Source organism: Schistocerca cancellata, chromosome 10 (genome assembly GCF_023864275.1).
Source record: "Schistocerca cancellata isolate TAMUIC-IGC-003103 chromosome 10, iqSchCanc2.1, whole genome shotgun sequence".
Lineage (NCBI taxonomy): Eukaryota > Metazoa > Arthropoda > Insecta > Orthoptera > Acrididae > Schistocerca > Schistocerca cancellata.
Window position 1 is genome coordinate 192,615,957 of NC_064635.1, and position 72,089 is coordinate 192,688,045.

Here is a 72,089-nt window from a genome sequence, read left to right on the forward strand (position 1 = left end):
GAAACAAGGTTAGGAGGTGGCACTGTGGACTGCAGTTTCAGCAGCAAGGTATGACTTGAAACGAGCTCTTTGTAAGTGTGTGCTATTCGTTGTTTCAGCTCGTCGTTTTCCCAGTCAAGTTGTGCTGCCAAGTTGTATTCTGACAGTAGGTTAGTGATGCAAGCCACAATGTCGCCCGTGAGGGCAGAGCACTCATGTACTAACTCACATGTCGCGAGAGAAATGGAACGTGGAACATAAGTGCGGGAGCACAGTATCTGAGTGTTAGTGAGATGGTGTAACACTGAGCCCTGAACCACATTCGGAGAGAGTTTCTAATGGGACAAAGCATCAATACCGAGGATTGGTTCATTGATGTCGGCAGTGTAGAAAGTCCATGGGAAACTCAGAGAAGGAGATAGGTGTACCTTAACTTTGACAGAGCCTGAGGTTTGTAACGTTGATGCGTTGACCTCGTCGGTGAAAAGATGGGGGAGCCATTGATGTAGGTATGATAGACACGTCAGCACCAGGGTCAACTAGGAAAACGAGGTGTGACGAAATGTCAGTCACATATAAACGACCGCTTGGCCGGGTGGACCAGTGGACGGAGTGCGATGTATGGGGATGCCTGTGAGGTTCCCTGCAGGACTAAGTGTCATTTAGGTGCTGTGATTGGCTTGGGTGCTGACAAGGTAATCGACACTTCTTAGCATTTTCACTGAAAACCTTGTGGTACCAGCAGTACGGATGAGCTAGATGTGGTGGTGGTGGTGGTGACTGTGGCAGCGGAGGAGGCTTGTCTTCGTCAATTTTTTCTGGCATGTGTACCGGCACATATGGTGTGTGGGCAATCCTGGAATGTTCGGACAATGGAGAGAGTGAGTGGATACTGCCAGTTGGTGTAGAAAGAGCGGATGTGGAATGAGCTCTGCTTCTGCCAGCAGACGGCCGGTAAACAGGAGCAGTTGTGCTGACCAGCGGTGAGTGGTGAGCTTGTTGGTGTTGTCGTAGCAATGCATACAGCTGGTCTGCAATGCGGAGACGAGAGCCGATTGACTCAAAGGAGTGCAGTTGCAGGTGAATCTGTAGATTGGTAGGCAATTTGACAGACCACACCACCCACAGAGTGACGTCCGGCATTGTATGCTCACTCATGAGCAACCGAAGGCAGTGCCAGAGTTATGATGGAGTTCGGTCCCTCAGGTGTTCCTCGCACAAGATCATGACAATTAATTCTTGTGGTGAGCGGGTGAATCAGTCCATGATCGTTTTCTTTGTGAACTCATACTTCGGTGGAGGTGGTGGCAAGAGGAGTGGATTGCAAATTAAATCTGAGTGATCACAGAGGTGCGTGACGAGACACAAGAATTAAGAGTTGTCGTCAGACACATGATGCAACTTGAAATGATGCTCAACAAGCACAAACCATGATACAGGGTTGTCCTTGTACAAAGGAGGCAGCTTCGGCAGACGACCAGGGGTAGGGGACAAAGTCGGCTTCTGTGTCCCTAGGAAAACCAGCTGGTCCGTGGTAAGACAGGCTGTACAGCAGACCGGTACATTAGGCGTAGGTGTGTTACTGGCAAGCACGTCCATAGCAATGGCAGGTTGCATTGTCCTTTACGTGTCATCAAAACAAAACATGGCTGGCATGGTTGGTACCGTGGGAATGAGCAGTACGCAGTACGCGCGGGGGTCCCGTAAACTGGAGAGGTGCTGTGGGAGAGGCAAGTGGCTGAGCCTGAGCGACCAAAACTGGGGCACCCCATAAGTGCACGGGGAGGAAGGGGGGGGGCAGGGGGGGGGGGTTGGTAACTCTTATCACCAAAGTTTAAGTTCTTCTTAAGTGGGCATGGAGAATTGTGCGCCCTAAAATGATCTTGATTAGTTTGCCAATGAGGCAAAACCAGAACAGGTCGCAGTTGATAGTGGCCAGGTGCATTTTGCAATAATGGCGGCACTGCAAATGGCATGACAGTAGGTGTTTTTGCGGTCCATTGAGAGTCAAATTATGTGTGCGAATGTAGATCACTTTGAGCATTATATGATCGATCAGTAGGTACACAGTTCTGAATATTATTCACTTCATACTTCACGTTAATTGTTTGTGTTAGTGGCATAGCACTCGACTATTATAAAGCGACAAAGTTTGAAGTTAACGTGGCAGGAGATTGCGAATCACTGTGAATAAATGTAGAACAGGTCGTTGGCAAAGGAATGAAGACGTCCAGTGATGGTTGTTGTGCTTCCAAATCTTCGAACAAAGCATTGGGTGAGGTAGCCATGGTATCATGTGAGTAACCTGTTGATTTACAACACCCGGCACTGAAGTCGCGGAAGATGTAGAAACTTGTGAGTCACCAGTATGCGATGGGGATACGATTATCGGTTGAATGCAATAACTATCCCCATTAAATTCCAAACAGAGATATATTTTGCATTAAGTCATATATGTGTACACAGCTTGTGATAGAGAACAGAACTAAAAACTAACATGGAGGCTCGGCAGAGCAATCAGAGTCCAAAGATGGTGTTAATTGTGGTTGATATGACCTATATACACCACACTCTCATGATCAGCAATCCATTTATTTATTTATTTATTTATAAAAAATAATTTGATTGTGTCAAATTCTGTATTGTTTAGATGAAAATGACATATTTAATTCTCTAGACATACTTTCTGCTTTGTTAGTTTGTCTTAATGCATTTAGCAATGATTAACATTACTATTGTTAAACCTAATGTTTATATTGATATTGCCAAATATTAATGCTCTGTAAATTCTGTATTTGAGTAACAATGGTATCAGTTTTTCCAGAAGCTCCCCAAACAGGTTTTGATTATTCTTTGGGGGCAGTGTACTGAAGCTACTATAATTTCCTGTTTTGAAAACATTATGGCTGCAGCTTCAAATTTTGCTTCCATGCACAGTTCACTTATAACTATATTGTCATAGATTATGTTCAAACTATTTTTAACATAGACAGATACACCATCATATTTAACACTCATTCCACAATTCATATTCAGATGGCACTAAATTTCAGTTCTTCATTGCTAAGCCAGCCTTCATTCATTGAAAGCACATGGTAGTTTAAGTTTTCTGCCAGTACTGAAGTAGTTTAAGTTTATTCTTAAGAGACATATCTTTAACATGTAAACACATGACCCTTGGGTCCTCTAATTGTTAATAACCTACAGAATTTTCTTTGCTTACATCGGTTAAGTAGTGGATCCAGGCATCAAGGTTGAATTTGTTCCAGTTATTTGTCAAGGTTGCATTTCTAGTGATGTGCTGCTTTTTTCATGATAGTTCTCATTAATCTGCAAGTTGTCAGCTGGTTTGTCACATTTTTTTCCTTTTCTTCCTTTGAAGCCATGAAAAGTCATCATTAAGTGAAGTATGTCGATTTTGCCTTTGGCTCCTCCTTAAGCATTAAGCAGTATTGTGCTACTGCAGCTGTTTTTTGTGGTTCTGTTGCTGCTGCTGCTGCTGTTGGTGCTGATATTGTTACACTTCTTCGTACAGTAGCTGTCTTAGCTTGATTTAATGGCACTGTTGCTGATAACTCTGTTGAAGTTGGATCCACTGCTGTTGCTGATGTTGAGTTTGCTACTGCTGGTGGTGGTTCTGTCTCTGCCACTGATAGTAATTTTACTACACCACTGGCCATTAAAATTGCTACACCATGAAGATGACGTGCTACAGACGCAAAATTTAACCAACAGGAAGAAGATGCTGTGATATGCAGGTTATTAGCTTTTCAGAGCATTCACACAAGGTTGGATCCGGTGGTGACACCTACAACGTGCTGACATGAGGAAAGTTTCCAACCAATTTCTCATACACAAACAGCAGTTCACCAGCATTGCCTGGTGAAATGTTGTTGTGATGCCTCGTGTAAGGAGGAGAAATGCATACCATCACGTTTCCAACTTTGATAAAGGTCGGATTGTTGCCTATCACGATTGTGGTTTATTGTATCATGACATTGCTGCTCGCATTGGTCAAGATCCAATGACTGTTAGCAGAATATGGAATCGGTGGGTTCAGGAGGGTAATATGGAATGCCGCACTGGATCCCAACAGCCTCGTATCACCGGCAGTCGAGATGACAGGCATCTTATCCGCGTGGATGTAACAGATCGTGCAGCCACGTCTCGATTCCTGAGTCAACAGATGGGGACGTTTGCAAGACAACAACCATCTGCACGAACAGTCCGACGATGTTTGCAGCAGCATGGATTATCAGCTCAGAGACCATGGCTGTGGTTACCCTTGACACTGCATCACAGACAGGAGTGCCTGTGAAGGTGTACTCAAATACGAACCTGGATGCACGAATGGCAAAACGACATATTTTTGGATGAATACAGGTTCTGTTTACAGCATCGTGATGGTGGCATATGTGTTTGCAAAATCGCGGGAAACGCACATTGGAAGCGTGTATTCGTCATCGCCATACTGTCTTCCCACCCGGCGTGATGGTATGGGGTGCCATTGGTTACACGTCTAGGTCACCTCTTGTTTGCAATGACGGTACTTTGAACAGTGGATGTTACATTTCAGATGTGTTACGACCCATGACTCTACCTTTCATTCGATCCCTGCGAAACCCTACATTTCAGCAGGATAATACACGACCACATGTTGCAGGTCCTGTATGGTCCTTTCTGGATACAGAAAATGTTCAACTGCTGTCCTGGCCAGCACATTCTCCAGATCTCTCACCAATTGAAAACGTCTGGTCAATGGTGGCGGAGCAACTGGCTCGTCACAACATGCCAGTCACTACTCTTGATGAACTGTGGTATAATGTTGAAGCTGCATGGGCAGCTGTACCTGTACACGCCATCCAAGCTCTGTTTGACTATATGACTAGGCGTATCGAGGCCGTTTTTACGGCCAGAGGTGGTTGTTCTGGGTACTGATTTCTCGGGATCTGTGCACCCAAATTGCGTGAAAATGTAATCACATGTCAGTTCTAGTATAATATATGTGTCCAATGAATACCCATTTATCATCTGCATTTCTTCTTGTAGCAATTTTAATGGCCAGTAGTGTACATCTACATCTATACTCTGCAGAATACCATGAAGTTCTGTGTGTTTTGTAAGCAGTCTCCTTTGTAGACTGACTGCACTTCCCCTATTCTACCAATAAACTGAAGTCTACCCCCTGCTTTATCTATGACTCAACCTATGTGATCATTCCATTTCATATCCCTAGAAAGTATTATATAAGAACAAAAGTCCAGTAAACATGGACTCAAAAATGCATACCTTTAGTTATGAGCACTTGTTCGGTAGAAGAGATGAGTTTAACAGCAGCAAAGATGAACAAGTACTCATAACTTCTCAGGTCTGCATTTTGGAGCTCATGTTTAGTGGGTATTCTTTCTTGTTTTGTTCCAAGCCACCACCTCTGAAAGTTGCCTGCCCTACAATCATAGCGACAACAGTACCAGTAGATGTGTTCTGCTGTCAGAGGTATAGGAATGTTTTGGGCTTATAACTTCTGACTCGTTCATTTCCAGACCAGGGTCCTTTAACTCAAATTGATAAATTTCACCTCCTCCATCATCCCTGAAAGTTTGTAACATCATCACAGAATCACCCTATATATATATATATATACACACACACTTGTGTGGACTTCCAACGTTCTGTAGCGTTGTTGGATAATGTTTCCAGACACAGGTTCCTGTCCTTGGTTTGTTTCTCATGACACACACACACACACACACACACATACACACACACACACACACACACACACACACATGCACGCACATATATAAAAACCAAGTTACACGAATCTAAGAATATTTTAATAATACAATAAATTCATTCTATTTAATCTTGTTGAGCAGCAGCAGCAGCTTTTGCACATTCTTGATTCAAATCTGTTGTACTTTGCAGGGCGTAAACATTCTCCCATTGAACAGAAGCAGCAATCCTATAAGAATTCACTCAGGAATTTGTAAAACAGTGAAAATGAAGAAATGACTTTTATTTTATGTGGCAGACTGTTGTACATTTCTATAGCACTATTTATACTGAAGGTTTTAAAGACTGGTGTCCCTATCGACTGTACAAGAAGGTTATCTTTCTTCCTGGTATCCTGTTCATGTACATTTAAGTTTGTATTAGTCTCTTTTAAATTATTTCTCATATGTTGACAGGCTTATACAATAATAATGCAGGGAAATGGTAGGATCAAAGGCTTCTGAAAGTGGGGCCAACAGGAATCTGTTTGTCATGCATGGTGCATTGCTCTTACAAATCTTTTTTTGGTAAAAAAAAGATGACAGTTAGTTCAGTTGCAGTGCCCCATAATATAATCCCATACTCCAGAATGCTGTGGAACTGAGAAAAGTATGCAATTTGAACAGTCTGGAAGCTTGCTTTGTGCCCAAGTAAACATAGGCTGTAGCATAGAAAAAACCTTTCTTCAGTGTTGCATTTATTTTTGTTATGTGTGTCTGTCACATACAATTACGTTGAAGCCATAGGCCTAAAAAATTTGTTTCCAGTGAGGGATAATCCTACTGGCATGTGTTGTCACAGAGATACTGGAGGCTTGCCCTTTTAAATGAAAATTAAGAGCAGTTGTTTTGGATGTATTTATTATTAGTTTGTTTCTTATAAACCTGTCATTTAGCTAGTCTCATCTGGAAACATGGTATTTACTTGTGATTCAATGCTTAGATCTAGGTCACTTATGCATAGAAGGGAAATGATAGGCCCAAGAATGGATCTTTGAGCACCTCCACTTTTTATTATTCCTGCTTCTGAAAAATATGTTCCAGTGCCATCATTTAGTTTGTGTATTATTACTCCTTTCTGTTTCTGATGTTTTAATTATGAGGAAACCATTTTAATGCATTACCTCTAATGCTGTACCTTTGGAGCTTTCCCAGCAGGATTCAGTGATCCAAGATGTTAAAAGCTTTGCTGAACTCTAAGAAAATACGAGGAGCATTTTGTTTTTCATCCAGTAATTCTAAAACATTTTGTAAGAAATTATAGATGGCACTAGTCGTGGCTTCATTTTTCAGGAAACCATACTGGGTCTCAGTGAGGATTTTGTTCTTATCCAGGAATTTCATTAACCTGTTATCCATGGTCCTTTCAATGAGTTTGGCAAACACTGGTAATATTGAAACTTGTCTATAGTTTTTAATATGATTTGTCACCTTTTGTATGAATGGGAATCACTTCAATAATTTTAAAACAGTCATAAAAGATTCCTGTCAAGGATGAGTTAATTATTTTTGCAAGGAGTATTACAATGTTTATAATAAATTGCTTTATCATGAAGTCTGGAATATCATCAATTCCTAAGGACAATTTTGAAGTTTTTTTTTTCTTTTCTTTATGAATCATATCATTCAGAGTGGTTTCATAGAGATAGATAGGGTGGAGGCAAGAATTTACTTCGTTCTCGTGGCTGTTTGGACTGTCTCACTTATCAGTGATTATTAGACTGTTTTGTATTGGCTGCATAATACTGCCTGAAGAGATTTGCAGTCTATTAGGATCAGTAACTCTTCTGTTGCCACAGTTCTGGATAAATTTTTCCTTTTTACTATTTCTTTCCTGCTTTATCACTTCCCAGATTGTTTTGCTGTTATTTTGCGTCTTATAATTAGCCATTATTTTTTCCTGACATGCGACTTTTCTATACATCTGAATATATTACGTATAAAACTGATGAGGAGAGCGGCTGTGTTATGGATTTTTCTGTAACTGTGCAATTTTCTTTTTGTGTTGCTTGAGATTTTAATGCCCCTCGTTATCCATGTCTTTGTCTTTACATTTGTGTTTCTTACTCCCTGTGTTTTGAGAGAAAATGCAGTTTCAAAATAACAGTTGAAACTGTCAGGGAACTTTTCATACTTTTTGTTGATGTCACGCATATGGAAACTTCTATCCACCTTTCTCTTGATAATAAGTGACTGAATATCTCTACGTTCTGTGTGTTGAATTTTCTTAAAGTCAGAATTCTCTTCGGTTTTGGCTGGGTGTTTGTAGTCAGCCTGATAATTTCTTCTTAGTGAAGATTCTGAATTATCTTCGAGAGGCATGCCCCACCGTCAGTGGCTATCCGCCATAATGTACAGTGTTCCAATAGATTCCAGAATTTTTTGCTTCACACAGGCGTATGTTATCTGTAATAATTAGCACTGTGTTATTACCACGCTGCTCTATTGTCCATCTACCATTTTCGGTAGTACTTTTACAAAACGCTGTGCACATTGTTCTGCTCTATTTTACAAACTTATTTCGTAAGTTAAATTCACCTTCTGTTTTTCACTCTGGCAATGTCTCACTTTTATGTTTTGGTTCTGTACTCTCGTCTAGTAGCACACTGATGACCTCTTTTGCACAATATTCTTCCTAAATTTTAAGCCTAATCTATAGTCGTCATTTATTGCCTACTTGCCCACATTTTCCGCTTGGCGCTTTCATTAGTACAACAGTAATGATATAATGTCTTACATTATTACGCACATTCACGCTTTTTTCGCAGGAGCAAATGTCAGGGCTCATTTTTGGTGAGCAGTCATCAAGTGCTATCATATTGGCGGGAATTTCAAAACTGGAGGATGGTAGCTTGGTGAAGTTAGGCCAGCCATCGTCTTACATATTCAGCTCCTGTGGCATGTTATTCACTCGTACGCCAGACTGTATATTTCTCTCCGTTTGCTAAAACTGGCAATATCGTCCTCGTCACTAGACATAATATAGAAGACGATGTGAACACTCTACGAAAAATAGCGTTATAAACGATGCGAATACACCATGGAATATTTTTTTTTCTGCCATTGTTTTGTTTTCAATGGTAGTGACCGTGTGTACCGTGAGTCGCTAAAATGTGCATACTGCACAATATAGTTGACTTTTGGTTAAATTAGATTCATTTTGTTGTGGAGACACACTCATCCGTAGAGTATCCCAAGCGCTACATTCGTTGTTTGTTGGCAAAGCTAAAGATGTGAATGCCAAATAAAAGTTGCTGTAGCATTTTGACCTGTAGCCCAATATTTAAGTTCGTCCGAAATTTACTCAGTCGATTTCAGCCGGACGCCGGTTACACCGTACTCATTTTTAGGGCTCGTGTGTACATTGTTACTGTTAATGTTACCCGAATCAATAGAAGAATATATGAATGTATTTGTGTGTCCAAAAGACTGACAGAACATAAAAGTACCTACGTAACCTCAATGATACAGTGGAAGTTTTTTAGTTAATATAATTGCAATACATTATGCTACACGGGATATAGTTTAGGGGAACCCCGGATCAGACAGAAAAACGTATTTTACAGTCATGGCAAACAACTGGAGTATCGCTTGGCGCAGAATAATCAATCTCCTTTCGATAGATACATCTGCACGACCCTAAGATCGACTCCGTTGAATCGAACTTCTCGAAGATAAGAAACGAACTTTGCCGACATCTCCCGAAATTGGTGACGAAGGACGTAGGTTACTGTTGTTTGTGTGCGAAGTAAGCGTGTTATTTGAAGTGACAGTGATCAATTGAAGTTGTGAGGGGGATCAACATTGCAAGTGGCATACCGGTAACAGGTTTCACCTCAGTGGTTTATACAGCCAGTTACATTATGAATGTTGTAGGTGACATTTTGAGGCATTCAGAACTCGTGCTTTTTTTAGTGGGGTTTGAAAAAACAGCCTGCTTTCCTTCGCCAAAGTGCTTCTTAAATCACAGTGTTGATTTGAAGCATCTACAGAACAAAGGTGGAATACATTTTATCTTGCTTCGTCTTGCCTTTCACAGGCGTCTCCTTTGGGTAACATGAAAACGATGTGTTAAAAACGCCGCCCGAGAGTGACATTGTGCGGTTGGCAGCAGTAAGCTGAAATGAAAGAAGGCGGGGTTTCATGCGCTTTGGGAAGTACAGATTTCTTCAGCGACGAGAGTTGACACATTCGCAACATAGCGTTATAAGTTCAGAGTTGTCTTGCTTGTGAAACTGGATCTGGCTTTTTACAAGCATGTAAACATTCCTACGGTAAGTGAAACAGTGCTAACAAAATGATTTTATTGTATTGTCTGAGTAATAAGTTGCGTTATTTCACTGTACCGGTATTCCATTGATGTTCATGCTATCTAGCGAAATTAAGTAAATTTAACATGCCTCGAACTGCGTCGAAACAATAACACATTTGCTATTCCACTTCAGAGTAAAGAAATGTCATTTATTTTTAAACGACTACAGTGTGATCTTCATTAATACTGATAGCAATATGACATTTGGCCTTGTCTCCCACTGTCACCTTTGTCTTATTTCAAAGTCATATAGCTAATGCTGCTGACAGCTTTTTACATTCATAGAGTATGAATATTATGACAGTTGTTTTAATTTTGTATGTGTATTCATGGCCATAAAAGCATTAGCAATGCTTTGTAGGTAGTAAGTACTACCAGTAGTAGTAGCGTTATTGTATGTCAAGTAATCTTGTTTCAGATCTGTTCTGTTGTCGTCTATCGAATTTCTTTCAAATGTTCTATGAATGTTTCATAAACTGTCAAAAGTACACTAAGTTTCTAGAGCACAGATCTTAATACTTTGTGTGCATGAGCCTTACTAGTGAAAGATGACGATGTTGCAGCAGCATTTAAAAACATGTAGCCAGGTTTGGAGGGTGATTGTAGTGAAACTCCAAAATGGGACAATATAATTTAACAGTTCACAGGGTGCTCTTTTTGTAATTTTTATGATTTAACTTACAATATTTGCTCGAAATACCACACAGAATCATTAAGTTTTGCCTATACAAAATGTCTCCAATGGTAAAGTAGTTTTTTCTCTTCAGATAGCGGATATAGGAAGCTTCTATTTTGTGATCTTGGTTTCTGCTAACATGTTTGTAAAGACTGCAAGGTTGATCAATATAAGGGATCTTCTTTTTCCATGAAGGTGCAAAATTTCTCACACAACTCGATACTTGAGAGAATCATGTTCTAAGCTCATAAAATTTGCTGGACATAAATATTAAGTACATGCACAGACAAAGTGTGCCTTTGATGAAACATGAACCATGGAAGTCCTGCATTTATTTTATTTTCGTGGAAAACCATTACACAAAAAGAGAGTTATAAACTGTCAAAAGGTTTAAGCATACTGTGTCTTAAGTATAAGATGATAGTCATTATAAGAAAAAAAATTATTAAATTCAGTTGTATGTAGCTTATTTATTCTTAACTAGGTAGCTATGACATTATCCCCAGGTATAATACTCATTTATTCACAAAAAGACTTTGAGAAATAAAATATTGTATCATAGGTCATTACAAGGTGTTCACCAAGATGAAAATCACAGTGAAATAGATTTGTTTTGATTACATTGTGGGAGTGAACAGTGACCAATGTGTTACAAATATTTACTATCAAAACAGTCTTGATCACAATTTATTTATTACAGTGACCGGTTTCGACCACTACTGTGGTCATCTTGAAACCTACGAGTCGTATACAAAGCTTTAATTAGAGGGCTACATACATTAAAGAAAATACGTAAAGTTATAAAGCTATAAAACGATGAATCACCAATGAGTAAGAACCTCCTTTTGGTGGTAAATCACTACTGGAGAAAACAGTGCACATATTATTATACATAATGGAGGCTCCGCCCACTTCTGACGGAATGATATCATTACTAACCAATAAGTTATAGGTTGAATAACAATGTAAAATTTCTTAGTTAAAAGAACATAGTCAAGAAAGGAAAACAAACACACACTAAACTTAGCTTGTTTAACAGCTATTGTCAATTAAGAAGTGTTAAAAATATGTAAACATGTAGGATAAATGAACTTTGTTTTGACAGTACATGGGTTACCCTCTCAAGGCCTGTTAGTGAACCATTTGGAACAACTGGTTGCCATGGTGAAGTTGGAAATTGGAATCTACATATGAACTCTATAGACAGCAGCCTATTTCATAAATATGCACAACTACTGTACCCTCTCAATGTTTTTTTTTTTTTCTCCTTAGTTTTGATCTGTAAGAATTATTATGTAATCTATGTAAATGGAAGTGTCTTATTACACCAGTAAATCATATCTGTGCAGCATGTACTATACATGACAGTTAATGATTATTGCAGCCTACGCATTGAAAATCGTTTCAATAAAGACATGTTTCGGCTCAGTAGTACATCGTCTGACATGACAGACTTTGCCATTCCACTTTCGCAACAACTTCGTTAGAAAGAAGCCTACTGTTACATCTTTGGACTGGTGTTATCCTCACCATGGCAACTACTAGTTTGCCTATCAACTTTACAACAGCTTCAGTGGAAAGAAGCCTGCTGCCACATCTTTGGAATGGTGTCCAACTTCACCATGGCAACCAGTGGTGCCAGATGGTTCACTAACAGGCCTTGAGAGGGCAACCCATGTACTGTCAAAACAAAGTTCATTTATCCTACATGTTTACATATTTTTAACGCTTCTTAATTGACAATAGCTGTTAAACAAGCTAAGTTTAGTGTGTGTTTATTTTCCTTCTTAATTGACAATAACGGTTAAACAAGCTAAGTTTAGTGTGTGTTTATTTTCCTTTCTTGACTATGTTCTTTTAACTAAGAAATTTTACATTGTTATTCAACCTATAACCTATTGATTAGTAATGATATCATTCTGTCAGAAGTGGATGGAGCCTCCGTTATGTATAATAAGATGTGCACTGTTTTCTCCAGTAGTGATTTACCACCAAAAGGAGGTTCTTACTCATTGGTGATTCATCGTTTTATAGCTTTATAACTTTATGAATTTTCTTTAATGTATGTAAAAAAAAAAAGATTTATGTTGATAATTAGGTACAGCTACGAGAGACACTTCCTCAGAGACCCTATATTCCAAAATAATGTTAAAAAACAACCTGTCCAATAAATAATATGTCACCTCTTTATAATTTTAGTCTTTCCTCTCCAAAAAATGTTAGTTTACCCTTGACATTCAGAGTATTTTTGTCCCAGTAATGTCTTTGGTGTGCGTTCCTGTATGCCCTGGTTGAAGCTCTTGTGGATTTTTTGTTGCCATGCAACCATTTCCTCAGTAAATCTGTACTTAACTATAACAATAATGCAACTAATAAGTTCCACATTTCCCCTTCTGCCATCCCACACTTTTCTCTTTCATGGTCTTTCTTTAAATTTCTTAATATTACTCTTTCTTTTCTGAATACATCCACAAAACTCTAGCTTCATAATTTTAGTATTTCTGTGCTCTAGTGCCTAAGTTACTCTTTTGATTGCTTTGAAATCCCTGTACATGTCTTAAAATGGTGTAAAATTTTTGGTATACTAACGCTCAAAGCCTGCAGTAAACACACTAACATTTATATTCAAATAAAATAGCCACAGGTCACATTCAGTTAGATATTAAAACCAGTTTCACTCTGCAGATGTGAGCTGATCCAATAACTAATGCCCTGGTGGCAACATATTAAGTGTTAAAAGAAATTTTTCACATTCACACAATACCCAGTTCTCAGGTTGAAAGCCCTATTTTTCAGTGTAAGCCCTGGTCAGTTATATGGCGATACCTTGTAGAAGAGCCTGTATCCTGTCATATTACTGTTCTACTAATCTGCTTCTCAGCTAAGTTCTTGTTGCGTCAGTTACTTCCCTTCCTTGAGTGGGCCAAAGAGATGGAGGTCAGAAGGTGTGAACCAGGGATGCAGAGTAAATGAGGAAGAACTCACTACCAAAGTTTTGTCATATCCTCTTCGGTGAGCACACTTGTGTGTGGCTTTGTGTTATTGTCAAGAAGTGTGTTTGAATTTTTGTGGCAATAAACATACTGTAATCAATCTTCAGTTTCACAATAGACAACAGAGTTGATGATTTGATGGAGGACACCAGACAGAATAACCCATTTAGTCACAGGAAACTGTAGCCAAGACTTATAACCTGAGGGTACTGTTTTGAACTCCTTCAAAGGAGATCCATCTCATGCCCCACATTCTTCCCAACAATGTAATTATTCCTATACCTTAGAGTTCACACATTCTCCGACACCCTCACATATTTTTCCACGTTATTTCCTGTGCCTTCGTATGCCACAGGAACTCGCTGAACCTTTCCCCTCCCTCCCTCCCTAACTCAACTCTCACTTTATCTTTCTTTCTTTAGCTTTCTTTTCCATTACTGCATTGACATGACCTAATCCATTTAAAAGTGCTGACCCCTCTTTCACACACATCCACACCCATTGGCTGCAGCCCACCATTATCATCATCTGATTCATTTGTTACTTTAAACTTAAGATATAATTTACATTTTATGGAAAATGGAGATTTGTGGCACCTTGGGATTCCATTCCACATTTCCGTATCACAAGGTGTAGCCTTAAGTAATTTGTGATTGGGATTTCCTTAATATCAGTTCATATAATTGCATTTCAGTGATTCCACTTGTTTCATTTCAGTGAACATGAATCAGTTGTTATATTTTAGTATGACAGGATCAACTGTACTGGAGCTATTGCCCACATACCTCACGGGAGAACATCTGCTTATAGTGTACAGATGTAAAAAGAGGAAACATAAGTATCAATGAGGATGTGAGTTGGACATAGAGAAGTGCTCAGGAAGCCTAATGTTAGACATCTGCTCATGATTAGCGATAGTTCTCAGGAATGTTGTCTGGAAGACATTTTTGTTATGACGTATTTATTTTGTTTTATGCTGTTGCTCATGTTTTACCCTGCAGAGTGAACTGGTTGCCTGGCCAGCGTGACAGCACCATCATGTTTACACATGAGAAGTAGGTAGGGGAGATAGTTATATCGTACACCCCAGAACTCGTATAATGCTACATATGTGTACAGGCAACTGAATGAAAATGCCCATGTAGAGCAAGAACACAAACAATGTGCGCAGTACATCTCACCTGGTTGCTCACAACACTTTGGTTTCAGTATCCATAAAACTACCTTTCCCAATGATACTGCTATTTTCCGCAGCTGTATATTTCGACTGTCTGCTGTTGAAGTTCTGATGAAAACGCTGACTGATGTTCTCATATTTTCAGTTTCCTTGTCCATTAAAGTATCTCTCCTCCAGTATCCATCACATACTTTTTCTGCACGATTCGCAACTTTTTCTTGTTTTCTAATGCAACAATAGTGCAGGGTGTTTAAAAAGGGACTTTACAGCTCTGAAAATTCATATAAATTAATTGACAGTATCTGCAGAGGTGATTGTAGTGTCAACATCAAGTTTTGTATCGTGTTGTCTCATCTGGTCGTCCAAGCACATCTGATGGTGTTGTTGAGCGAGTGAGACAACGTTTCGTCAACAGGCCTACGAAATCGACCCGGCGTCTCACAAACTGCAAATCCCACGTATGACTGTTTGGCATCTGTTAAGAAACGGTTTGCATTTGAAACCGAATAGGTTGACAATTGTACAAGCAATAAATGACCACTGATAAAATTGCTCGCAAGAACTTTTGTGCAGATATGTTAAATCGATTACATGAGGATGAACGTTTCTTGGGCAAAATCATCTCGTCTGATGAGTCAACTTTTCACTTAAGTGGCAAGGTTGACACACATAACTGTAGGATTTGGAGCATTGTTTTATGCTGTTGCTCATGTTTGCATTGAGCAAGAACAAAGTGTACAGCTCCTTTTTTTCTGTGAGAGAAATATCAATGGGATAGTGCACCTAGATATGTTACAACAATTTTTGATACTACAGACTGATGAGGATGACCAACCTGAACTTAGAACCTGAATTGATGCTGCTGCTGAGCAAGTTACACCTGCAATGCTACAGCGAGTTTGGAAAGAAATTGGCTGCCGATGGGGTGTGTGCAGGCTAACCTACGGAAACCTCATGCAACATCTTTAGTTAAAAAATTGATGTTTTTCCCTACAAGGGGGGGGGGGGGGGGGGGAGATACTAAACCCAGCTGTATATCTTCTTTCAATAAATTTTTATGGATTTTTAAAGTTGTAAAGTCCTGTTTGGAACACCCTGTATATCCTAATATTAATGTTGCAAAAGAAAACTGATTGCATACTATAGTGGTTAACATTTTTGACTAGTAATGCTGGGGTAGGTTCCCAGTGGCCACATCAATTTTTTTTCCCTGGTAAAAATTAAAAAAAAACCTGGATGGAGGTTCTGTGTCATGTGCCCATTAACAAGTTGCTTTATCATTATAAAAGTGGGGAAATTGTTGTGCAAGTGGCAGAGGTAGTGTTCCATACAGAGAAGGCTTTTCAGCAGGCTAGCTGACATGCAGTTTGCCAGCATTAAAAGTATCAGCAATTATTTTTTGGCTTGGAGAGAGATGCTTGATGATGTATTAAGGCTACAGATCTTATTATTTGCAAGATGCCACACTATTTCTATAAGATTTAGGAGTAAATGGTATGTTGGCTGCAGGAAGGCTCTCCAGATTTTTGCCAGTGGAATAAAATGGAGGGTTTGGTGCTTAATTAATGCCAGAAATTTGGCTTTACCTTGTCTCTCTTAATTTTTTTCTGTAAATTTCTACACGATAGTCCAGTTTACAGTCACAACATTTAAATGTTGTTTGGCACTGTTGTTTGACAGTACTTTTCCCGGAATATTACTTTGCAACATGTAGTATTCACAACGTTGTGTGTAGGAATCTGTAACGTGTCCAAATAAACTACTGGCCGCTTTCATTCTAATGCTTCTCTTTTCGTAAAAAGTCTAATTTAGTATGCTTTTTTGTAAATATGATGTAGTCTCTTGTCTACTTTTAATCACTCAGTCATTCTGTAGTTTGGTCCCTTACAAAATAGTCCCGTAGATGGAGACCTCTCTATCAGAGTTTTGGTGCAGATATTTGAATCCTGTACCACTTGACAGTGTGTCCATCCTTGTGTGCTTTGCACACCATTGTGTTACTTAACTTTCACTTGCCAAACTTGCCTGCAGATTATGTTGCCTTCTCTGTCAGCACTGTCGTCCCTTTCTCAATCTCATTGTCAATAGAATTAATGATGTTGGCAGCAAGTTGTCACTCGCATGTGTGTATAAGAAGCTATTATTTAATATGATATTACGTAGCGGCTGTAAAGGGGTGACCCCAGATTCAGAACAATTTGAGGTGATGCAAATTCGCCAACGCATTCAACAGATGACAGAAGCCCTACAAGACACTTAGTGCAACTACAGAGTATGCTGCGCAGTCAGATACGAGACTTCTAGGGAAATGTTTCGCTGGAACAAATTAATAATTTGTGCGTGACAGACTCTGATTAAACTATGAAAACAATGAGTCATCTGGTGGCTGTAGAAAGATGCGTGTGCCTCGGTTCCTGTCTGATAAATCGGAACTCTGGTTTTTGATGTTAGAGTTGGCGTTTACTCATAATAAAGTTAAAAAAAAATACTATCAAGGAAAGTTCATAATAGCAGTCAACAATCTGGACACCAGAGCACCGGCATTAGTAGAAGAGCAAATTAAGCATGCACCAACAACACAGCAATATGCAAATCTGAAGAAGATTTTGATAAGAAGACTTAGTCAACCGTTAGATCAGTAGATACACCACGTGTAAATAAGCGAGTGATAAGGTGACAGATCCCTTCAGAATTTTGTCGGCAGTTACAGGAGATAGTGATGGAGGCAGAAAGTTTGGCTGATATCCGTCGGTACATTTGCACATCACAGCTTCCCGAGGTGGCAAGAGCAGCGATGACATGACCACTGTTCTCCAACTGGCTGATAGAGTTTATGCAACAATGGCGACAGCAAGTACACTGCACATCGCAGAAGCGGTAGCGAAATCTGAAGAGGATTGTGAGGTGGCAGTTCACAAAGGTCAACAGGCACACACAACTGTAAAATTTTTAGAAATTGAAAAGGAACAGCTAGACGGGCTACAGAGACAAATCGAGACTTGGAAGACCACTGGATTGGAGGGTCCTGCAGAACAAGCTGCCGAGTGTATTCTACTATGCAGTTATGCCCGCCATGTCAATGACATGGAGACTGTAAGAACGAACACTTCCTTTTTGTCTTTATTACAAAGACTCTATGTAAGAGATGAGAAGACTTTGTTGTTATCTCCTAAGCACTGGGTCTGATGTAAGCACTTTGCCTGTAGAGAGGATATGTCAGTCAAAGACAGTTCATTAGTTCACCTCATGGCAGCAAATAAACAGCTGATAACAATGTATGGCAACTGCATCAAGAATGTGAATTTCAGTTTTCATAGTACTTCTCATTGGACATTTGTAATGGCAGATTTTCTGTAGTATCACCAATGACATTCGGTGGTCTCGACTCGAAAGGAGAACAAATGGTAACAACTTCTAGAAAAATTCGGAGAAAAAAGAGACAGTTCAGCACAAGTAACAGCACAAATTCTGACCACAGTGGCACATAATATGGTACATCACATAAACACAGTGCTGGGCCTTCCAGTCAATTTTAGCCTGAGAAGATTGGAACCAGGCAGGTTCGCAGGTGCAAAGGCAGATTTTGATTGTATGTTAGAAAAAGGTGTAAGGCGAAGGTCTGACAGTGCACGGTCCACACCTTTACATCTCTCCCCAGGGGGCTTGCCACTCAGTGGCTGGTTCGTGCTTGGCTACCACTGGGCCCCCGCCTTTGCAGCATGTCTATCCTCTTGCTATTCTTTTCCCCTCCCTCGGGGAACACATCGGGGATATTATTGTGAATGTTCTGCGTTCTGTCTCTGACATACGGACAGACTCACCTTTGTTCTTTGCTCCCTTTTCCTTTCTTTGTTTCTCTTCTCCTTCAGTTCCTCTGCTTCGGCATTTGAGGATCCTCTTCTTTTCTTCTTCCTCCCTGTGCACTCCCAAAGGCTGGCCCACACGTCTGATGCGTAACAGCCAACTGGGTAACGCGTAATTCCCAGCCCCGGGTTGTCAGGTAGGGTTCGGATGTACCCCTCGGCACAGGCCAGGCCCAGGGAGGGGTGATTGTTTGAGCTGTAATCTTCCCAAATTGCTGATTGGTCCTTCTGTCAGGTGTTTGGGAGGTGTGAACAGTCGTCTAAGGCAGGGTGTGCCCCCTTGAGAAGGGAACCCCAATTGGAAGGACCGCACCATCGGTGATGCTGGTAATCGTGGAGGGATTTCCTCGCGATGAGTCAATCATCTTCCCAATCGACGTCTACCAAATGTAAATGTAATGAGGCTAAAGATCCGTCCCGGTGCACCACTGTTCCTTGTGGTCTCACGTACCGAAAAAGGTCAGTCGTTCGCCATGGTAAATCCATTTATTATTCAGAAAGATGTCAATGCAATTGCTCGCCCTGTGAAATCCTGCTCTCATTTATGGAATGGCACTTTGCTTTTGGAGACTGCTTCTGATTCTAAAGCACAACTGCTTGGTGGCTCACTTCTCCACGACTACCATGTTTGTGTTGAGGCTCATAGAACTTTGAATTCTTCCTGTGGTGTAAATTACACCAGACTGCTCAACGTTCTAACAGGGGCCAAAATACAGTCTTACCTCTTCGATCGAGGTGTCATTGCTGTCCATCGTGTAAAGAAAAGGGAAGATACCTCTTTAGTGCCCACCCGCACTCTCTTTCTCACCTTTGATAGAGTGGTGCTTCCGTCCAAGATCAAAGCAGGCTACGAAATTATTACTCTCCGGCCGTACATTCCGAACCCGATGCGCTGCTACCAGTGTCATCGTTTCAACCACACTAGAATGTCTTGTCGACACCTGGCCAAATGTGTAACCTGTGGTAGGGATGAATACTAGGGCGATTGTCTACTTCCTTCTCCCTGTTGTCTCAACTGTGATGGCAGCCCGCATGTGTCTTGATGAGCGGGCTGTCCAAGAGGTTCGAGTAAAGGAAAAAGTGCCTCACCCAGTGGCTCGCAAGTTACTGGCTAGTCGCAAGCCCTGCGTTCTCCCGTCTGGCACCTATAGTTCTGTCCTTGTTACCCCTCGCCCCAAGAAGGATGTGGCCACACAGACATGTTATCTCGAATTCTGGTCTGATGATGTGAAATTGCCTAGTGTCGAGGTAGCATCGCCATCCCCCTGTCCCGCTGTGCAACAAACCGTCAAACTCTCACCTCAAGGAGCGAAGCCACCAGCTACACAACCAGTAGGCTGGAAAGGGCAGAAGGAGTACTCCTATGAAGACTTCCTCCATACCTCCAACCAAACAACACACGAGTCTCCCTCTAACCGGAAATGCTCAAAGAAGTCCCTCAAAGGCAAAGGGCTTCTCCTTCGCCAAGACCCCGTGGTATTTAGCCCGGCCAGCCTCTGTCTCGCTGGTGTGCACCACCAACCGTTTTTCAGTGTTGGATTTAATGGACCGACTGCACAAGCAAGCCGATGCTTCTGTGGACCCCATGGTGCGTTGAAGTCGCGACTCTACACCAGCTGTCACTCGGCAGCCACCGAGTTGACACCCCTACACTCTTCCTTCTCGTGACTGCCCTCCAATGTAACATTCGCAGCCTTGAGTCCCACATAGAGGATTTTTGGCTGCTTTTAGCACCGCAGCATCCCCTTGTACTCTGCCTTCAGGAAACGAAATTGCGCCCTGACGATCACTTTGAGCTTTCACATTACTTACTGATTCGTTTTGACCTTCCCGCTGAGGTCAGCATTCCATCTCGTGGGGGCATTGTGCTGCTCCTACGGGATGACATTTGTAGTCAACCCATCTCTCTGACCACCCATCTTCAAGCTGTTGCAGTTCGCTATTTGCTTCCTCACCTGACCTTTTCCCTCTGTAAGCTGTTGCAGTTCGCCTTTTCCTTCCTCACCTGACCTTTTCCCTCTGTAAGCTGTTGCAGTTCGCCTTTTCCTTCCTCTCCTGACCTTTTCCCTCTGTAAGCTGTTGCAGTTCGCCTTTTCCTTCCTCGCCTGATCTTTTCCCTCTGTACCATTTATGTACCTCCGTCATTTGATGTCACTAGAGCAGACTTCCTTCTGCTTATTGGGCAGCTACCTCCCCCATTTTTGCTACTTGGTGACATTAATGCACGTCATCCCCTTTGGGTTTCTCCCAGTACCTGTCAGAAGTGTCCTCTTGGCTGACCTTCTTGACCAACTTAACTTCTTCTGCCTTAACACTGGAGCACTCACTTTCCTTTCTGACTCCTCGCACACCTATTCCCATTTGGACCTATCCTTTTGCACTGCCCAGCTTGTCCATTGTCTTGAATGGTCCATTCTTTCTGACACCTACTTGAACAACCATTTCCCGTATGCTCTCTGGTCGCCGACTCCTACCCCATTTGCATGCACACCATAATGGCAGCTTACTAAGGCTGACTAGCAGCTTTAATCCTACCTGGCAACCTTCGATCAACAAGATTTCCTGAGTTGTGACGACCAGGTGGAATTGTAGCAGTTCAGCCTGCTTTTATTTTCTTTGTTTGTTGATTGTCCTCGGTGATGACGTACTGTGTTGCTACACTGGCTGGAAAATGGGGGTTGTAATTTTTACACTGACTACAGTAAATAATGTAGCAGTCAGCTGCACAGATACATGTCACTGTCTTTTACTTTCACTTTTCACAACCTCCAATACACATTTATATGGCCAGTGCACTTTTGTTTAACTTTCCATAAGCCTCATTAATAGTTTGCAGGATAACATCCACATACTGCTACAATAGTTTCCCATTGAACATATACAAGCAGTAAAAACCTAACCACAAAGTTCACAGTTCTTGAAGAATAGAAAGATACGTAAGGTGCAGACACTGTCTTTGTTTTTACACATGGCCTAATTGCTTAACACTTATTCCACAGTTAAGTTGAAGCATTGTTGTTGTTGTTGTAAACAACACAGGTTTCTCGTCTGAAACTCAGTTGTGGACTGACTGTCTCATGACCAAAATCGGGCCCTTATATATCCTCACAATAATAGGTGCTAAAACTTCACATTGTTCGATGCTTAATTTACAAAAATTACAATTAAAACTTAACTCATTACATTAACTGAATACAAACAGAAAATTGTCTTTTTAACAGTTTCTTCTATTGCAAGAGTTAGGCCAAATTATTTGTTTAAATTGTGAAATTAACAAATATAGTTATGCAAACAATACTTTTGACAAAACAGTTACTTTGGCATTAATTAAGGGCTGGCTTTGCCAGCATGTTTTCGAAGAGAGCCAAATAAATATTTTAATAATACTATTAGTTGTTCCTCCAAATGTTTATAACTAGTACAGAATTTATATTTCTATATATGTAAACAATAGAATTCAAGTTACAAAACAATTACTGATTTCACCCTATAATAAAGGATATTAACTAGCAATAGTCGAAATAAATTGTGTTGTTGTGGTCTTCAGTCCTGAGACTGGTTTGATGCAGCTCTCCATGCTACTCTATCCTGTGCAAGCTTCTTCATCTCCCAGTACCTACTGCAACCTACATCCTTCTGAATCTGCTTAGTGTATTCATCTCGTGGTCTCCCTCTACGATTTTTACCCTCCACGCTGCCCTCCAATACTAAATTGGTGATCCCTCGATGTCTCAGAACACGTCCTACCAACCAATCCCTTCTTCTAGTCAAGTTGTGCCACAAGCTCCTCCTCTCCCCCAATTCTATTCAATACCTCCTCATTAGTTATGTGATCAACCCATCTAATCTTCAGCATTCTTCTGTAGCACCACATTTCGAAAGCTTCTATTCTCTTCTTGTCTAAGCTATTTATCGTCCACGTTTCGCTTCCATACATGGCTACACTCCATACAAATACTTTGAGAAACGGCTTCCTGATACTTAAATCAATACTCGATGTTAACAGATTTCTCTTCTTAAGAAACGCTTTCCTTGCCATTGCCAGTCTACATTTTATATCCTCTCTACTTCGACCATCATCAGTTATTTTGCTCCCCAAATAGCAAAACTCCTTTACTACTTTAAGTGTCTCATTTCCAAATCTAATTCCCTCAGCATCACCCGACTTAATTCGACTACATTCCATTATCCTCGTTTTGCTTTTGTTGATGTTTATCTTATACCCTCCTTTCAAGACACTATCCATTCCATTCAACTGCTCTTCCAAGTCCTTTGCTGTCTCTGACAGAATTACAATGTCATCGGCGAACCTCAAAGTTTTTATTTCTACTCCATGGATTTTAATACCTACTCCAAACTTTTCTTTTGTTTCCTTTATTGCTTGCTCAATATACAGATTGAATAACATTGGGGATAGGCTACAACCCTGTCTCACTCCCTTCCCAACCACTGCTTCCCTTTCATACCCCTCGACTCTTATATCCCCCAGGGGGTCCACAACTCTTTTGTGGATACGTGTGTGGCGAGCACGGGGCCCCGAGCCATTGCAGCCTCCTTTCTCTCCCGGGCTGCATTTCCTTTCCCTTCCCCTCCTTTCCCCTCCATACCCCTTTCCCCTCGCCCTCTCCTCTCCCTCTATTGGTGTCCTTGCTTATGTTGGCCCCCGCTATCCTCCTGGTTCTGTTGGTTTTACACTCCGGCTTTGTTGCGTGATCATCTCCTCCTTTTGGCATTCCTTGGTCCCCCTCTGGGGTTTGACCTCCATTCCAAAATTTCTCTTCCGTAGTGTGAGCCATTTGGGGAAGAGCACCTTACCTAGTGTCTCCGACGTGTGCCCTTTTTAGTACATTCCACCTTTTCTTTTACGTCGTTGTCTGATGCTAGGGTGCATAGCCAGCACGGTAGCCAGCCCGTGTGGTGGGGTCGCTATGTACCCTTTTGGTTGAGCCCCCTGAACACACAGGGATCACACTTCTGATACCTGAGCTGTGACCTCCTCATGCATGCCTTGGAGTGGTTGCTCGTCATCCTGGAGCATCGGAACTCCCGGCAATGGCCGCCGTGCCAGACGGCCCTTGCTGTGGCTGGGTGGCGCCCGTGAGGAGAGCCCCTGATCGGAGTGGGTGGTATCAGGGCGGACGCTATGCAGATGAAACGCATACGGGTCCAAACCTCTGGCCGCTCTTCTGCGGCCGTCTCTCTGCGTGGTACTGATTCCTCAAGTGCTGCTTCTCTTGCTCCTTCGGCCTTCCCTTCCGTGGCTACCCCCTGGGAGGAGGGTCAGGCCCGTCGTCTAGGGGCAAAACCTTTCCCCCGTTATTTAGTTTGCACTAGGACTGATGGAGATACTTTCACCAGTGTCAAACCTTTATTCTTTGTGGAACACATTGAAGACAAGTTCGGCGAAGTGGACTCCCTGAGCAAGATGCGGTCGGGTTCGTTGCTGATAAAAACTGCTTCGGCTGCCCAATCTGCGGCCCTTCGTGCCTGTACCCACCTTGGCACAATTCCCGTGTCCATTACCCCTCACCAGTCTCTAAATATGGTACAAGGTGTGATTTTTCACAGAGACCTCATCCTTCAAACTGATGAGGAACTTCGGGACAATCTCGGACGGCGGGGTGTTCACTTCGTCCGGCGTGTTCAGAAGGGTCCTAAGGATAATCGTATTGATACTGGTGCCTTTATCCTGGCCTTTGAAGGGGATACCCTTCCTGAGAAAGTTAAGATTATGGTCTATCGCTGTGATGTGAAGCCGTACATCCCACCTCCTATGCGGTGTTTTAAGTGCTTGCGTTTCGGCCACATGTCTTCTCGCTGTTCCCAGGACCCCCTCTGTGGTGACTGTGGACGTCCACTCCATGAGGGGAGTCCCTGTGTTCCCCCTCCTGTATGTGTAAATTGTCATGGTAGTCATTCTCCACGTTCAGCAGATTGCCCAGTCTATAAGAAAGAAAAAAAGATACAGGAGTATAAGTCCCTTGATCGTTTAAGCTACACAGAGGCCCGTAAGAAATATGCACGATTGCACCCTGTGTCCATGCAATCTAGTTACGCCTTGGTTACATCTTCATCCCTTCCTCCCCCTTCCTTACCCCCATCCCGGACCCCTCTCCTTCCCCCCTCCCCTGCGGCTCCCACCCCCTCTCCTCTGGGCGCTGCTCCCCCTCCCCAGCCGGAGAAGTGTCCCACTCCTTCGGCGTCTGCCGGTCAAGGGCACCTCTCCCGGGATGCCCCTTCCCGGCACCTTCCAGGTCAGAGGTCTGCTGCAGCGCGGCGACCGCGAGAGCCGCGGTCTATCGGCCCCCAGGTCGCCCGGTCTCTTTCTGTTCCTGATCTTGCTGCAGCTGGCTCCATTATGCCACACAGCCCTCCTCGATCTCAGCCTGAAAAGAAGAAGAAACATAAGTCCCGGGATAAAGAGCCTCTGGTACCACCGGAGGTCCCTTCCCCGACTTCGCAACCGGATTCTGACCTGTCTTTTATGGACGTCGCCCCCTCCTTGTCGGTGACGGGTGGGGACCCGGCGGTATGATTGGATTCAGCGTGTTCAGCCCTCATTTAAACCATCGTTCTGTGGTTCTCCAATGGAATTGTAATGGCTATTATCGTCACCTTCTGGAATTGAAATCCCTTCTCTCGTCCTACTCAGCAGCTTGTGTGGTTCTCCAGGAATCTCATTTTACTGATGCTCACTCACCGACCCTCCGTGGGTTCCGTGTTTTCTGTCGAAATCGGGTCGGACCCTTGCGGGCTTCTGGTGGCGTTTGTACGTTGGTCCGTACAGACATTGCTAGCACGTGGATTCCTCTCCAAACTACATTGGAAGCGGTTGCTGTTAGGGTCCACTTAGACTCTGCAGTCACAGTATGCAATCTTTATCTCCCTCCTGACAGGACTTTCACACCTGCTGCCTTAACCACCCTTCTTCAGCAACTTCCTCCTCCCTTCCTCCTCCTTGGGGATTTTAATGCTCATCATCCTTTGTGGGGCAGTGCCTTTCCATCTAGACGAGGTCTTCTTATCGACCAATTTATTGCAGACCACGACCTGTGCCTTCTTAATGATGGCTCCCCTACTCATTTCAGTGCTGGTCCTGGTACCTTTTCTGCCATTGATCTTTCTCTTTCTTCTCCCTCTCTCCTCCCTTCATTACACTGGTCGCCACACGACGACCTTTGTGATAGTGACCATTTCCCGTTGATTATCACGCTCCCTTCCCGCTCCCTGATGGATAGGTTACCTCGTTGGTCTTTCCACCGCGCCGATTGGCCTCTATACACTGCACAGGTCGAGTTTTCTCCCTCTTTGTCGGGTTGTATTGATGACGCCGTACGTGACGTGTCTGACGCGATTGTTCGCGCGGCTACCCTTGCTGTCCCGCGCTCATCTGGCCAATTTCGTCGTCGGCCAGTCCCGTGGTGGAGTACGGCCATTGCCATTGCCATCCGTGATCGCCGTCGAGCTTTGCAACACTTCAAGAGGCACCCATCTGTCGCCAGCCTTTCTACCTTTAAGCGCCTTCGCGCTAAAGCCCGTTATTTAATCAAACAGAGCAAGCGGATATGTTGGGAACGATTCGTTTCTTCCCTTGGTTCCACTGTCCCTCTGTCGCGGGTATGGGCTACACTTCGCTCTCTCCAAGGTTGCCATCGGCAGTCCACCCTCCCAGGCCTTCACCTCCCAGATGGCATTTGTACGGACCCATTAGTTCTCGCAGAACATCTTGCGACCCATTTTGCCATGGCATCGGCGTCGGCCTCCTATCCAGCTGCTTTCCTTCATCAAAAACAGCAGGCTGAAGCTGTCGCCTTATGTTTCACCACTTGTGCGTCAGAATCTTACAACGAACCTTTCACTGAATGGGAATTTCTTTCTGCTCTATCTTCTTCTCATGATACGGCCCCTGGCCCCGATTCCATTCATAACCAGCTGCTTCAACATCTCAGTGCTCCACAACGGCACCATCTTCTTCGGGTGTTTAACCGTATCTGGCTCCAGGGTGACTTCCCTTCTCAGTGGAGGGATAGCATTGTGGTTCCTGTCCTTAAGCCTGGTCAGAACCCCCTATCTGTTGACAGCTATCGGCCAATTAGTTTGACCAATGTTGGTTGTAAGTTACTTGAACGGCTGGTAGCCCGTCGGCTCACTTGGGTCCTCGAATCTCGGGATCTATTGTCCCCATACCAGTGTGGCTTTAGAGAGGGACGATCTCCAATCGATCATTTACTTCGCTTGGAATCTGCAGTTCGGCAGGCTTTTTCCCAGCGCCGCCATTTGGTTGCAGTGTTTTTTGACCTTCGCAAGGCCTATGACACGGCCTGGCGCCATCACATCTTACTAACCCTTCATCAGTGGGGTCTTCGGGGCCCACTCCCGATTTTTATCCGCCAGTTCCTGATCCATCGGTCATTCAGAGTTAGAGTTGGTACTGCTTTTAGTTCTCCACGGACCCAGGAGACGGGCATCCCACAGGGTTCTGTCTTGAGTGTCCTTTTCCTCATTGCTATCGATGGACTTGTGGCCTCTGTCGGTCCCTTGGTCGCTCCTGCCCTGTATGTGGATGATTTCTGCATTTGGGTTAGTTCCTCCTCGATGGCATCTGCAGAACGGCAGCTCCAGGTGGCTATACGGCGTGCCTCTGCATGGACCCACTCACACGGGTTTCAATTCTCTCCTTTAAAATCGCGGGTGGTCCACTTCTGTCGCCGTACTACGGTCCACCCTGATCCAGAGCTCTATCTTGCTGCACAACAATTGCCTGTGGTTCCACAGTTTCGTTTCCTGGGTCTTCTTTTTGACAACAAGCTCACTTGGCTGCCCCATATCAGACTCGTGAAGGTAGGATGTTTCCGTAAACTCAATGTCCTTCGCTTCCTTGCCCACTCCTCTTGGGGTGCGGACCGTTCCCTCCTCCTCCGTCTTTATCGTGCTCTAGTTCTGTCACGTTTGGACTATGGTTGTCAAGTTTATGGTTCAGCTGCTCCTTCCACGCTGCACGTGCTGGATCCGGTCCACCATCGTGGTATCCGTTTGGCCACCGGTGCCTTCCCTACTAGCCCTGTTGATAGTCTCCTGGTTGAAGCTGGGATCCCCCCCCTTTCTGTTCGGCGGTCCCAGCTTCTGGTGTCTTATGCCCTTACTATCCGTTCTTCTCCCGCTCATCCTTCCTATTCTATCCTATTTCCAGACCATGGACGTCGCCCGCCTGACTCCCGCCCTCGGGCGGGTTTACCGGTTGGGCTGCGCCTTGCGTCTCTTACCCGTGATTTCCGGCTTCCTTCTTTGTCCTGTCTTCCTCGCTCCCTCCCCTCCACCCCTCCTTGGTTAGTTCCTCGGCCTCGAATTCGGATGGATCTCCGTCGCGGTCCGAAAGATTCCATCTCCCCGGTGGTGTTCCGTTCCTTTTTCCGCCAAATTTTATGGGAGTTTCGGGATACTGTTGTTTTTTACACTGATGGCTCTAAATCTGCTGATCATGTTGGGTATGCCTTCACGTCCTTTGTTGGAACGGAAAATCATCTGCTGCCACCCTCATGTGGGGTGTTTACCGCGGAATTGATGGCCATATCCCGGGCCCTTACCTTTATTAAACAATCCCAACACAACCGCGTTTTGTTATGTACGGACTCGATGAGTGGCCTTCTTGCTATTGACCGGTGTTTTTCGCGCCATCCCTTGGTCTCTGCTATCCATGACCATCTCGCTGATCTTCACCGTGCTGCTTGTTCCATTGACTTCCTATGGGTTCCGGGCCATGTGGGTATCCCGGGTAATGAGCTCGCTGATCGTTTGGCTGGGGGAGCAGTTACTTACCCCCCGTTTTCTGTAACCCCTCCTGCAGCGGATTTACGGCTTCACATCAAATCCCACTTTGCACAGTCATGGGCCAGTTCTTGGGAGGCTACTCCACTGTCTAATAAACTTCGTGCCATTAAGGTGAATCCAGGCCCATGGCGTTCTTCCTTTCGCCTCTCCCGCAAGGACTCGACCACACTGTGTCGTCTCCGCATTGGCCATACCAGGCTGACCCATGGTTTCCTTTTGCGTGATGAGCCACTCCCGCTATGTGGTTGTGGAGCCTTCCAGTCAGTGGCCCACATTTTGGTTGAATGCCCCCTTCTTTTGGCTCTGCGTGCGAAGTACAGACTCCCCCACACTTTACCTTTGATGTTGGCTGACGATTCCCGGATGGTCTCTCTGGTTCTAGGTTTCCTCCGGGAGAGTGGTTTTTATTCTCAGTTTTAAAGTTTTTAATCTCCCTCTGGTGTTGGGGCAGGGCGGTGAGTGTTTGGGTGTCTCCCACTGTAGGTGGTGTTCAGAGATTCCCGATTCACCTCCCTGCCTGGAATCCTCTTTTCTTTCCCTTTTACTCTGTTTTTACCCCTTCTTTTTAAGGCTTGGTTAGTTTTTCTATTCCCATACGTACTTTCTGCATTATCGCGGTTGTCCCTTTTCAGTCACAGGTGGTCTTGCCTATGCTGCTTCAGCATAGTGTTGGGTTCGTTCTCTTGCCAACTTCCCTCGTTTGTTTTTACTAATGACAACGTGACTGCCCTTTTACGTTTCCCCTTTTTCCGTTTTATTGTTCTGCCTTTTCTGAGATGTCCCGTTAGCAGCATGGAGTCTATTTGAAACAAGGGACTGATGACCTCGCTGTTTGGTCCCTTTCACCTCAAACAACCAACCAACCAACTTTTAGCTGTGGTCAGGCAGACATTTGCGCTGCCTGATACGCTCCCTGCCGTTTTATCTGATGACCGTTATGGCTGCCTTAGTTTTACGTTTTATTAGGGCAGGGCGTTTTGATTCTTTCATCTGAGTGTTTGTTTTATTTTATTTTTTGTGTTGATTCTGGCCTTTGGCCTATGTTTTTAATATCTTTTAATGTGTTTCTAAGTGGTTGGCTTTTCCTTTTTTATTTCTATGGTCGGCCAACCACTGTCACACTGTGTGGTTTTTGTTCCTCGTTTTTATTCTCTGTGGGTGTTCTTTGTATTTGGAAAAAGGGACCGATGACCGTAGCAGTCTGGTCCCTTTCATCCCCAAACCAACCAACCAACCAATCGACTCTTATAACTGCCATCTGCTTTCTGTACAAATTGTAAATAGCCTTTCGATCTCTGTATTTTACCCCCGTCACCTTCAGAATTTGAAAGAGAATATTCAAATCAACATTGTCAAAAGCTTTCTCTAAGTCTACAAGTGCTAGAAACGTAGGTTTGCCTTTCCTTAATCTTTCTTCTAAGATAAGTCATAGGGTCAGTATTGCCTCACGTGTTCCAACATTTCTACGAAATCCAAACTGATCTTCCCCGAGGTCGGCTTCTATCAGTTTTTCCATTTGTCTGTAAAGAATTCGCGTTAGTATTTTGCAGCTGTGACTTATTAAACTGATAGTTCGGTAATTTTCACATCTGTCAACACCTGCTTTCTTTGGGATTGGGATTATTATATTCTTCTTGAAGTCTGAGGGTATTTCGCCTGTCTCATACATCTTGCTCACCAGATGGTAGAGTTTTGTCAGGACTGGCTCTCCCAGGGTTGTCGGTAGTTCTAATGGAATGTTGTCTATTCCGGGGGCCTTGTTTCGACTCTGGTCTTTCAGTGCTCTGTCAAACTCTTCACGCTATATCATATCTCCCATTTCATCTTCATCTACATCCTCTTCCATTTCCATAATATTGTCCTCAAGTACATCGCCCTTGTATAGGCCCTCTATATGGTCCTTCCACCTTTCTGCTTTCCCTTCTTTGCTTAGAACTGGGTTTCCATCTGAGCTCTTGATATTCATGCAAGTGGTTCTCCTTTCTCCAAAGGTCTCTTTAATTTTCCTGTAGGCAGTATCAATCTTACCCCTAGTGAGATAAGCCTCTACATCCTTACATTTGTCCTCTAGCCATCCCTGCTTAGTCATTTTGCACTTCCTGTCAATCTCATTTTTGAGACGTTTGTATTCCTTTTTGCCTGCTTCATTTACTGCATTTTTATATTTTCTCCTTTCATCAATTAAATTCAATATTTCTTCTGTTACCCAAGGGTTTCTAGTAGCCCTCGTCTTTTTACCTTTTTGAGCCTCTGCTGCCTTCACTACTTCATCCCTCAAAGCTACCCATTCTTCTTCTACTGTATTTCTTTCCCCCATTCCTGTCAATTGTTCCCGTATGCTCTCCCTGAAACTCTGTACAAACTCTGGTTCTTTCAGTTTATCCAGGTCCCATCTCCTTAATTTCCCACCTTTTTGCAGTTTCTTCAGTTTTAATCTACAGTTCATAACTAATAGATTGTGGTCAGAGTCCACATCTGCCCCTGGAAATGTCTTACAATTTAAAACCTGGTTCCTAAATCTCTGTCTTACCATTATATAATCTATTTGATACCTTTTAGTATCTCCAGGGTTCTTCCATGTACACAATCTTCTTTCATGATTCTTAAACCAAGTATTAGCTATGATTAAGTTATGCTCTGTGCAAAATTCTATCAGGCGGCTTCCTCTTTCATTTCTTAGCCCCAATCCATATTCACCTACTATGTTTCCTTCTCTTCCTTTGCCTACTGACGAATTCCAGTCACCCATGACTATTAAATTTTCGTCTCCCTTCACTACCTGAATAATTTCTTTTATCTCATCATACATTTCATCAATTTCTTCGTCATCTGCAGAGCTAGTTGGCATATAAACTTGTACTACTGTAGTAGGCGTGGGCTTCGTGTCTATCTTGGCCACAATAATGCTGTTTGCAGTAGCTTACCCGTACACCTATTTTTTTATTCATTATTAAACCTACTCCTGCATTACCCCTATTTGATTTTGTATTTATAACCCTGTATTCACCTGGCCAGAAGTCTTGTTCGTCCTGCCACCGAACTTCACTAATTCCCACTATATCTAACTTTAACCTATCCATTTCCCTTTTTAAATTTTCTAACCTACCTGCCCGGTTAAGGGATCTGACACATTCCATGCTCCGATCCGTAGAACGCCAGTTTTCTTTTTCCTGATAACGACGTCCTCCTGAGTAGTCCCCGCCCGGAGATCCGAATGAGGGACTATTTTACCTCCGGAATATTTTACCCAAGAGGACGCCATCATCATTTAATCATACAGTAAAGCTGCATGCCCTCGGGAAAAATTACGGCTGTAGTTTCCCCTTGCTTTCAGCCGTTCACAGTACTAGCACAGCAAGGCCGTTTTGGTTAATGTTACAAGGCCAGATCAGTCAATCATCCAGACTGATGCCCCTGCAACTACTGAAAAGGCTGCTGCCCCTCTTCAGGAACCACACGTTTGTCTGGCCTCTCAACAGATACCCCTCCGTTGTGGTTGCACCTATGGTACGGCTATCTGTATCATTGAGGCACGCAAGCCTCCCCACAAACGGCAAGGTCCATGGTTCATGGGGGGAGGCAAAATAAATTACAAAATCCATTATAGACATAAAACTAGGCACAAAATTAGATCCGGTGTTATTTACTTTAAAACTGAGGACCAATTTTTCTCTTATGGAAATGCAGATTATACTCACTATGCTAATGGCAAACAGTTAAAAGTAACCAAAGGAATTTAAGCAGGCAGACGGCAAATCAAAAGGGGAAGAAAAATACCCCAGCTTGCTTCATCACAGACTATCTCCTCAACATTATCATTTCTCCTGCAGAACGTTCCATTCCTCGCACTTAGTCTTTACCATGTCGTGTCGCAGTCGCTTGGTGGACTGAGGCATGCCACGATGCAATTCGCGCAAGGAGACGTGCTCTCCATGGTTTTAACTGTCATCCTGTGATGGCAAATTGCATTAATTGTAAACAGATGTGCAAAGTGTCGTCGCGTTCTTTGGTATAGCAAAAGAGCAAGCTGGATCTCATTTACTAGTTCTTTTAACAGTTCCACCTCTAACAACCCTACCACAACAAAGGTCTAAATTTAATAATGATTGTGGTGTTGCTCATGCTGCTAAATATTGCATTTTCAGGCAACAACAAAGTTATTATGTGACAGGTGTCATTAGAGCACAGTTAATAAACTAGGCACTCATCTTTTCGTGTTTCCCGTGCTGGTCTCGTTGTAAAATCATGGCCCAATCATCGAAAATCTAGGTGGTGGTGATTCCAAGCTCGGACGCAAAGAGGCCTAAGTTGTATTCTGCTATATTCAAAAGTTTTATAGGTGTGTTTCACAAACCATTCTTGAAGATTAAACCTTTGAAAGTTAGCATAATGGTGAAGTAAAAAAATAATCAGCACTCCAAATTTTAGTTAACTTCCTTTTTATTGCTTTTGTTGTATCACGTATCACACAAAACATCACTTCACAATACAAAACATACTTGAAAAACATCTTCCTCACTGTTAAAGTTCACATTTTATAAGCTGACTACAATATGCGTCTTTTCAACATGACGTCCAAGACTTGACTTTTCAGTCTCTAACTCTCTAACTAACTAACTGCTTACGTGCCCAAAAATCAAGAGTTACCAGTTTCTCAAAGATCTTAGTGACAAAAGAAAGAATACACATAAGAATAATATCATTGCAACATAAACATATCGATGTATCATAGTACCTCTACATTAATGAAATCAAATCTGAATGTTGTCTCAGAAATATGTTAACTACTTTACAGAAACACAGTAGAATATTACTGGTATCGAGATGTTCAGGTGAGGTGCCGTAATGGTTGCGTAATTCAAGTACCATTACATGCCCCTGCCTCTGTCATGTGGGCCAACCTCTGACGGCTCTCTGGGACCAATATCCATTCCCCATTTCTGGGCTCACAGTTGCAGACGATGTTATCGTGGACCCTGTTGCTGTCTCCAACACCATGGGCTGCCATTTTGCAGAAGTTTCGAGCTATTCTCACTGTCAGCCCGCCTTCCTCCATCGGAAACAAGTGGAGGAGGCTCAGGCGATACCCTTCTCTTCTCCGAATTGTGAGTGCCGCCTTTACTATGAGGGAGCTCGATCATGTTCTCAGTTCTTCCCGATCCTCCGCCCCAGGGCCGGACACCATCCACATTCAGATGTTGCAGCACCTTTCTCTTGCAGGCAGGCACTTTCTGCTTAACTTGTACAACTGCATCTGGGCAGAGAGCACATTTCGCAGATACTGGCATAAAGCCACCGTCATACCCATCCCTTAGCCCAGTAAGGCAAAACTCTTCCTTCTGTCTACTGCCCCATCTCTCTTACCAGCTGCATTTGCAAGGTGATGGAACGTATGATTCGTGCCCGGCTGGTAGGGTGGCTAGAGTCTTGCAATTTACTGACAAATGCACAGTGTGGGTTTCGAGCATGGTGTTCTGCAGTTGACCATCTTGTTACTTTGTGAACCCATGTCATCAATGACTTTCTGCAGAAATCCTGGACTGTGGCCGTGTTTTTCGATTTGGAGAAGTCCTACGACACCTGCTGGAGAACTGGTATCCTCCGTACTCTTTATACATGGTGCTTCTGCGGCTGCCTGCTCGGTTTCCTTCAGGTATTTTTACAAGATCGAGTTTTCAAGGTTCGTGTGGAATCTGCCTTGTCGGACACCTTCACCCAGGAAAATGGTGTGCCTCAGGGTTCTGTCCTGAGTGTCGTCTTCTTTGCTATCGTCACTAATCCTATCATATCCTGTCTCCCACAGAGCATCTCTGGCTACCTTTTGGTTGATGATTTTACCATCTATTGCAGTTGTTGACAGACCTGTCTCACTGGGAGGTGTCTTCTTTACTCCCGGAGCATTGCCAACGACTTTCGTTTTTCCACTGACAAAACTGGCGATGCAAGTGGTTTCTCCCACCATCTTTACATCTTAGGCCTCTTGCCCTTCCGTTCATTGAAACTATGAAATTCCTGGGCCTCATGCTTGATAGGAAACTATCTTGGTTCTCTCATGTATCTTACTTGGCAGCCCTCTGTATGCGGTTCCTTGAGGTCTTACATTTCCTCAATGGTACTTCCTGGGGTGCCGATCGAACCACCCTGTTCCGTTTGCACCGGTCCTTTGTCCTTTCAAACCTCAACTATGGGAGCTTCGTTTATGTGTCTGCATGCCCATCCCTGTCTCAACACTATTCACCATTGTGGCATCTGTTTGGCCATGGGTGCCTTTTATACCAGCCTGGTTGAGAGTCTGTATGCTGAAGTTGCTGAACTATCACTGTCCTACTGCTGTGACTTTCTCCTCAGCAGGTATGCATGCCGTTTGTCTGCCATGCATGACCACCCATGCTATGTCTCCTTCTTTGGTGATAACTTTGATTGTCAATATGAGAACAGAGAAGGATGAGCCTCACTCCAGGAGATAACAATATCTCCTGGAGTAACTTTCGGCACTTGCTGCGGCAGCTTAACTTCACACTACCTGCACCTTTCCCGATGGGTGTGACCCTTTAACCACCTTGGCTTTGTGAAGCGACCCGTATTAACGTTGGCCTTTATTCGCTACCTAAGGACACTACTCCAGCCTTGGTCTATTGCCTTCAGTTTCATGACGTTTGCATGGAACTTCGTGATAGTACCTTTCTACACACTGATGATGGCTCTGACCAACCTTGGGGTCTGTCATCATTGGCACCCATGTCTATCGGTATCAGCTTCTGGCACACTGCTCAGTATTTACAGCCTAGCTCTTCGCCTTGTATCAGGCCATGGAGTACATCTGGTGACACAGACTTTTTAATTGTGCCCTCTGCTGAGACTCACTCAGTGCCCTTGAAAGTCTATGTGCGCTACACCGCCCGTCCCTTAGTGCAGCGGGTCCAGGAATACTGTCAACTGCTCACTCTTGGTGGAGCCAGTGTGATGTTTCTGTGGGTTCCTGGTCGTGTCAGTCTGCCAGGAAACAAGGCTGCTGCCAAAGCTGCAGTCCTCATACATCAGCCCACGAGTACCTATATTCCCTCCGATGATATCTGTGTTTCCATCTGTCAGGAGGTGGTGTCCCTGTGGCATCACCAATGGTCCTCCCTACATGGCAATAAGCTCTGGCTTATTAAGCCTCTCCCAGCAGCTTGGACAACCTCCTCTCGGCCCTCCCACCAGGAGGAGGTTATTTTAACTTGGTTGTATATTGGGCACTGCCTTTTTAGCCATTGTCATTTGCTAGGTGGCGCTACACCATCACTTTGTACGCACTGCACTCGAGGTTTTAACTGACCACCACTTCCTGATGGAATGTCTTTTATTTTATCAGCTGTTTCAGCAAATGACATGTGGGCTGTCTTACTTTTTATCCATCAAAGCAATGTGGCAAAGGCCATTTCATTTTTAGTTAGGGCCTCCATTTATGTACGGTGTCTTTTGTAGCCATTTTTCCGCGTGCCTGGTTTTAGCTGTCTTATTATGTCAATTGGGACTGATGTATAGTCGTTTTTTTTAACTCCTCTCTGTGTTCGTGTTCTAAAGTTTTGACTTGGGCGTGTGTGACCCCAGTTGTTATTGTGCCCTAAAGCAAAAGCAAAACAAAAAAACCTTTTCATCTGAGGGGGGGGGGGGGGGGGGAGATTGAAATTGGATTACACGGAATTGAATGCTCGTGCAATATGCAATGCCCAATACTGGTGATTCTATGAATGTACTAGTGGGAACAATTTTTTTTAGTGTCATAGGTTGTCGAAAGGTACTGCTTGCAGACGCTGACATATTGAAGACGGCTGTCATTACATCTTTTGGCCCCTTCAAATTTTTACATATGCTGTTTGGCCTTAAAAATGCATCTCAAATATGGCATTGTTTCATTGATGAGGTGTTACAAGGGTTAGAATATACTTTCATGTATCTTGACAGCATATGGTCATTTACAGCAACACATCTCCTTGAGGTACACCTTTATGCAGTTTTGATAGCCTACATAGGTACGAGGTAATAATGAATGTAAGTACAGCTTGCGAAAAAAACTATGTGATGTACCTGGGTCACATAGCTGTAGCAGACGACATCCGCCCGTTGGAAGAGAAAGTGGAACTTGCACAACATTTATCTCGGTGTTGGATTTGCAGCAGTTATATAAGTTCTTGAGGGTTGTAAATTTTTACCATCGACATCTGCTGAGAGAAGCTGCTTTGCAAGCACTTCTCACATAGGTCCTCATACAAATAAACCTCAGAAGCTAGATTGGACACCCTGCATGCAGCAAACCTTTGAATAGGTTAAGACAAGTCTGAAGCAAGCATTTTTACTGGCACATTCTGAAAGAGATGCGAAACCAGCTGTATTAGTTGATAGAAGTCAGATAGCCATTGGAGCAGCGTTACATCGAGGGTCTGCTGGACACTGGCAGCCGTTAGGGTTTTTCTCACTCAGTATATAGGGCAATAAGGCCTGTTCGGCCTTATGTGGGCGGTAGACCATTTACAGTGTTCACAGACCACAAACCACTCACCTTTACGTTCAGCATGTGTACAGATGCTTTGTCATGTAAGCGATTCCAGACAGTTAGGGTACATAAGCCAATTCACCGCTGACGTATGTCACGGAAAAGGAGCAGAGAATATTGTGGCAGACTATTTCCTTAGGGTTGCAATGGTAACCAATTCTGTGGATTATATGAAACTGACAAGAGAGCAAACAGGAGTCATACAACTTCAGCTTTTTCAGCAGAGATTGCAGGAAATAAATTTGGAAGGTGAGGCTGTTACAATATGGTGTGATATCTCACAAGAAGACGTAGACTGTTTGTGCCTGAACGTTTATGGTGAGAGATATTCGAATGTGTACATAATTGGCTCAACCGGGTACACGAGCAAGTGTGAAGTTGCTGATGGAACGCTTTGTTTGGCCTAGAGTTAAGAATGATTGTTGAAGGTGGACACAGTTGTAAGGTGAGATGTTGTGAAGAAATCAGTTGGATGCTGTGACAAACCATTTGGTTGTTTTGAACATGTGCACCTTGACATTGTTGGCCCTCTGCTGATGTCTGAAGGTTACTGTTATCTGCTAACGGAATTTGACAGGTTTACGAGGTGTGCAGAAGCTGCACCGTTTCAAGACACATCGGCGGAGACAATTAGTCAAAGTTTCTTGGTGACACGGCAGCAAGATTCGGATGCCCAGTGCACGTCACGACTGACAAGGGTTGTTAATTTGAATCCTCATTATTTTTTGAACTGATGATCATTTTTGGATAGCGACATCACCCTACAACAAATTATCATCTAGAAAGTAATGGAATGACTGAGCGGTGGCACAGAGTACTTAAAGCTGCATTGATATGCCATGGTGACAATTTGTCTACAGCATTACCTCTGGTGGTAGTGGGTCTGTGCACTGTTTTCAAGCCAGACCTAAAGGCATCCGTGGCAGAGCTTGTGTTCTGAGAAACCTTGGGCCGTCCCAGTAAGGCTGACCTACCAAATTCATTGAAGAGACTTAAAACACAGCTGGCTAACCTCCAGCCACATCCATCAAAATGGCATGGCGGCATTCTGTCATTTGTGCACTGAGACTTAAGTGTTTGCAGCTGATGTTATTAACCAATGCAGTAAGAACCCCATTGCAGCCACCATATACTGGATCTTACAAAGTACTGTAACGTAATGTGCGTGAGCGTGAGCGCGCGCGCGCCCACACACACACACACACACACACACACACACACACACACACACACACACACACACACAGTGGAGCTCCTGATTCATGATAAACGAGTTACAGTGTCAGTCGATAGAGTGAAGTTTGCTCGTGTACTGTCGTAAGACTTAAAGCAAGAAGACATACAAGACTTTCAGTAGGATATGGTGCCACAACAGGAGCAAGCATCTTCCAAAACAGGAAATAAAGTGAATTTGGTGGAAGATACAGTGGCAGAAGAACAAGACACACAACAAGTGATTTATATAAGGGTGGTTGAAATGTCTGATATGGGTTTCCACACATACCTGGAGCTCCGCTCTACCTTGTGTGGGAGCGTGAAGATATACAAAATAAGTAAACAGTTACACACATTGCAGCAGTCAGCAGCAAAGATGTGAATTATTTGCGTACTGTTTATTCTTTGCCTTTGTTCTATGGAGTTAGAATGTTCCGTTATTCATTATTCGCTTTTATGTTTTACATGAAAGAGAAATAAAGTATGTTACTGCATGCGTGTATAAGACGTTATTATTTAATGTGATGTTACATAGCAGCTGGAGCAGCATAATTACTGTGCCTTGTTGTGTGTTACAAACCATTACTCAACACGTGTACTGCATTTATAACTTTTGGGTCCAATTTAGTTTCACAGTTTTAAGTGAACATTTTATCTTATCTTACTTGCGTGTTACGCATTCTAAAGGTGTGGAAGGATTTTAGTATACAATCTGCAAACAGTCCCAGAAACAACAGAGGTCGTACATTAGTAGTAGAATATTTGCTTTTCTCTTTGTAATACACCTCAGGAGCGGTCATAATCCTTTCACCCTTTAACATGCTGCCTTCTTCGGTCCGCCCCTTTCTCTCTATTCTTCACAGCATCCAGGTAATAAAGCTTTCATATCATGTTGTATGAAGTACATAATCAAACATCTTGCAGGAGACTGTTAAAGATCTTTTTTTGTTGATACCTACAGAATTATTTATGACAGCTACTGTCCTTTTAATGTACACCTTGACTTTGACATTTTTCTGCGGAATATGAGGTTGTGGTAGCATCAAGTTAAGATATTTATTTAAATCAGTTTCAACTTCATTGTTCTGTAGTGTTGTTCACATAGTGAAACGAATGATACATCTAGGAAATAATGGACCACCCTCCAACCCCAGGCAAGACTCAGTGAGAATGTAGTGTATTACACAAAACTGAATTGACACCTGTCAAGTTATCCTGTAAAATATCAGGCCATGTGACATTTTAAAAAAATCAGTATACTGGTTTTTATTCACTTTTGTGTAGAGCTAGGATTGTTGTTTGAGTTTTGCTGATAATAGAGACATTATTTCTTGAAACCCGTTTCGTAATATGAATAGCATTAACAAAAATTGTATTACATGCTGACTGAAACACTTTACAAATATTGCACAGCCCTGTAGATTCTCCTTCGTAATGCAACTTCTCCTGGCTGCAAGATAGAGCATCCATTTAATATCATGATTGCAATGTAATGTTCACTTTATTATTTTTCCATTTTTGCGTCTTTTGTTATTGGTTAGGTAGCAGTAATAGCAAGTGGATGCAAATCAGAAGGATGGCTGCACTTTGTTGATAATAACGTTCAACATAGTGATGAAGTGATTTTAAAAAAATGCCATTTCCCACATTATTTTGAAAGCAGTCATTATTAAACCCATATATGTTCAAGCCTGTCCAGAAGAAATGTGTGGAGAACAAATGGCTAAACTTAAGAGATTGGGAGATTTGAGATTCTTAAGAGCAAGGAGAAATTCTTTTATTACATTACAATGTGTTCTGTGAAATGTGAATGGGTGAATGATTCTAATGCAGGCATTAAAATGTTTCAATTACCTCAACTTAATTATATGTATCTATAAAATTCATAGTGTCCTTTTTATTAATTTATTTCTATTTTCTTTTTTAACAGGTCATCAACTGCTAGTGGACAAATTTTGCCAACATTTTCAATTTGCAAGTGCATGCTATAGAAGTTACAATGCACTGCCTGCCTGTAGTTGACGTTAGTAGACCTGACACAGTGCAACTGTCAGGAAACACAACAATGAAAGCAATGAAAGCCATCTACAACTGGACAGTATCTGGCTTTGATATTTGTCCAGAGGACACTGAAAATATTAGATCTCCTGTATTCGCTCATCCAAATTTGAGTAAATGGTGCCTGGAACTCGAAAAGGACGAAGGCAGCCCGATGCTGTGCTTCCGTCTTGTTGATAGCAATGATTCTCTGCCTGTGAGTGCAACCCTAAAAGCTTTTGTGTTGGATCGGAATGGTGTAAGACACTATGTGTTTCCTCCTGATGTCCACCATCTTAAAATACAGGAGAAATCTTCTCTGCAGTCTGTAATTGACAAAATTGACACAAAAGAGCTGGGCGAGGACTGGAATTTCGAATGTGAAGTGTCCACTGTAGAAGTGGTAGCTGAGGACACCAGTGATGCGTCAGAGGAAGAGTTGCAGTTTGCCATGGCCAAGGATCTTGGGCGCTTGCTGGACTCCAAAGACCTTGCAGACATCAAGCTGACTGCCGGAGGTGTCCACCTGGAGGCACACAGGGCGATACTGTGTGCGCGCAGCCCAGTTTTCCGAGCCATGCTGAGTCACGACACGAAGGAGGCTCGGGAAGGTCTTGTGGAGATACCGGATGTGGAACCGGAAGTGGTGTCAGAGTTGTTGCACTATATGTACACTGACATAGTGCATGTACCAAGTGACATGACAGAGGAGCTCTTGGTTGCCTCTGACAAATACGGGCTCCAAGATGCCAAGTTGAAGTACGAGCTGGAGCTAGCGAGGCAGCTTACGGTAGATACTGCTGCTACTATTGCTGTCTATGCTGTTGTTCACTCCTGCAGCTTTTTGCAGGACGTGTGTATGGCTTTCATTACACAGAATCTTCAGCAGGTGGTGGGGACCAAAGGCTGGGCAAACATCATTGACAAACACCCTAAGGCTGTGAAGATGATCAGTGAATTGGTCACCAAAGGATCAGAAAGGTAAAACTGACTTTACACACAACATTCAGTGAGATTTAAAATGTTAGTTAGATGCTTAAATTTTATTTGTGGTTGGCGCCTGCTTGAGGGTTAATGGAGATTACAGGATGTGCTGGAAATGGCCACTGTTCATGGCGTGCAGCACTATTTTGTGACTAGTTTTGAATTGCAGACTCTGCTGTAGGTTTTGTGGAAACACTTCCTCTCATACTCAAACTGTTGCATACAAGTTTTCCCGAAACAGTGCTTCACATCACACTTGACAATGAACGCATGCTGTTTCACTGTGAGCACCATTCCATGTTGCATTTGACTTGTCACTAAACACATCTTTTCCTTTCACTCACTCAAACATAATGATTGTGCAAAGCACTCAGGACAGAGCATGCAGGAGAAGCGTGTGTGTAGAAATGTTTGAGCTTTTGCTGTAATGGGCAGTCCTCCAATTATTAACAAGGGTCTACTCTGTGGCAGTCTTTTTAATATTTTCTGGCCCACTTTTATTTTGCACACCCTGTTTTGTGTAACTGTTAATGAAACAATATTGTCATTTCAACCACAGAAGAAATATTGTATTGAATGCAATGACCATTCTAACCTACCAATGTTAAAGTGCAGTCAAACTGATTTTTTTTTGTGAGAATATGTCATTTGCAGGGTCAAATGCACATAATTGAACATATTTTGCACTTTGCTAGATCTAGGCATTTTTAAGAATAGTCTGTCACGCTAACCAAGATTTCACATTCACTTTCGTTGGCTTCGCCAACTCGCAACCAAGTCATCACCTTAGGTCTCGGGCCTGTCACTACAGCATACTAGAGTCCGCCTTCGAAATGCAATCATTAATAATATTTCAACACAGTCGGCACAAAAGTGCAGTATATATATCAATAAGCTTAATGCTTGTAATCGCTAAAGCAGAAGATAAAGAAAGAGCCTGCTCTCCCCCCCCCCCTCCCCCCCTCCCCCCCCGCCTCCTCCTCTCTCTCTCTCTCTCTCTCTCTCTCTCTCTCTCTCTCTTTGTGTGTGTGTGTGTGTGTGTGTGTGTGTGTGTGTGTGTGTGTGTGTGTGTGTTTTAACAGACACATCAAAATACAAATACAGTATACAATGAAATAATATACCAGCTACAAAATGCCATCAGCTCATATATTAACAGGTGATGTAGCTTGTCCACATCCTATCATCCTATTTGCTTCCTGTAACGAAACGGAAATGAATTGCCAGCATATGCTCAATAATGTGAGCAAAATCCAGAACATGGATGACCCATTGTAAAGTTTATGCAAATTTTCTGTATATTATTAATTAACACTATCACTTACTATAGCATGTAGGACAACTTGCTGGTCATGTTTTACATTTCCGTTGAAGCCCATTTTTGTTGAAATGTATCTCTAACATGGGGTAATTTTTTTTTTCATTGCCTGAAAAACAGAATGATCTGCTTGTAGTTCAAATCGATTAAACATATGGTAAAATACCATTTTACACTTTTCAGCAAACTGACCCAAAACAGTGTCAAATGCAGAAAGTGTAAAATACAGAGAAGTATAGGAAACACAGCAAGCGAAAATGAATAAACTAGAGTCATTCTCTGTACATTGTTCAGAATATGAAATTATAACAGTTTAAATTTTGCCTATTAAAAAAAAAACCTAAAATAATTGCTTTTTTTTCTTTATAACAGCAGATAGCTACACTTGTGTCTCCACATTATACAAAGCATCAATTTCAAAGGCAGTGGCAGAGTGCTGACACACACAAATGTGCACACGGTTTCCCCTCTTCATTCTAATCGTGTCCGATTGTGTAAATAAAACACTGAAGCAAAAGTCTTTTGTGAAACCACATTAGAAAGATATTCATATTTTAATGTAAGACTTATTACTGATATTCGTTAAAAGGTTATGGTAAATAAACGGGCTGTATACGCCCCTGAGAAATACAGGGAAAATCTGGGGAACTTTCATTCTTTTAGTTTTCAGTAAAATTTTTGTAATTTTGCCTCATGAGAATTGATACTCAAACAAATGATTTCATTCTAGCACACTACTCCAGAACAATACTGCAGCAATAAAACATAAAGGAGAGAATAACACCAATGTAAAACTTAAGTCTCACAGAAAATGCGACATTTTCAACATAGAAACACAGTGCACATGTAAGTGTCTGCTGTTAGTAAAATGTGTTGAAGCCTATGCAGTACTTTGTAACAACAAACAGCTTTCGATGTGTCTTTCTCATGGACCGTGTTTCAATGAACGTGATGTCGCAGTTGTTTACGTTTCTAACAGGTCGCAAGAAAATATTGCAAGTAGTAGTTGAGAAGCGTTACCATTAAAGCACATTTCCCTTTACGCAAGATGAATCATGTTAAGTTAAGAATGTGTGATGAATTTCTTAAATCACAGAGAACTTGACTCTCATTAAAAACTTTAAGACTTTCAGGACCCACCACTTAGAAAAATTTCGAGCCCAGAGAACCACCCGTTTATGCCCTTATTTAAAATTTTACTGGCACATTTGTGCTTGACATATCTTAGAGGTAACCCATGCTAAAAAAGAGAGTTTCACAGTTTGCTTTTCATATTTATAGATTACAAACTATGCAGTAACAATGGTAAAAAGTATAATTACCCTTCAAAAAACAGTGTGAAGTGACTTCTTGAGCAATTTCACCCGTAACTGGCTTTTCTGTGGAAAAGTCAAAGTGCTTGACAGAACATATATTCAGCCAGGTAACCCTTTAAATGTTCGGTGCACAGTAGTGAAATTTATAATCATGCCTGTCAGAAATATTCAAGCTGTGCTCCTATGTTGTCACTTGACCCAGAAAAAAGTACTTTCACCTAGGAAAAGTGAATTTTCAGCCAGAAAAAAGTGTATTTTCAACCAGAAAATCTGGGAAAATTTCAGGAATTTTTTTTCCTGTCCGCTTATACACTTTGATAAAACGGTATTGGTTAAAATACTGAAGTTGGCTGTTTTTGTAAATGGAGAACAGCCAGCATGTCCGTAATCTGCAGCTTGTCACTCATAAGGTCGCTCGGCTCAGGTATGTCCTGGATGAGAAAAAGAGTAGAAATTGTCATCCTGTTTAAGAGCTTCTTGAGGATAAATGTTTACTTCTGACACTGGGTCGTATGAACCTAAGACTGCATGCCTAGTGAAGAAGTGCCCCCCCCCCCCTTCCTGGTACCTCCCCCCCCCTTCCTGGTACCTCCCCCCCCCCTTCCTGGTACCTCCCCCCCCTCCCCAAGAGGGCTCAACACTCTTTGTTGAGTATGTGCTTCGCTATAATGGGACCCTAACCTTTGCAGACTTAATTCACTTTTCATGCTATTCCTTTAGCCTCCCTTGGGAACTGAGTGGTATGCCTTCTTTGGAAAATTGAAGTCCTTGGTAAAATGGTGTTAGGATTCATCCTGTCAACTCGTTGCTTTCTGTGTCCTTCATTCTCTTACCTTTCCTCAGCTTGGATCTAGGAGGTCTCTCTTTCCTTTTCTTCTTCTACCTCCCTCTGCATTCCTGAAGGTCGGCCCATGCATTTGATGCATAAAAGGTGACTAGTTAGCATTTAACATCTAGCCCCATGTCTACATGTAGGGCTCCCCCTGGTAAAGACCAGGCCCAGGGAATGGTGACTGCCTGAGCTGGTACCTTCCTCTATGCTGATTGGTCCCTGTATCTGGAGTCCAGGAGGTATGACCCGATGTGTGCATAGCCACCTAATGCGCGTGGGGTCCCAGTAGGAAAGAGCACACCATCGGAGGTGCTGGCAGTATTAGGGATTTCTCCGCAATGAGTTCCTTATCTTAAAAATGTAAATGGGTTGAGGTGAAAGAATCGACGCCTGTCCCAGCTGCACCCCAATACCTCATGGTGTCATGCATGGCAGATGGTCATAATTTCAAGACAGTCAATCAGTTTGTTATTCAGAAGGGTGTAGATGCCATTGCTGGTCCAGTGAAGTGCAGCTCTCAGTTGTGAAATGGGACCTTGTTTTTGGAGACAAATAGTGCTTTTCAAGCACAGAAACTGTTTAATGCAACACTTCTCCACAGCTATACTGTTGACGTAGAGGCTCTGAATTCCTCCCATGTAGTCATGTACGCTCGGCTGCTTGGTGGCCTGGACGAGATTCATATAATAGCCTGCCTCATTGACCAGGGAGTGACTGCAGTTTGCCGTGTCATGAAAAGGGTTGATAAAGTATTAGTGCCAGCCTGCACTGTGTTCCTCACATTTGACGATGTGGTACTTCCACCAAAAATTAAGGCAGACTATGAATTGATTACTGTTACACCATCTATTCTGCGTCACACACATTGGTATAAATATTGCTATGGCCACACAAGTGAATCTTGTGAAAATGCAGCCAAATGTGTAACTTGTGGCAGAGATGCTCATGAGGTGTGTGTGTCCACCTCCTTCCCCTCACTGTTATCAACTGCAAGGGTGATCATTCTGCTTTCTCCCTTGACTGTCCAATTTACCTCAGTGAGAAACTCATTCATGAGATCTGGGTGAAGGACAAAGTTCCTACTCTTATTGCTCGAAAAATTTTGGCTAGCCGCAAACTTCATATACCACCCTCTGGCAGTTAATAGTACAGTTGCCACTACAGCCTGAACTATGAAGGGCATGGCTATAAAGACTTGAGACTTCCAATTAAGTGCCAAGGTTATGAAATTGTCCAACTCAAAGGTTACACCCATGTCTTCACCTGCTATAGGTGCACACCATACCAACAAACCTTCACTTGCACCAGCGAAATTGCATGCCTCGCAAAAATAAGCACATAAATCCAAAAATGAGTACTTTTTGTGCAAATCTAGTCAGCCAACGTGTGTCTGTACCTGATAAATGTCAAGGTTCTAAGCAGTCAGTCGACTGACATCTCTGCCCAAACTCTTTGCCTTTACATATGTCTGCTTGTGTCTGTATATGTGCAGATGGATATGTGTGTGTATGCGAGTGTATACCTGTCCTTTTTTTCCCCTAAGGTAAGTCTTTCCACTCCCGGGATTGGAATGACTCCTTACCCTCTCCCTTAGAACCCACATCCTTTCGTCTTTCCCTCTCCTTCCCTCATTTCTGATGAAGCAACCGTGGGTTGCGAAAGCTTGCATTTTGTGTGTGTGTGTGTGTGTGTGTGTGTGTGTGTGTGTGTGTATGTGTTAGTGTCTCTATCAACATGCCAGTGCTTTCGATTGGTAAGTTACATCATCTTTGTTTTTAAACTATAAGAATCTTATGAAATCATCCATTTGTAAGTTAGATATTTTACCATGCTCACGTAAGTATATCTTTCCTCAGGTGGAACAGATGTATACAAATTAGTTACATCTAATGATGCCAGATCTTGCACCCTTGTTTAATTTGTCATCTTTTAACAGTTGTGCCACTCCCTGCTATTTTAACAAAAATGTTTCATTATAACTATGTCATTTTATGAAGCACCTCACTTAACCGTTTAATTAATTTTCTCCAGTCCCCATTCTCCCATTGACAAGAAGCCTCACCAGTTCCCCAACTTTATGGGTCTTCATCAAACTGTCCCTTCATCAAACTGTCCCTTTTTTACTGTCTTAAGTCACGGGCTGGGCGCTAATGACCATAGAAGTTTTGCGCCCTAAAACCACAACAACAAAAAAAAAAAAATCAAACTGTCCCATATCTGTGTATGTGTGTGTGTGTGTTTTTTTTTTTTTCATGAATTGTGGTACAGATCAATAACAGTTAAGTCATGTATTATTGGAAAGTTCTACATCTACATGGATACTCTGCAAATCACATTCAAGTGCCTGGCAGAGGGTTCATCGAACCACCTTCACAATTTTCTATTATTCCAATCTCGTATAGTGCGCGGAAAGAATGAACACCTATATCTTTCCGTACCAGCTCTGATTTCCCTTATTTTGTCGTGGTGATCGTTCCTCCCTACGTAGGTCAGTGTCAACAAAATATTTCCGCATTCAGAGGAGGAAGTTGGTGATTGGAATTTTGCTTGGTCTCATGTTCAGTTTTGCAGTCTGCCTCAGTTTGAGAATTCCTACATTGTATGTGCTTCAACTGCTGGGTCACTTAATGATGTCACTGCTTTATCTTTGTCCATAGGTGCACCTCACCAGCTGCTACACCTGGTTCACAATCAGATCCCGCCACTGTGAATTCAACAGCTGCAGAGCCCATGTCAGGATACCTCACTCCCACAACAAATGGTGGGTGTCTGGACACTGTGTGTGACTCGGGCTACACACGCTGCATAAGAAAGAAAGTGATCTATGTCTGGACTGTGTCTGGTCTAACGAATTGGCCTGAAGGCAGAGATTATGTCGCATCGCCACACTTCTACCATCCTGAGACACTTCAGTGGGAGGTAAAACTCTACAAATGTGGAACAGAGTATGATGTGCGCTTCCAGCTGTTGGAAAATAAGGCTGGTGGGAGTGTAGCAGTGGATTTGAGTGTTTCTGTAATTCCTCCAGTAGGAGAGAAATGCAGAATCCATACATCAACAGGCTGCATGTTTGAAGAAGGATCTGAGTCGGAGAAAATTGAATGTGGATACTTAGTAGATGACACATTGGCATTGGAGTGTGAAATCAGTATTGTGTGTGTCGTGCAGCAGTGTGTAGTAGCAGTTAAGCCAATGCTGCAATCTGGTCTCATACAGGATCTGCATTCCCTACTAGAGTCAGGAAATTTTGCAGATTTTAAATTATGTGTGGGAACCATTGAGATGGGGGTGCACAGAGCGATACTGGTGGCCCGTAGCCCCTTTTTTGCCCGTATGCTGCAGCCGGGCTCCGAGTTGTTAAAGAGTGGCCAGTTGGAGGTGTCGAATATGAAGCCAACCGTGTTGGCTGAGGTTCTGCGGTATATGTACACCGGGAGAGTAACAAATTTATGTGACTCCACAGGGGAACTACTGGCAGCAGCTCACAGGTTTGAACTGTGTGACCTGAAGAGAAAATGCCTGACATATTTGTCTCGGCAGCTCGCTTTGGGTAATGCTGTCACTACAGCTGTGTGTGCCCTGGACAGCAATTGTGACGCATTGCTAAACTTGTGTATTGGGTTCATCCGATCACATTTTAAGCAGGTGATGGGCACTGCTGAGTGGATTGAGGCCATTGATACACATCCGACAGCTCTCAAGAGAATTAGTCAACTGATAGCTGAACCTGGAAAGTAGACACTGGCATTATGAATGTTTTGAATACACTGTATGTCTGAGTGCATGTTTTTTTTTCCCCTGGTTATACTGTATCTGCCAGAACTAGAGCATATGCCATATTGCTTAAATAGTGTTCATCATCGGAATATTCCCCCCTCAGCCCCTGCCTTCCTCTTTTTTAATGATCTATAAGGAACAACTGAGTCACGAATCTCATATTCCAGAGAATGTCCCAGAAATGAGGAAACAGTCAAGTTCAGTGTTTCAGACGGGAAGAAGTACACAGTATTGTTGAATAAAGCCTTGAAAACTGTGAATTTGTGTAGTAATTTGGTATGTTGGACCGAATTAGTACCATGAAAAATGTTCCTGTTGCTGCTGTCATCAAGATGAATATTTGTAAGACGAATTTGCTTGAAAATAATTTTGCTGTTGATTTGACAAAAAAGATATTCTCAGATTGCCAGTTTTTAATTGAGTTGCATTTTAACACTACAAAGTTTATGAACTTTTAATCATAGTTTTTGTTTATTTCTTTTTAAAAAAAGAAAACTGCATATTTTGTCAGTTGTAATATATGTTCATAATGCTTTTATATTCTGTTGTAACAACAGCTATAATATTATACCCATTAAATCTTGGCTCTGTGATGACAAAAGTTTAATGTCTGGTATTTATTTATTCTGTGTTCCTGCTGCCTTAAACAGAAGTCTGTCTTACTGCATTCATATTAATTTGTTCCATAGCATTAACAGTCAAGTATTATAAGATGACCAGTTCTTTATAATTTAATGAAGTATCACAGCACCTTAGCCACAGGTCTTCTACCTGACTTCATTTTTCTAGTTGTAATGTTAATACAGATAAGTAAGCAAGAATATTTTGACGGTGTGCACACTCTGGCCATACAGAACCTAAGGAAGTCAGTGGTTTGAAGAGTTATTTCTTTGGGCTAACTGCTCATTAAGAGGCTACTGGCATGTACTCTGAGGTTCTTAGAGCAATGTAGTTTTCTTCAGCTGCAAAACTAGATGCCAGAAATGCTACCTGAACTTCTACCTGAAGATTTTTTCTTTTTGGTAATCACACACGTCATGAGGGATGCTCAGGGACATGAATGGGTGCATCGCATGTGACTGTCCTTCGTATATATAACCCAATAACTCCAGAACGACATATTATTCTGCTCTTAATTTTGAATAAAATTTCATTATCTGCATTTCATTCATTACAATGTCTGAACTAAAATCAACCATACTGCAAAGTTTACACAGTGAACTCTAAAATTTTGTGCAATGTTTTACTTAATTTGAAACAGCTCAATAAGTATGATGGATAATGAAAAGACATTCAGTCCTTGATTGAGTAAAGGTGTCAAACTGCAAGATCACATTTTTTCACTTAATAGTTTCCAAAAAATTATTTCATATATGATGTAACACCTTCTCTCAGCAAAGGCACCAGTATTGGGTGTGCAATACAGCCATAACAAAAGCCACCTCAGCATGGCATCCAAAGAGCATGTGTGTAGGAGTAAGAGGATTAAAACACCCCAAGAACTTCACACAAACTAAAACTTGAATGAGCTACAGTCCTCAAAAAATGATGCAAATGTTTGCTATGAGACAATCATATGAGGAGGAGTTGGAAAATAAGTTTCCCCTGTCGACTGTGGGCAGAGTTGTGCGATATGGGCGACCGCGATCAAGCAGATGGCGCTGTTGCAGTGCCTGCGCAAAGCGGAGGCCAGCCGCTCAGTCTTTTCCGGGAGCTATGGAGAGAAGGTGTGTTTCGGAGTTGTGGTCAAAGGCGGAAGTGAAAGCTGTTATCCACTCTGAATGGGCACGTGGAGTATCGGGCACAGAAATTCATAACCGCCTTGTTGAGGTGTACAGGTCAGGTGTGATGTTAAGGCAAATGGTGCGGAGATGGTGCCAGCAATTCGGTGATGGTCGTCAGCAAGTGCAGGAATGGAAAAATCTGTCACCATCTGTCTGAAAGAAGTTCAAAAGCACTCCGTATGCAGGTAAATTGCTACTCACCGTTTTCTGGGATGCCCTTTATTACAGGTCTCACAACATTTTATGTATTTGTTTGAGTTTTTTTCAAAGAGGAACAAGTACTGCATTATCTGCTTGGGTTTCTAAATGTATTAAAAGTTTCTTTGTATAATTATGAACTGAGATAAAGGGTGGGTGCTGTGGCAGTTATGTTGTTATATAACTTCTGGCACCTACGTTGTGTAATGGAACAAGGCTGGATAGAAAACTAGTGTAACTAACACCAGTACTTTAACTGTGTAAGCTAAAAGAAAAGTCCCTCACTCTCAGGACATCAACAGACATGCCATTTGTATTTGAGCTAGTCAAGTATGCCTTTGTTCTGACAGTAAACTAGTCGGTGTCAGATCTTCAAATGATTTCATCCACTTAGAGAGTAGTGCCTTCTGGCAGGGGCAGCATTGCTTGCTCCTGAATATCATATGGAACCAAAATTCACTAAACACTAATTTATTTTATAAACAGCCTCAGAGTTATTCACTTAGAAAAACAAAGGTGTGAGAAACAGTGTAGTGTACAACTACTTACTTCAGACATATCTTGGGCTTTGCTAAATAGTATACAATTTACTTTTCAAACAGTAAAAAGAAACACTAACTATTAACTAGTTCTGTATAACATTGGAGGAATATTTTATTTGGGGGAGAAGAAATCTTTCTTTCTGGTCCCTTCTACTTCTTAAACTGTTGGAAGTTACTTATTGACAGTTATCTTGGCCAGAGGTGAAGGTAGTGATAAGTTACAGAAAAAACACTAGAACCAAACCTGAGGTTATTAGCTTCATAGTGGGGCTTTCACCCACTGAGCCACACATTTATGTGTGATAAAACACAATTTATTTCAGACTACAAACACAATTGTGTTCTTAGAAACATGATTCTCTATGTGACATGTGAAGTATGGCACAAAACACACACATGCACACACACAGTATGAAAAGTCCATTCTCTGTTTTAGTTAAATTTGTTGTAATGTGAAACCTGTCTCATGCCCAGATGTTCTTAAATTTATTTTATTGCAACTACAGCCTAGCATGCCAAAACTGCACAAGCAGACAGTTGTAGCTCAAGAGACTAAAAAACTTCCAAGATTACATAATAAGCACACAGCCAATTTTCATCCCAAACAGTTTAATAACAATTTTCATCCCCAACAGGCCAACACAAGTATACTCAGTATTATTAACAAGATGTTAAGATAAAATTATACAAGAAATACCAAAGATAACAATGAAATACCTTGCTTATATTGAATGAAACCCAGTACATCTGTAAAACCCCAGTCCTTCACTGAAAATATTACAGGGCCACAAAGATCTGACAACTTTTCAGGTGAAACTTAAATCAAATCTCAATAACACACATTTTTTTTCACTCGGCCAAGAATGAAGGCAGAAGTTAACAGAGAGTGTAACAGAGCAATGCATTTACCAATGTGGGAGGGGTTAAGACGGGGAAGGGAGGTACTAATGAAATGTAAGGCAGTGCTTTATAAGATGTACTTTACCCCCTGCTGACGGGTATTGGAAACCTGGACAGTGACAAGAAGAGAGGAGAGTAGAATCCAAGCCAGTGAAATGAAATTCCTCACTCAGAACAAGGAGGGGGGGGGGGGGGGGGGGAGAGAGAGAGAGAGAGAGAGAGAGAGAGAGAGATTAAGATGGTAAGAATGAAAAAGGAATAGAAGAGCTGAATGAAATAACTGAGAACAGGTTAAATGGTTTGGACGTTTAAAGAGAACAGAGGATGGAAGAATACCAATGGTGGAAAGACAGAGGGAAGTGGAGAAGTACCATAAATGTCCCAACCTGACTTGAATCTGGATAAAGGGGAATTGAAGATGACGATGAGAAAGACATATCACTGTTCTGAATCAACAGGCACCAAGGCTAAGTGATGAGTCTAAGATTCACGGGGGTGGGGGTATCCAATCAGAAATGAGGCTGTCAATGCAATAGTGGCCTAAGCCACATTTTTGGCAAAAATGAGATATTCCCACAGAACATCACTTTACGCCTTACAATTATGTCCTACAATTGCCGGACAGGTATTCAGACACCTTGGACAATGTGGCTGCGTCAGATGCTTATGCACCATGCAGTGCCACATACGCCACTACTGCGCCATGTATGCGTAGCGAATAGGCCGGTGGGTCAGTGTACCATAGGTCATACAGCACATGATGGCCGGTGGAGGACACAGCTGCAGTATAGACTGCTGAACGGTCATTAGTGTTTGTGTGTACTACAGAACGACATGTGCAGTAGCTCTGGTAATGATGTTGAAGCCCCATTGCGAAGCAAGGATGGTGTTATGTTTCCTTGTTCGGCTCATATGATTTGATATGGACACCGGCGCAGAGAAGGACCATTTCCATTTCAGACCTGTTTGGATCGGACAATACTACCAATGCCTCAGACGTGGAATGTGCACCTGGCCGATTCAGCCAGTGTGAAAATGGTACAGCGGTTGAGTTACGTGTCATGTTGACAGAGCCCAATCTGCCCGGTACATTGAAGGATAATGAAACCTGGAAATTGGGGAAGGCAGGATTGTGTAATGATTGTGGACAGGGCCCAAATTAATTACTATTGGTTTGCATTGCAACTGTACTCATTTATTTTAATAAATAATTTTTTCAAGCCAATGCGGTCGCAATCAGTATTTTAAGGCAAGTAACCACAATCACGGCTGAAGGCCTTTAACGCCAAAATGGCAATTATAAGAAAATTTAACCAATATATTGTCAAAAGGCCAAATGACATAGCAAAAGTTAATTAAAAAAAGAATCATCAAACAGGTGAGACAAATGATGGTAACTTAATAATACAATAATAAAATAAAACACAAGGGCCAGTGATAGACGGTGCTCCAGGATTTGACCTCTGAGTAGGTCACACCAAAAACACTTTCGCGAGCAAAGAGAAAGGCAGCCCAGAGTAGCATTCAGATCACAAGATGGTAACTCAGACTAGTGGCAGTCTAACAAGCGACTAATGGTGTTCTTGGTGAGGCTACCTGACATCCAACAAAACAAATGCAAGATGTAAAATCACGCCAAAGCCGGAACCGGCGGTATGGGCTCCACCTGCAGGATACTGCGCTTAGAGCACCTGGAACAAGAAGGAATGACTACCACTAAGGTGGAAGAGCGCCACCAAACCTACAATCAAGTAGCTGTCAAACTTACACACCTCGCCGGACAGCGGCGGCAAGGTGAGGAAATGTACACTGCCGTTACATACACTAACCCCCAGGGCAGGTAATGGGTGTTAGCGGCCACAAGACAGAAAAATACCGCTGGTTGAACTTAACAATGTAAGAAGCTGAAAATAGTAATTAGAAGCTCAGGAAGGCTAATCAGATCTGCCTTCTCCAGGTACTCCACTCGCTGCTTTTCGCCTCGGCGACACTACGAGCAGCAACGTGAACCCAAGTCACTGGAGAATCACGAGGTTTCACAATGGTTGAGGTTTCTCTACACAAATTGCAATCACTCAACTTAAACATGCAGGATCCGGTTTCGACAAGGTCGTGCACCCTCGTGACCACTGCCCCTCAATCAGGCAGTCCATACACACTTCCAGCGGTCCTGGCGTGTTGTTGCTCTGCGCCGACCTCGCTGCTCCTGCAATCCCCAACCTAACTGCACACTCACACCACGCGGAAGAAGAACGAGGTTACCCCAAAGATAGGGCAGCAGAACTACTTATCGATAAGTGCCACTGCTGCTTCTAGTGGACAGGCAATGCTTATGAAACAGAGTGGCACCAGTGAACACAAGAAGAAGACAAACAACACATCCATGCTTACTAAACGATTCAGTCTGGCAGAAACCTACACACGGCAGCAATGCGAGCCACAGCATGGCTCAACCTCCCCCTCTCAATGAGAAACCCTGGGGAGCGGAGGCGGGGGGGGGGGGGGGGGGTTGGGGGGGGGTGTTAGGAGACCCAACTATCAGCCTAACCAAACATAATTTGATTAAGATCAACCCGGTATTGCTTACTGATACAGTTGTCCTTAACCAGATGATTAACTGGGCCTAAAATCCGCATGATCATACACAAACCCAGAAAATTAGGTGGAAATTTACCAAGGTTGCCAACACGCACCTCCATCCCAGGAAAAGTACAGACATACACCTGAATTCCCGGCTTACCCCCGAAGGCTCGCCGATTACGGTTATAACGATCAGCTTGTTTGTTGTGGGCCCTGAGAATATTGCACCTGGCATGAATCCAGTTTTCCTTGACTACCTGAGGGGTGATCTCTGCAGGAATTAGGTCTTGAATCCCCCATTAGTTCAAAAGGGAGGAATTAACAGGATAAGCCAACACCAAGGAAACAGGAGTAGCCTTCAAAGCCTCATGGCTGGCGGTATTGAAGGCAAAACTAAGCCAGGGGTGACTAGAATCCCACTTACTGGGAGACTTCTGATGAAAGATAATCAGTGCGGATTTAAGGTAATGATTGACCCTCTCCACAAAGGACGCCTGTGGATAATATGGAGTGGTAGTTACATGCTTAACACTGCTTTGAAAACAGAAGGCCTGATGGGAGCCCAAAGAAAGGCCAGTGCATTATCACTAACGATTTGCTTAGGAGGTTCAAACACACTAAATATGTTAGTTAAATGCATAATGGTGGTGGCAGCAGTCACATTACGACTCAGAAGAAGCCAGGTAAACCTCTAAAACCCATCGAAAATGACTAATACATACCGATGGCCTCTTTTGGTGTGAGGTAAGGGCCCCACACAATCAATTTAGAGTTTTTCCATGGGGCAAGACTCACACTCAGAACTAAGGAACCCCTGCCGAAGAGCGTTATTCGGTTTGGCCACACGACACGACTGACGTCGAGAAACCATTTATCTAACGTCTCAGTTAAAGGGCGGCCAAGTCAGATGCTCCTCAATCTTCTGCAAGGTCTTATAGGTACCTAAATGCCCGCCAATCAACGAGTTGTGAAAATAAGGGTAAGCCGGGCATATTAGGGTGCTTGGAAGATAGATCTTAAGCTCCTTGGTACATCCCACCCTTTTACACAAAATGCCCTTGCTGATGATGTAATCATCCAAATGCTCACCCCCCAAAAGCTGTTTCTTAACCGACCCCCAAGTGGGGTCCTGAGCCTGATGAATGGCAGTGTCAATAAACCATGAGGAATATTGCCTAACATGACACAACTAAGATTGCATTCCGCAGCGTATGGGGCGCCCTCAATAGATGGTTGTCCAGTAAACATATGGCTAAGGACATCTGTGAGTGCCTCTAATGTGCTTAACCTCGAACTGAAACACCGAAATGCCTACTGCACATCTAGTGGTATGGCCAGTTTTATGCGGCTTGGCGAGCACCGAGCTTAAGGCTTGAGTGTCGGTCTCTAGCTGAAATACTCTTATGTTCGAGGTGAAACCAGTACTTATCCAGTGCGAACAAGATGGCCAATGCCTCACATTCGTAAACAGAATATTTAAGCTCAGCACTGGTTAACCGACGAGACACGTATGCCAATGGCTGCCTTTTACCTTCAAACTCCTGTAGGAGGACTGCTAAAATTCCCGCATTTTAAGTGTCAGTTTGGACAGTAAATTTCTTATTGCAATCACTCACTCCGAGAACAGGAGGATTGGCTATGGCCACCTTAATATGCTCAAACGCGGCCTCTTGAGCAAGTCCCCACTCAAAATGCACCCCTTTCCGGCACAGTTCATTTAGAGGAGCTGCCAACTGAGCAAAATTAGGAACAAAACGCCTAAAATAATTCATCATCCCTATGAACTTGGCAATCCCTCGTTTATCAGTGGGCGGCAGAAGTGCTCTCAAGGCCTTAGTCCGCTCCCGATCAATGTGAATATTCTCGCCTGATACTAGGTGACCTCAGAAGGATACCTGCTGCCTGGCTAAAGTCACGTTATTGGCTTTAACAGTTAAACCGGCCCCTTGCAACCTAACAAAAACATGCTGGATCTGCTCCAAATGCTCTTGAAACGAACATCTATACATTACCAGATCATCCAGGGAATTGTAAACACAGACTAATTTCAAGTCTCTGAGAATATTATCCAGAAAACAGGTAAGGACGGCTGTGCCAGTAGCCAAACCAAAGGGGACCCTATTAAATTCAAACAGATTCTAATCAGTACAAAATGCTGTAACATTCTTACATTCCTAGCCTAAGGGAATCTGATAATATGTTTGATTCAGGTCGAGCACACTAAACCGATGAGTCGTGCAAACCAAGTAAACGAGTTATGACGATCAGGTAAAGGAACCGATTCAGGGATGAACACCTTATTTAGGCGACAGTAGTCAACAACAGACTGAAAGTCCGCCCCTGATCCTTAAGAATGAGGAATATAGGGGAGGCATAAGCGGATGTAGAAGGCCTAATAACTCCCTGCTCAAGCATTTTGGAGATCTTTTCCCTTAGTATCTCCAACTTAGGCAGTGAGAGGTGATATGGGGACTGCCTGATAGGAATACGGTCAGACAGATGAATATGGTAGTCTAGAACATTAGTAACCCCCAGTCTATCACAGAGAAGCTCTGGGAACCTCTCCAAAAAACCCCTTAGTTCAGATGCCTGCTGGCAAGACAGATAGGTGAGATAAAACTCATTAACCATAGAATCAACAGCCAGCATTCCAGCATCTCGATGCACCTTACAGTTAGTACACTCACAGAAGCCAAATTTCTGCTTAGAAGTGAACTTAAAGAAAAAAGTGTACCCCAAATGATCCAAGACGAGACCAGTTTTACCGATGAAATCACATCCCAAAATCAAATCAACCGGCAGCTCCTTAACCATGGGCAAAGACAAGGGCCACGAGGAATCACCAACCGAGATACTGCCTCAGACCCAACCCTGCAGAGAAAACACCTGCTCATTGGCAGCCCAAAATCTCTGCACCAAAGAAGGGACTGGCTTAAGCCTCGCAAGATGGCAAAATTCAAGAAATCATTCCAAGCTCAACAATGAAAAGGAGCTACCAGAATCCAAAAGGGCACAAATAATTTCACCACCTACTTGAGAACAAATATAAGGCAGTGGGTGTGATGACCGAGCAGCGACACGGGCACACCAGGGTTTAAAGCCTCAACCCCGAGGTCGCTGCCCAGCCGGGCATCATTTATTGATTCTGAGTGTCCGCAGCTGAGCACAAGTACAAACAAAATGGCCAATTTGACCGCGCCTGAAACAACACCATGATTGCCCTTTAGCAGACTCAGCTGATGTTAGTAATCTGGAGTTTCCCTAAATAACACCCGCGGGCTGAACCTTAACTTCACAGTGTCCAACGTCCAAGAGCAGCAATGTGGATATCGCTACAATGGTGGCAACGAGTTCTTCCCAAGTAGAGGGACAACCACGAAAAACAAAGTGTGACTTATCCGCCACTCGCATTCTCCTCAGGACAATTGAAACTAACTACCGCTCTGGCAAATCAACTAACAAGGCCAAGCAGGCCATCTTAACTCTTTCCACGTATTGCTGTATTTCCTCTTTATCTTGCTGCATCTGCCAACATTTGAGTTGTTTGCGAACTGCCATAGTCAATCTTTCGCTAATCACAAGTTCCCTCAACTGCTTCAAGGACAACCCTTCTGCCATTGCCCTGTAAATCAGGGTCCTCAATTCACCTCTAGTTAAAGGATACAATAGAGACAACACTACTTGATGGGAAACACCAAATGCATCAGGGTGTTGCTCAAAGTGAACCAGCAATCATAACAACCTATCAATTTGCTCGAGTTGGTCTATAACTAATTCTGTGATGTCTCGAAACAGATGCAACAGGGGATTAGGTAACTTTGCAGACGCACAGTCTAACCCCTGGGGCTCGCTAATGCACCACCCGGAAGACAACAAATCCTGCTCCCCAGTTCTCTTCCCATCAAGCTCTAAACATGTGACCTTAAACTGCAGTTTATTAACCAAGGACCCCAATTTGGCGGTTGATTCCTTATCACAATCCTCTAATTTTAATGCCCTTCAGTCAGATATCCAGTTGGCTAAATCTACCAACTGCGCCCGCACCCTGTCTGACTGCCACTAGGTCGAGTCTCTTCTAAAAAGCCAATATTGTCCTCGAGACTCCTAACAGCTTTAAACAAAAACTCAATGGCTGCCTTTGTCTCCCCCCTGGCATGACGTCAACCGGCTGAAGAACAGTAGCACGCAAGCAGGCTGCTAAGTCCGGAACACTGCCCTCAATAGGCTGGTGTCTTATCGCCACATCATACATGAGGTGGTCCTTCCTCAATAGGCCGATCCCGGGGCACTGCCTGACCACCATTACAGAGTTGATCCACTAAAACAGGACCAAGCAACAAAGACAGAGCCTTACAACTGTAACAAGGTTTAACCAATCAAACCAACAGCAACTTAAATGGTGATATTAGAATCGTAACAACGCTCTGGTAATTAAGGAAGGCAGGTTTGGGTTACGATTGTGGACGGGGCCCGAATCAATTACTATTGGTTTGCTTTGCAATTTCTCTCATCTATTTTAATAAATGTTATTTAAAAAGATGCCAATGAGGTCGCAATCAGACTTTTTAGGCACATAACCACAATCATGGCTGAAGGCCTTTAACCCCAGAATGGCAATTATAAAAAATTAAACAAACATACATAAAATACAGACAGCAAATAATTTTGGAAAACAAGCCTATGTGGTCGCAACCAGAATTTTAAAACAAGTAACCAGAGTCACGCTGAAGGCCTTTAATGGCAATCCTTTAAAAATTTAACAAATATATATATAAAATAGAGACAGCAAATAATCCTTGAAAACAACCCAATGTGGTCACAATCAGAATTTTAAGGCAAGTAACCACAAAATAATAAAACAAAACACAAGGGCCAGTGATAGACGGTGCTCCAGGAATCGACCTCTGAGTACGTCACACCAAAAACACTTTCACGAGCAAAAAGAAAGGCAGCCATGAGTTGCATTCAGATTGCAAGATGGTAACTCTGACTAGTGGCGTTCTAACAAGCGACTAGTGATAATCTTGGTGAGGCTCCCTGAGATCCAACAAAACAAATGCAAGATGTAAAATACGCCAAAGCTGGAACCGGCGGTCTGGGCTCCGCCTGCAGGATACTGTGCCTAGAGCACCTGGAACAAGAAGGAATGACTACCACTAAGGTGGAAGAGCGCCACCCAATCTACAATCAAAAAGCTGTCAAACTTGCACGTCTCACCGGACACCAGTGGCAAGGTGAGGAAATGTACAGTGCCGTTACATACACTAACACCCAGGGCAGGTGACTGGGGCGTTAGTGGCCACAAGGCAGAAAAATACCGCTGGTTGAACTTAACAATGTAAGAAGCTGAAAATAGTAATTAGAAGCTCAGGAAGGCTAATCAAATCTGCCTGCCCCAGGTACTCCACTCACTGCTTTTTGCCTCAGCGGCACTATTAGCAGCAACACGAACCCAAGTCACTGGAGAATCACGAGGTTTCACAATGGTTGAGGTTTCTCTACACGAATTGCAATGCACTCAACTTAAACATTAAGGATCCGGTTTCGACGAGGTCATGCACCCTCTTGACCACTGCCCTTCGATCCGGAAATCCATACACCCCGCCAGCAGTTCCAGCTTGTTGTCACTCTGCAATGTCCTTGTTGCTCCTGCGTCCCCAACTGAAGTGCACACTCACACCATGCAGAAGAAGAACGAGGTTGCCCCAACTATAGGACAGCAGAACTACATATTGATAAGTGTCGCTGCTGCCACTAATGGACAGGCAACAGTTATGAAACCAAGTAGCGCCAGTGAACATGAGAAGAAGACAAACAATGCAACCATGCTTATTAAACAATACCGTCTGGCAGAAACCTACACACAGCAGCAAAGCGAGCCACAGCACGGCTCAGATACCACACCCACTACTTCAACCATGGACGTATTGGAGGGGGATCGTAGCACTGGTACCGTAATTGCACCGCAACGAGGAAGAAAACGGGTCCAGAATGCACACCTGTGGGCATGGAACATTTGAAAAGAAAAGCTATTGAAAGGGGACGAATGCATTAATGTGAAGGGAAATGTAGTGCAACAGAAACGTCCCACCCTCGGAGCATGTGCGTGTCAGAAGGAATGTGGTCGACATTTTTCTCCTGAACACCAGCAACATCTATTTGACTCGTTCTGTGCATTAGGAAGTTTTGTTTTGCAGTTGGCATACATTTTTGTTACGGTCGAGGTAGCCCGTACGGCATGTGCGCATTCCTCGGTACTACAGAGTCGCGATGAGTAACAACATGCCTATACCATTTCCAGAATGAAGAGGGAGTGGGTATGATGGTGTGAAAACATTCTTGAAGCACATTTTGCAGGTATTAGATGGGAGGATTACAAGGGTTCTTTCACACAAAGAACAGCACTAGACCCCACCCAGCGATAAGTGAGGCACACCAATACCAGAGACGGTTGCAGTAGAGAACTTCATAAAACAGTTTCCAGCATATCAGAGCCATTATGCACGAATGAATGAAACAGTGGGTCAGAAGTAATTGTCACCAGACCTGAGCATGGGGAAGTTATACCATTCATATAAAGCCAAGCATGATGATCCGGTCTCGTACTACATGTTTGGTCAAATAATTAATACAAGATTTAATCTGTCCTTTCATCCCTATGTAAGTGATTCCTGCCATATATTTGACCTCTATAACATCAAACATGCTGTAGCCAACACTGCGGAAGAGAAGGGTAAATGGGAATGTGAAAGGCTGAGAGCGTACGCTTGGAAATGCATCGTGATGCAGCAGAAGGGAGGCATCAGGACAATGATGCAACCGTGATTGCCTTTGATTTGATGAGGACTTACTGATTGTGGTAGCTATGATGGGTATCTATTACTACAAGCAGTAATTGTGGACATACTGCTTTGGAATACATGACCTACATACCAAGAAGGCTGGAGTGAGGGCGAAGCATCCCGAGGACTGCAAGAAACGATTGTGTCTCATGCATTACATTACACATAACATCCAAACAAAGTGACTGATTATGTACTTGGATCAGTGTGGTGGGCAAAATCGGAATATAAAAATGACCTTACTGTCTCAATTCATTGTTCTGCATGCAGACTTCACACTGGAAGTAATCCGCCATAAATTCCTAGTCAGTGGGCATTGATACCTATTGTGTGACCAGGATTTTGGTATCATCATGAAGAACAGGAAATTTCAGCCAAACATATACACACCCTCTGACTGGGTGAATGTCATTATCACCGCATGAAAACAATAACTCTTCACTGCTATAACAATGACAAGGAATGATTTCATGTCCATCATACATTTAGAGAGAAACATACATAACTGTAAAGTGTCAGCACAAAATACCAGGGTTCAATGGTTCCATATTCAGTGGCTTCAGTATAAAGCATCCTCTCCCCGTATCATGTTTCATAACTACTCCAATGAGCCACGTGTCCCATTTGCCGACGTCAGTTTTGCTAAACGACGGGTGAAAGTAATTGAGACTCAGGACGTACTATACCCAATGGACATGCTATTAGCATGTTAAAAAAGACTGATTTAATGACCTTCATACCCCTGGTGTTCCATGGTTATTACCGTAACTTGAAGGCATCTACACAGCTGTGTGGCGACACCATCCCTGTATATGATGATAGGGATGATGAACATTAATGCCTCATGTGTTTCTAGTCCAATGTTTGACTACAGTGTGTAAAGCAATAATGGCCTATCCCACACGTTACAGGTATTACGGCCAAGTGTGCCGAAACAGTAGTGGTCTAACCCACACAAAAACGGTCTAAAAACACTATTACAGTTAACTCCATCTATAGCCGGTAACCGGGCACCATACCGCATTATGTATACCACCATCACTGATGTACGCCACAATCACTACCTTACACATCAATTCTGCAAACGTTAATATCTTCCAGTGTCCATTCCCACAAACAAGTATGCTGTTGGCTAGCATCTATAGAATCCCAGCACCCTACTGTGCTGTTTTGGGTCAGTTTCATGTGATGAGAAGGCAAAACAGATGAACTGTAAGGCACACAACAACCTCACCACAGAAAAGGTTCTTAGATAGAAGCAACAGGAAAGCCACGCAGAAACAGAAAGGAAGGGAAAAGCCACACATTTGACTCGGGCACTCTGTTAATGTCAAACCACATGTCTCTTAGCATAGATCCTTGGAGGACTCTTAAATTGATCTTTCATGTGACATCACTATTTAGAATGAATGATGCCTTTATTTGCCTAGTATCTACATTCATGTAAACTTTTCCAAAACCTATGATGTACCAAATCTCATTCTCTCCTTACACAAACAGAAGGATACACAACACCAAAGAGCTGATACATAAAATCAGACATCAGCATTCTCACAAAAGCCACACTTATATCATTTGACGTCACATCTATGCACACAAACATCCCTACCACAGAAATCCTCAACATCGTCAAACAACAATAAGAGCAACAGAAGGGCATTCCAAAACCTCATGTAAAAGAAGTGACAAGCATTCTAAAACTAATTGCAGAGAAAAACTAGTTCTCATTTGACAACCAGTTCTACTCACAACAAGATGGGCTACTCATGGGGTCACCAGTCAGTGAACATCTAGTCAATATCTTTCTCGATCACGCTGAAAACAAAATATTTGAAACAATAGTAAGACCCAAACAATACAGGGAGATATATTGGTATCACTAGATGACTTCATATGCCTTCTTGACGAAACATCCGGTAACATTGGACAACTCAGACGATGATATAAACATGGTTCACCCAAAAATAAAATTTGTAATAGAAACAGAAAATGATAAAGTGATAAATTTCCTAGACCTCACAGTACACAGATAGAACAACCAACAGCAATTCTCCATTTTCAGGAGAGTCACCACCACCAACACAGCCATACAAAAATACTCAAATCATCCGATGGTGTACATAGTACAGTAGCTGCTTTCCTATATGTGCTGCGCAGACTGAACAAAACACCACACAATACAAACAACTACAAAAATGAATTACATATAATCAAACAAATGGCTGTAGAGAATGGATATAATACAAAATAATTGAGGAACTGAATCACAAATTTAAAACAAAAATAAATAGGGCACCTACCACACACAAACAAATGGCTCATCTTGAACATACAAAAACGAACACATAGGTAATAAGTACATAGAACCACACGTACAAACACATGTGAACAAGAAATGCCCATAACAAGCAAATGGTGCACTCTTAGTTACAAAAATGAAGCAGCCTACAGAATAGATATAATTATCTGACATACCAGGAACAAAGTTATCTTTACAGTGCTGTAAGAAATCAACAGGCTGTTAAGTTGTCACAAGGAAAGCTTTTTCACTGGTAAATTGGACCATATGATACCACTGCTTACACACAGAGTTTAGATACAATGTATTCCTGATTTATTATTATTTTTTTTTTATCTAACACATTCATATCTTTTGTAAGAGTTTGTTCAGCCTCGTTTATTTTTGGTTATCTTTTGCCATGTTTCACTACCTAGGTTACTAACTTTCTCCTCTACTGATTTTTGCAAAATTTTTAACTATTCCATGTCTTTCTCTGCTTGGAATTTTCTTTGATAAACTCATTTTCTAAAACTGTGATTCTATTTTTAGTTGCATCTATTCTGGGTTCCATGCCCTTCAATCCAGCATCCAGCCTATCTTTTAATTCTGAGATCCGCTTGTTGATCTGTTCAATATTCTTTTTTTGTTTCGGATTTTAAAAGGTCACTATTGGATTTAATTTCAGATTTTGTTGTAGATTCTAGTTCTGATTTTATAAAGTTGAATTTCAATGTTGATTCCAGATAAGATTTTAGAAGCTAATTATTGGATTTTATTTCAGATGTCATGTATTTTGGGTAAAATTCCACTCAACAAATCATCCTTTGGGTTTGGTTTTCTTTGAACTTGTGAATGGTCTGAATCATGACTCAGATCTGATAACCATCCTTCCTCACTGCCTGGTTGGTTAACTGTGTCTTCATTCATTATCACTTTTGTCATCATGTTCACAAACCACTTGATCCAGAAGAATGAAGTTTTAAATTTTTTTACTTGCCTTGTTATTTGCTTTGTCATGTAGTTTGAAAGCCTTCTGTTGGCCTTATTTTTTTTTTTTATTCGCAGTTTCCAATTATTCTCATAAAGAGCATTGCCCACGATGTTCACAGCTAGGATAAGTCCAAAATATTTATGTCCTCTTGCTGTGGATCTCTTTTTCAGTCACCTTTCAGAACAAATTTCTTTCCCTTATTGTAACATAAGGTGAAATTAGTATCTTCACAACAGCGAAAAGATACCAGCATGAGTACACAATTGTAACACTGTCATTCCCTACACCCTATTAAAAAAGTCTTTGTTACATAAATTTTTGATGATGTGTTCGCATTTCTTCATCAAGACAAACTGATATGTAAATGTTTATAATAGAAGGAAACATTCCACGTAGGAAAAATATACCTAAAAACAAAGATGATGTGACTTACCAAATGAAAAGTGCTGGCAGGTCGACAGACACAAACGAACACAAACATACACACAAAATTCAAGCTTTCGCAACAAACTGTTGCCTCATCAGCACTTTCATTTGGTAAGTCACATCATGATATGTAAATGTGTTTCAGAAGATAATTGCTAAACAGCAGTGTAGCAGATTAGTGCTAAAATGTTTGCTGCATGAAGCAATAAGATTTTTAATACTCATATTGTTTTGTCAAAATATTTGCAGCTCCAATCATTGTCTTGATGTTGTCCACGGGAATGATGTTCCGGTTTAGAGTTTTATATTTTATCGAAGGCACTTACTCACAGTTTTAAGTCCTTGTGGTTTATTCCACTTCACACATGGCAGTCAATCATCATGTTTCAGCATTATGCACTTTTCCAAATAGTGTCTTCCACATTTTTGTAACAAACACAATTTGCAAATTGATGGGATTGTAATATAACTGAGATTAATTTTCAGTTAAAAGACACAAGTGTAGGTAAAAAGATACACATGACATACACTTCAGTTCATGGTACCCAAATCTAATATACTATGCCACTTCTAAAACAAAGACTGCTTTTGTCCACTTCAAAAACATAGACTGCCCCAGGTACAGAAAGCTGGCTGAAACCTGAAATTGAAAGCAGCAAGATTTTTCAGGAAAATTTAAGTGTATATTGAAAGGACAGGCAAATGGTAAATGGAGATGGTGTATTTGTCGCAGTAGACAAGAATCTCAAATCCACCAAGGTAGAAATTGAAGCTGTATGTGAGATTGTCTGGGCAAGACTCAGTATCAGGGGTGGGTGTAAAATGATTATTGAATCATTCTATCACTCACCAGACTCAACTCCTTATGTAACAAAAAACTGTAGAGAACACCTCAGTTCCCTTGTACGGAAGTTCACCAATCATGCTATAATCACTGGTGGAGAGTTAAATCATTTAACAATTAATTTTGAAAGTTACGGTGTTATTAGTGGTGAACCTGATAAGACATCCTATGAAACTTTGCTAAGTCTAAATGCCTTCTCTGAAAACTACGTAGAACAGGCTGTTGGGAACCCCACTCCTGATGGAAATATATTGGATCTAATGGCAACAAATAGACCTGATGTTTTTGAGGACATCAGCATCGAAACTGTTGCCAGTGGCAACAGTGGTTACCAAAGTACAACTAAAACAAGCAGTAAAATATATATGTTCAGTAAACTAGCTAAAAAATCAGTAGTTTCATATCTCAGTGAGGAACTTGAAACTTTCAGCACAGATCAGGAGCATGTTGAGGACACCTGGCTCAAGTTTAAAAGAATAGTTGACCATGAATTGGAGAGATACATACACAGTAGAACAGTTCTTAATGGGAGGGAAACTCCATGGTATACAGTCACTGTAAAGAAACTATTAAAGAAAGAGAGATTACTGCGTAATAGGCTATAAGCAGAGAGATGCTGAATGAAACACGTTTGGCTGTCAAGAGAGCAATGTGTGATGCCTTCAGTGACTACCATAGCAGAATATTGTCAAGTGACTTTTCATAGAAACCAAAAAAATTCTGGTTATATATAAGAGCTGTTAGTGGCACCAAAGTTAGTGTCCAGTCCCTAGTGAATGAGACAGGAAATTAAATTCAGGGTAGGAAAGAAAAAGCTGAAATGCTTAACTCCATTTCCAAATGTTCCTTTACAAAGAAAAACCCAGGAGAATGGCCCCACTTTAATTCTCGCACCACTGAAAAGACGAATGAAATAAGTATTTGTGTCAATGTCTTGAGAAACAGCTGAAATTGTTAAAATTTTACAAATCTCTGGGGTCCAATGGAATCCTTGTCAGATTCTATACTGAATTTGTGGCTGCATTAACCCCTCTTCTAACTATAATCTGTCATTGATCCCCAAAACAAAAAAGTGTGCCCAGTTCTTGGAAAAGGGCACAGGTCATAACCATCTACAAGAAGGGTAGTAGAAGTGATCCACAAAACTACCATCCAATATGTTTGACGTTGATTTGTTGTAGAATCTTAGAACATATCTTGAGCAGAAACATAATGAGGTCTCTGGAACCAAATGACCTTCTCAATGCCAACCAGCATGGATTTTGAAAACATCTATAACGTCAAACCAAACTCGCACTTTTCTCACGTGACATACTGAAAACTTTGGATCAAGGCAATCAGTTCGCAGCTCACGGTCTAGTGGCTAGTGTTGCTGTCTCTGGATCTCGGGGTACCGGGTTTGATTCGCAGATGAGTTGGGGATTTTCTCTGCTCAGAGGCTGTGTGTTTGTGTTGTCCTCATCATTTCATCCTCATCCATGAAAGTGGCTAGATTGGTCTGTGGAAAGATTGGGACTTTGTATGGACACTGATGACTGCACAGTTGAGCACCACACAAACCAGTCATCATCATCATCATCATCAAGGCAATCTGGCAGATGCTGTATTTCTTGATTTCTGAAAAGCTTTTGGCTCAGTACCACACCTACACTTATTGTCAAAAGTACAATCATGTGGGATATCAAGTGAAATTTGTGACTGAATAGAGGTCTTCTTGGTATGGAGGTCGCAGCGTGTTATCTTGGATGGAGAGTCATCATCAGATGTAGAAGTAACTTCGGTTGTGCGTCAGGAACTGTGTTGGGACCCCTGTAGTCTGTTTTTTATATTAATGACATTGCAGACAATATTAACAGAAAAAACAGGCTTTTTGCAGATGATACAGTTATCTGTAATGAAGTACTATCTGAAAGAATCTGCATAAATATTCAGTCAGATCTTGATAAGACTTTAAAGTGGTGCCGAGATAGGCAACTTGCTTTGAATGTTCAGAAATGTGAAACTGTGCATTTCCTGAAATGAAAAAAAAGTAGTATTCTATGACTATAATATCAATGAGTCACCATTGGAATTGGCCAACTCATACAAATACCTGGATGCAACACTTTTTAGGTATATGAGATGGAAGTATCATACAGGTTCAGTTGTGGGTGAAGTGTGGAGTAGACTCTGGTTTATTGGCAGAATACAGGGGAAGTGCAATCAATTTACAAAGGAGACTGCTTACAAATCACTCGTGCAACTGGTTCTAGAATATTGCTCAAGTGTGCGGGACCTGTACCAATAGGACTAACAAGGGGTATTGAACTGAGAAGAGCAGCACAAATGGTCACAGGTTTGCTTAACCCATGGGAGAGTGTCACAGAGATACTGAAGGAAATGAACTGGAAGACTCTTGAAGAGAGAGATATCCTGAGGAAGTCCATTAACAAAGTTTCAAGAACTGCCTTTAAATGACGACTCTAGGAACATACTATAATCCCCTACATATTGCTCACATAGGGATCATGAAGGTAAGATTAGAATAATTACTGCATGCACAGAGGCATTTGAATAATCATTCTTGTCATGTTCCATATGTGAATAGAACAGGAAGAAACTCTAAAAACTGGTGAGGTGGGACGTATCCACTTCCATGCAGCTGACGGTGGTTTGCAGATGTAGATGTAGATGTAGATGAAGAAAGCTAAACAAATACTAACTCTTCATGCAAAACACCAACAAAATATGAAAATCTAGATCTTTACTGGTTTTTATTAAAAAGTATGATATTTCTTAATTTAATGGAAAATAAAATGTAACAATAAAATTTTGTAACCAAATATTGCATAGTGTGAAATCAGTGCCAATTACAGTCAAATGAAACAAATGTAATTTATAGGATAATTATCTTTTTAAAAATTAAAACTCAAATGGTACGTGCAGGTATTACTGAAAACATGGAAAAACATGAAGCATAAATAAAAATTCCCACAGAATATATCGAACCCGTAGGTTTCTTTTGTGAACATCAGACTAGCAATTTTAGATAAAACATAGCTCAAAAAAGGGTAGAATCACAAATATCATCAGTTAGGATAGGTACTGTAATCTGCTGTTGATTGAAGGTCGCTATAATGCAGATTCGTTATAACCGTGGTGACATGGTGACACGGTTGAAGCCAACACTTTAGCAGATGCTGGCTCAATGACTTACAGATTCAATCCGACAACCAAGATGCCTAGTATTTGTATGTGCTAAAATTGGGCTGTTGTGATGTGGCTGCTGCAAATGTCATGCACACTGCATGCAAAAGCATCCTTGGTTTCGGTAACATGGCCAGTGACCAAAAGGCTGGTGGCGGCACCTATGTAGTTACCGTGGTGTTACACTGCACCTGCCTATGGCAGCAAGTGCCTGCCTTTGGCAATGGGCTCAATTGCATCAGGCTCACCCCATAACAGCCATAAGAAATTTTGGAGGCACAGCTATAAAGGTGACTCCCAGACAGCCAGCCCCTGCCCCTAAAGTGTGAAGTATCAGGGATAAAGGGGAATTTGAATTTGACCATGTGACCATCTCGTGTGTGGATGGTTGGGCATGTTGGACATGCAACTGTAGTAGGTGACATTTCTGTTTATGAGGTGTGGAGACTGGAAGTTCTGCCATCAGCAGGAGTGTGCAGTAGTGCTTCCTCTGATGTCAGTGAGATGCTGTCAGAAGTTGTTAGTAAAATCCAGGTGGGCTTAATCTGCTTGATAGAGACTTTGGTGCAGTTGCTGTTTTGGATGATATCGGCATAGAATCATGAGCAGCAAGCATGACCTGAGAGCTGCCTGCTAGTGCTTATGCACAAAGACCAAGAGAGGTCCCTGGCACAACACAGGAGGGTGATGCATCACTGCTACATGATCACACAGTTGTATCATACGGAGAAGCTGGGCCTCGCCTGGCAATGGTGGTAGGGCAAGGAAGTCTGCTAGGATGCACAGAATCCACTGTAGAACATCTGTGCTGATGAGGAATTGAGGTCAGTTTTGAAGTCCTAGCAGGAAGTGAGGCAACAGTTGAGTCAAGACATTATTGTGGCACTTTAGGGCTGCGTTTAAAGTGTGGTGCCTTCTCTCAAACATGCTACTGTTTGCTTGCCAGATGGTAGCTTGTGGTGTCATGGTGATGTAAACTGTGCAATTCTGATAGTTTGCTGAAAAGGCTGGTCTATAGTGATGTGTAAAAATTTGCAAACCAGGCCCCAACAAACATTGTAGTAATCATCTCAGCAATATGTCCCTCTTTGTAACTGCCTCTGCCCACTGCATGCATCTGCGCACTGCTGTGAATATAGTGAGTGCATGTCCTAAGAGTTGTCAGACACATTTTCCCTGGTGTTTCGACAGATATTTGCAATTTAGTTTCTGCATTGTGTAGCTGGAGTCATCCCCTTCAATTCCTGCTCATCCCATCCTTCATGCGACACCCACAGTCAACAGCAAGTGTCAATTTATTTCCCATTACAAACAAAATTATTTTTAAATAGCAATTTTAGGTGCCTATTTGATAGAGCATTCACACATTAGTGTATTCCGATATTTGTTTGATCAACATGTGTTAACTGGGGCAGTAAAAAATGAAGAATGAACAGCTATCCAGCAGCGATTCAGTAGTGTTTCATGCTTAGCGGTAGTGTCCAGGGGAGTGCTGTAGCTGCTTAAGTGCTGGTTATTCTTAGCTACAGTTTTACTGTCCCTGTTAATAAAAATTGATGAAATAAGTATCGCACTGGACTAATCTGGCACCACTCTACCGAACGGGCACATAAAATTCTGCTTTAAAAATTCTGTTGTCTGTAACTGGAAACAAACCACAGTTTTTGCCCACATTAGGCTACACCTGACACACCCAGTGATCACTATTTATTTGGGCTGACCCCAGATACACAATGCAAAATACTGCAAACATACAGTGCTTAGACACAAGAGAAAATATGCCTAACAACTCTCAAAGAACACCCTATCTTTTTGTAGCCTTCAGAGGGGGGAAGGGGACCCACTAGATCAATTTGAAGATTCTGTAAAGAAAAGATGTTCCTCAGGGTCCATTATGAGGCCAATCCTCTTTCTCCTATATACTGTGTAATCGACCTAGACCTAAATCTTGAGTCATAAACAAATCTACTGATAAAAGAAAATTATTGGTACTTAATTGCCATTTTGAAAGTGATGCTTCCAACCTGTGTTACAGTAAAGACCAACAAAATTGCATCCCATTGGAAACGAACATTTTAGGCATATCACTTCAAAATGACTCCAAAAAGCATGCACATATGAAGAAAGTAAATGGAACGCACAATGAAATACATTAAGGTCTATGTTTGTTCTCTGTTAAAACAAGTTGTCATACTTCCCAAATTGCCAGCTTTACCTGATTATACAGCACTCTATTGTACAGAATCATATTCTGGGATAACACAGAACCTAGTTCAGTTATTTTCTTAACTTGAAAAAGAACAGTAAGAGCAATGCAACATGCTCGACTAACAGCTTCTTTCAAACCCTTGTTTCTAACCTCATCAGTCATCTCATGTCTCTGTATGTACATACTAGAAATTTTGTAATATGCTAGAAATAATGTAAAAGACATAAATAAAATCTTTAATATCCATGACCATGATACAAGCCAAAAGGAAAAGATTCATATCTAGTGAGTAGGGGCACTGGCTTTTAAAACCTTCTACGAATAGTGCTATACAATTTTAAAACATCTTACACGTATGTTAAAATTATGTCATTGTTCACACTTTTTTGTGAAATCCTGGGGTCATCCTTATCAGATCATTGCTTCTACTCAGTGGCAGGTGAAATACAACAGACTCAAAAGAAGCCAGTGCAGCTACTGCAAGCAGTGAAAGAACTTTAATGAATTATGTAAAATATCCATTTATTTGTTAAAATATTACCATTTCTGTACATTATGTAAATGTTTTTATTTAGTTATAAGTTTATTTGCATTGACTGCAACACTGAACTTCCTTACATAACACTGTTTTATGTGAAACAATGGGAACCTCAGGTCGAAATATCAACAATATTAGGAAAAGGATAGAT

At 42.2% G+C, this 72,089-nt stretch overlaps 1 protein-coding gene across 2 annotated transcripts; it reads left to right on the forward strand.

Moving 5' to 3' along the window:
• The first annotated feature begins 9,458 nt into the window (after positions 1-9,458).
• On the forward strand, positions 9,459-49,190 carry LOC126106543 (uncharacterized). Of its 2 annotated transcripts, none has more exons than XM_049912882.1 (4): positions 9,459-9,574; positions 9,793-10,027; positions 40,284-41,371; positions 47,498-49,190. In XM_049912882.1, exons 3-4 carry the CDS (start codon positions 40,353-40,355, stop codon positions 48,576-48,578), a joined length of 2,100 nt encoding a protein of 699 aa, XP_049768839.1. In that variant the 5' UTR covers positions 9,459-9,574; positions 9,793-10,027; positions 40,284-40,352; the 3' UTR covers positions 48,579-49,190. The 2 variants fall into 2 exon arrangements, with proteins under 2 accessions (XP_049768839.1, XP_049768838.1); XM_049912881.1 differs by having other exon boundaries at positions 9,460-9,625.
• The last annotated feature ends 22,899 nt before the right edge of the window (positions 49,191-72,089 follow it).

Bases quoted from the DNA above. Each gene is read 5' to 3' on its own strand.
- LOC126106543 (XM_049912882.1), top strand. From the start codon at position 40,353: ATGCACTGCCTGCCTGTAGTTGACGTTAGTAGACCTGACACAGTGCAA. The intron at 41,372-47,497 runs GTAAAACTGACT...CTTTGTCCATAG, and splicing joins GTCACCAAAGGATCAGAAAG to GTGCACCTCACCAGCTGCTA.